Genomic DNA, 70096 nt, shown 5'->3' with positions numbered 1-70096 from the left:
AAGTGCGCACAAGCATCAAATAAGCCACTTCCCGTCCGTGTTCCTGCTGGCTAATTGAGCTTGATATGTACATCTAAAAAGGAACAGCATATGAGACAAGTCAAAAAGGGTCAATGGTGCAGCTGTAGAATTGAGCATCGGAAGGCTGATAGCAAATCCTTTTAGCCTCCTGGCAGGGAGGGGCTCAGCCCTCCGTTTCATGTAGTCCACAATCAGTTCCTTTGTCTTGCCGATATTGTCGTCTTGGCACCACACTGCCAGGTCTCCGACCTCCCTATAGGCTACGCTAACTAAAGTTGTTGCCGGGTACATTGTTCCATAACCACAGTTTATGTGCTAGAGTTAGTTAGCAGGTGAGGGTGGCTTAAACATGGAGAAACAAATGCATGTATTTAACACGTTGTGGCCATAAAGCAGAATTTAATAACAAAGCTGGTACCATAGGGGAACCAACCCATTCTATTCCCTTTCTTGCCATCAGCAGAGTGCACGCTTTTACAAAAGAGTCAAATGGGTAGGAGTATTAAACAATATCCCAACATGCCACAGTCATACCGATAGTACGTCGAATTAAATTATGGCTTTTGGTGCCCACCACTAGCTATTATTAGCACACATTCAGAGACTGACTTGTTTCATGCTGTTGGACACAGGAGTATTTGGTGTCCAGGTACTTGTAAGTCCCGACACAGGGGTCCCCAAAAACGAAGTTGGATGCTGGGACAACACACTGGCTCTTCCCATCGCACCTGTTTGTTTCAAAGACAGGTAGAGGTCATGAGTTCCCACAGGTGAAGACTACAGGTTCTAGTATCTTTTTAACCATCTTGCTGGTGGTTGTTACCACTACAGCCAAGGAGTTCATACAGGTAAACACCACTGGTTCTAGTACCTTTCTGCCACCTTGCTGGTGGAGGATTGGCTGAGGCAGTTGGTGTCGGTGAGTTGGTTATCGGGGCGCCCAATGGAACACACATCGTGTTGACGCCGACCATAGTTGGCACGCTTGATTTGAATCTTACCTCCATCTGAGGGAGATGGGGAAGAGAGACAAAGAAAAGGAGAAAGGTGAGCGAAGACTGGGTCTCTTAAGTGTGGGCCAGTGACGCTAATCTACAGTAGAAAATATCATAGGTGGTCAGTGACTATACAGTAGTGTTGACTAGCTTACCACATTGCAGTAAAGCATCAGAGCCTTCACACGTGATGCTGATTGCTGCCAGGACAAATTAACAGGAATTACACACCACTCACATTAGCTTGGTTAAGTAGTATCATCATTATTACATACAGTACCTCCATCTGTTAGTGTACAGCAAGCTGCAGCCAGCACTGAAAGAACGTCACACAGCTAGTTCAGCAACATTCCACATCATATGCACTTGGACCATGAAGCTAGAATTTAGCATTTGACTCTACTGTAGTCATGGAGTTCAGAATTTGGTCTCTTATTCCATGCATGCAATGTGACAGTTTGTTAGACAATTTTGTTTTGAACAATAGAAATTGAATGTCCCTCAAGTCATATGACATGATACAGATTTTGTATACTCACATGTGACCACCGTCAGTCTGAACATGCGCATGATGCCAGGTACAGGAGTGGTAGTAACAGAGAAAATGCAACTGATGCTAATTAGACCCAATACACCTGGTATTTATGTTATGTGACATGTCTTAATTAACCCAGGTGTATCTATTTGTCTCCAGGTGCAGCTCATTGCAATTAGGGGCCGGCGTTTGCTGGTCTATACATGGCTATTGGTTCAGTCTCATCTCATGGAGATAGATAGAGGACTCTAGATGGATAAAAATACATTTTGGCATTAACATTGCCATTGAGGGCGGAACATTTTAAAGTAGACATCTAGGTGGGGCTTCTTCGTTAAGGAAGAATCACACGGGCCACGTTCAGTCGCAAAGCCTTCGAGCATTGCAGATTTCCATTTCATGAATAGAGACAACGTATTTCCTTATTCTACATGTCGGAGAGCCATATTTGTTCAACATTGCATATTTTTATCTGAACCTTCCAAAACGTTGCATCCTGCTGAACGCACCCTATTATTCAATCCGGGTCATCAGGAGGGATCAGCCAATTAATTATACTCTTGAGCAAACATTGCATAACTGTATTCACATCCTACCATACCTTTGTCTGTACATTATGCCTTGAATCTATTCTACCTTGCCCAGAAACCTGCTCCTTTTACTCTCTGTTCCGAACGCATTCTAGACGACCAGTTGTTATAGCCTTTAGCCGTACACTTATCCTACTGCTAATCTGTTCCTCTGGTGATGTAGAGGTTAACCCAGGCCCTGCAGTGCCTAGCTCCACTCCCATTCCCCAGGCGCTCTCATTTGTTGACTTCTCTAACCGTAAAAGCCTTGGTTTCATGCATGTTAACATTAGAAGCCCCCTCCCTAAGTTTATTTTATTCACTGCTATAGCACACTCTGCCAACCCGGTTGTCCTAGCCGTGTCTGAATCCTGGTTTAGGAGGACCACCAAAACCCCTGAAATTTCCATCCCTAACTATAACATTTTCCGACAAGATAGAACTGCCAAAGCAGGTGGAGTTGCAATCTACTGCAGCGTTAGCCTGCAGAGTTCTGTCTTACTATCCAGGTCTGTGCCCAAACAATTTGACCTTGTACTTTTTAAAAAAATCAACCTTTCCAGAAACAAGTCTCTCACCGTTGCCACTTGCTATAGACCACCTTCTGTGCCCTGGACACCATATGTGAACTGATTGCCCCCATCTATCTTCAGAGCTCGTGCTGTTAGGTGACCTATACTGGCATATGCTTAACACCCCGGCCATCCTACAATCTAAGCTTGATGCCCTCAATCTCACACAAATTATCAATGAACCTACCAGGTACAACCCCAAATCCATAAACACGGGCACCCTCATATATATCATCCTAACCAACGTGCCCTCCAAATACACCTCTGCTGTCTTCAACCAGGATCTCAGCGATCACTGCCAAATTGCCTGCGTCCGTAATGGGTCTGCGGTCAAACAACCACCTCTCATCACTTTCAAACGCTTCCTAAAACCCTTCAGCGAGCAAACCTTTCTAATCGACCAGGCCCGGGTATCCTGGAAGGATTTTGACCTCATTCCGACAATAGAGGATGTCTAGTTATTCATTAAAAGTGCTTTCCTCACCATCTTAAATAAGCATGCCCCATTCAAAAAATGTACAACCAGGAACAGATATGGACCTTGGTTCACTCCAGACCTGACTGCTCTTGACCAGCACAAAAACATCCTGTGGCGTACTGCATTAGCATCGAATAGCCCCCGCGATATGCAGCTTTTCAGGGAAGTTAGGAAAGCAAAGGCTAGCTTTTTCAAACTGAAATTTTCATCCTGTGACACGAACTCCAAAAAGTTCTGGGACACTGTCACCACCGATAAATCCATGATAATTGAGAATTTCAATAAGCATTTTTCTATGGCTGGCCGTGCTTTCCACCTGGCTACCCCTACCCAGGTCAACAGCCCTGCACCCCCCACATCAACTTGCCAAAGCCTCTCCCATCCTTCACCCAAATCCAGATCGCTGATGTTCTGATAGTGCTGCAAACTCTGGACCCCTATAACTCAGCCGGGCTAGACAATCTGGACCGTCTTTTTCTAAAATGATCAGCCGAAATTGTTGCAACCCCTATTACTAGCCTGTTCAACCTCTCTTTCGCATCGTCTGAGATCCCCAAAGATTGGAAAGCTGTCATCCCCCTCTTCAAGGTCATCACCCTCTTCAAAGGGGGAGACACTCTAGACCCAAATTGCTACAGACCTATATCTATCCTACCCTGCCTTTCTAAGGTCTTCGAAAGCCAAGATAACAAACAGATCACCAACCATTTCGAATCCAACCGTAATTTCTCCGCTTATGCAATCTGGTTTCCGAGCTGGTCATGGGTGTACTTCAGCAACGCTCAAGGTCCTAAAAGATATCATAACCACCATCGATAAGAGACAATACTGTGCAGCTGTATTCATCGACCTGGCCAAGGCTTTCGACTCTGTCAATCACCACATTCTTATCGGCAAACTCAACAAACTTGGTTTCTCAAATGACTGCCTAGCCTGGTTCACCAACTTCTTCTCAGATAGAGTTAAGTTGGTCAAATCGGAGGGCCTGTTGTCCGGACCTCTGGCAGTCTCTATGGGGGTGCCACAGGGTTCAATTCTCGGGTCGACTCTTTTCTCTGTATACATCAATGATGTTGCTCTTGTTGCTGGTGATTCTCTGATCCACCTCTATGCAGACGACACCATTATGTATACTTCTGGCCCTTCTTTGGACACTAAGAACAAAATACCCTTATCAAATATCTTTTGCACAAATACAGGTCTTTTATCAACCAGCACAGAGTTCAGCCATAATATTTTTTGTAATATTTGTTCTATCTTTTCAGGTGGATGAAATTGTAGCCAGTTCTGCAATGCTTGTTTGAAAAAGAGAGATACTGTGAAAAAAAAGTATCATTTGCAATTAATCAAAAATGAGACATGGCAATCTGCACAAAGGATGAGCTTTTCTTAGTAATCTACATGAGAACCATTTAGGGTTCAAGAAAAACTTTTGAATAAGTGAAGCTTTCAGAAAGAGGTTTAGTGCTTTTATATTTAATAATCTCAACCCATCCAATTCATATTCATAATAGATTACATTACATCGTTCTTGAATAAGTTAAGTTCTTGTTTTTCCACTGATTTTGTATCTCTGTAGTATTGTTTTTATCGCCATTTACCTGTACTATTAGTTCATGGGTTCTCTTAGTTAATGCTGACTATTTGGGGCATACAACCATCGAAGCTCTGCAGATTTTGTGAGGATACAGAATCAATTGTCCATTTATTTTGGTATTGCCCTCAAGTAGCCTCTCAGGAATGTCTGAAAATGCAAAACATTGATCCAAAATTGACCCTAGAAATAGTACTGTTGGAGAGCTGGAGACCGGGGTCAGTCAATTACCACTCTGTCAAAGTATTTCAACTCAGTCTGTAGATTCTAGTCGACAGAAATTGTGTTAATCACAACATAGTATGCTGCGTAGAAATCCCAAAAGGGTGGCCAGCAGAGACAGGTGGGATGTGGAATTGGAGACAAGTGGGAGCAGAGTTGCTGGGCAAAGGATAGAATGACAGATGTAAAATAAATTCCATATAAAAAGGTAAGTACATTGACACTGAGGGCTGTGTTGATACAGTTGAGGTTGATTCCATGCAGGTGTTTGTACAAATGCACATGGTGCCATACATGCACTCAAACATTGTTGGCCTTGCTTTTCCTCAGGGTGGAATCTGATGGTTGAGGGGCAGCATCGGTAGGGTCCCCGTTTGACATTGTGGGAGATCTGTCGACGTGCCCTTCAGCAGGGTGTTGACCCTGTTTGCCTCTCTGGATAAGAGGCTGTTAGATGACTAATATGATGTAGTTGGGCAGCATCACTGCAAGTATATGTTTAAGAAATAGCCTCTAGATTAATTTACACATCACGGTAACATTTGGCTTATGATCTGATCAATAAGAGTCTATCACTTAATGATCAGGGTTTGTAGGGTCTACACGTTGTATGTAATGTCTTAACCGTCCAGGTCTGCTTTGTGACCAGATTAGCTGCTGACGTGAACAAACTTGGACAAGTAAGCCTGCTGATGTCATAAGTACTACTTGTCAGTGATTTGAGGGGCAGGTACAATTGATTGACCATCCAGAGCACAATGAGTATTTTACAACTGCCTAAAGGTGGGCACAGAAGACCGACAAAGGCATGTTAGGGCCAGGTACAAATGAGTCCAGTGAAAGGCGAGAATAAAGGACACATGTTCAGAAATATTCATGTGACATTTAGTAATATACAAGAGGCAACCAGTCTTGTCTTTCTGACATGTCATTTAATTCAGACCAACCACAGTTCAGAAATGCTTCCACACAAAATACACAGGTTTACAATGGTCATTGAAGTTGGAGGAAAACAGCAAGATATCCCAGAAGCCTTGTACATCTTCAGGTTCCACAGGAAGATATTCTACAAGACAAACCGTCAGCACCAGCATTCTAGTTCCCAGTCATGTGTGCATGCACACACATATATATAAAACTCACATTCAGTCACAGGTGTAAGCCACATCCAAGTACTTATAAGTTCCGACACAGGGGTCACCGAACACGGAGTTGGATACCTTGACGATACACTGGCGCTCTCCGTCACACCTGTGTGTAAACAGGTAGAGGTTATTAACGCCACAGCCAATGAGTGCCTACAGGTAAATGCACACTAAAGGTGTCACTACCTTTCTGCCATTGTGCTGGATTGGCTGAGGCAGTTGGTGTTTTTGAGTTGTTTATGTGGGCGCCCAGTGGAACACACATCGTGTTGACGACGACCATAGTTGGCACGCTGAATATGGATCTCACCCCGATCTGAGGAAGATAAAGAAGAAAATGGCCAAATCTGGGTGTTTGTGTGGGCTAGTGACTAATATACATCACCACATGATTATACCGTACGGTAGTGCTAACCAGCTTACCACATAGTAGTTGGGAATCAGAGCCTTCACATATGATGCTGCTTACTGCAAGGACAACACAGGAGTTACACCACACTGGCCAGACAAATTAAGACATACATTAGCCTGGTGAAGTGTTTGGGATGGGCACTAACAGGGAATGTTGATTTCAGGTGCATATTTTTTTTAAAGTCATTTTAAACTTGTTGGCAAGTATAAAAAGGGCGCGTCATCTTTCACTGTTACCTTGTAGTTTCAGTTCCTTATGAGCAGGTCTCTAAAGGCTAACATTTTAAGCAAACTGGCTGGCTAGATCTAAACTGGTGAAAAATAAAGTCGACCCGCTACACCAAATCTGTATTTCTATGCCGTGCCAGATTAGCTGTATACCCTACAAATATGTGGGAGTAGCGCTAGCTAGCTACCGTTCACTGAAACATAGTCGGTCTTTAACCAGATTAAGTGCGCACAAGCATCAAATAAGCCACTTCCCGTCCGTGTTCCTGCTGGCTAATTGAGCTTGATATGTACATCTAAAAAGGAACAGCATATGAGACAAGTCAAAAAGGGTCAATGGTGCAGCTGTAGAATTGAGCATCGGAAGGCTGATAGCAAATCCTTTTTAGCCTCCTGGCAGGGAGGGGCTCAGCCCTCCGTTTCATGTAGTCCACAATCAGTTCCTTTGTCTTGCCGATATTGTCGTCTTGGCACCACACTGCCAGGTCTCCGACCTCCCTATAGGCTACGCTAACTAAAGTTGTTGCCGGGTACATTGTTCCATAACCACAGTTTATGTGCTAGAGTTAGTTAGCAGGTGAGGGTGGCTTAAACATGGAGAAACAAATGCATGTATTTAACACGTTGTGGCCATAAAGCAGAATTTAATAACAAAGCTGGTACCATAGGGGAACCAACCCATTCTATTCCCTTTCTTGCCATCAGCAGAGTGCACGCTTTTACAAAAGAGTCAAATGGGTAGGAGTATTAAACAATATCCCAACATGCCACAGTCATACCGATAGTACGTCGAATTAAATTATGGCTTTTGGTGCCCACCACTAGCTATTATTAGCACACATTCAGAGACTGACTTGTTTCATGCTGTTGGACACAGGAGTATTTGGTGTCCAGGTACTTGTAAGTCCCGACACAGGGGTCCCCAAAAACGAAGTTGGATGCTGGGACAACACACTGGCTCTTCCCATCGCACCTGTTTGTTTCAAAGACAGGTAGAGGTCATGAGTTCCCACAGGTGAAGACTACAGGTTCTAGTATCTTTTTAACCATCTTGCTGGTGGTTGTTACCACTACAGCCAAGGAGTTCATACAGGTAAACACCACTGGTTCTAGTACCTTTCTGCCACCTTGCTGGTGGAGGATTGGCTGAGGCAGTTGGTGTCGGTGAGTTGGTTATCGGGCGCCCAATGGAACACACATCGTGTTGACGCCGACCATAGTTGGCACGCTTGATTTGAATCTTACCTCCATCTGAGGGAGATGGGGAAGAGAGACAAAGAAAAGGAGAAAGGTGAGCGAAGACTGGGTCTCTTAAGTGTGGGCCAGTGACGCTAATCTACAGTAGAAAATATCATAGGTGGTCAGTGACTATACAGTAGTGTTGACTAGCTTACCACATTGCAGTAAAGCATCAGAGCCTTCACACGTGATGCTGATTGCTGCCAGGACAAATTAACAGGAATTACACACCACTCACATTAGCTTGGTTAAGTAGTATCATCATTATTACATACAGTACCTCCATCTGTTAGTGTACAGCAAGCTGCAGCCAGCACTGAAAGAACGTCACACAGCTAGTTCAGCAACATTCCACATCATATGCACTTGGACCATGAAGCTAGAATTTAGCATTTGACTCTACTGTAGTCATGGAGTTCAGAATTTGGTCTCTTATTCCATGCATGCAATGTGACAGTTTGTTAGACAATTTTGTTTTGAACAATAGAAATTGAATGTCCCTCAAGTCATATGACATGATACAGATTTTGTATACTCACATGTGACCACCGTCAGTCTGAACATGCGCATGATGCCAGGTACAGGAGTGGTAGTAACAGAGAAAATGCAACTGATGCTAATTAGACCCAATACACCTGGTATTTATGTTATGTGACATGTCTTAATTAACCCAGGTGTATCTATTTGTCTCCAGGTGCAGCTCATTGCAATTAGGGGCCGGCGTTTGCTGGTCTATACATGGCTATTGGTTCAGTCTCATCTCATGGAGATAGATAGAGGACTCTAGATGGATAAAAATACATTTTGGCATTAACATTGCCATTGAGGGCGGAACATTTTAAAGTAGACATCTAGGTGGGGCTTCTTCGTTAAGGAAGAATCACACGGGCCACGTTCAGTCGCAAAGCCTTCGAGCATTGCAGATTTCCATTTCATGAATAGAGACAACGTATTTCCTTATTCTACATGTCGGAGAGCCATATTTGTTCAACATTGCATATTTTTATCTGAACCTTCCAAAACGTTGCATCCTGCTGAACGCACCCTATTATTCAATCCGGGTCATCAGGAGGGATCAGCCAATTAATTATACTCTTGAGCAAACATTGCATAACTGTATTCACATCCTACCATACCTTTGTCTGTACATTATGCCTTGAATCTATTCTACCTTGCCCAGAAACCTGCTCCTTTTACTCTCTGTTCCGAACGTACTAGACGACCAGTTGTTATAGCCTTTAGCCGTACACTTATCCTACTGCTAATCTGTTCCTCTGGTGATGTAGAGGTTAACCCAGGCCCTGCAGTGCCTAGCTCCACTCCCATTCCCCAGGCGCTCTCATTTGTTGACTTCTCTAACCGTAAAAGCCTTGGTTTCATGCATGTTAACATTAGAAGCCCCCTCCCTAAGTTTATTTTATTCACTGCTATAGCACACTCTGCCAACCCGGTTGTCCTAGCCGTGTCTGAATCCTGGTTTAGGAGGACCACCAAAACCCCTGAAATTTCCATCCCTAACTATAACATTTTCCGACAAGATAGAACTGCCAAAGCAGGTGGAGTTGCAATCTACTGCAGCGTTAGCCTGCAGAGTTCTGTCTTACTATCCAGGTCTGTGCCCAAACAATTTGACCTTGTACTTTTTAAAAAAATCAACCTTTCCAGAAACAAGTCTCTCACCGTTGCCACTTGCTATAGACCACCTTCTGTGCCCTGGACACCATATGTGAACTGATTGCCCCCATCTATCTTCAGAGCTCGTGCTGTTAGGTGACCTATACTGGCATATGCTTAACACCCCGGCCATCCTACAATCTAAGCTTGATGCCCTCAATCTCACACAAATTATCAATGAACCTACCAGGTACAACCCCAAATCCATAAACACGGGCACCCTCATATATATCATCCTAACCAACGTGCCCTCCAAATACACCTCTGCTGTCTTCAACCAGGATCTCAGCGATCACTGCCAAATTGCCTGCGTCCGTAATGGGTCTGCGGTCAAACAACCACCTCTCATCACTTTCAAACGCTTCCTAAAACCCTTCAGCGAGCAAACCTTTCTAATCGACCAGGCCCGGGTATCCTGGAAGGATTTTGACCTCATTCCGACAATAGAGGATGTCTAGTTATTCATTAAAAGTGCTTTCCTCACCATCTTAAATAAGCATGCCCCATTCAAAAAATGTACAACCAGGAACAGATATGGACCTTGGTTCACTCCAGACCTGACTGCTCTTGACCAGCACAAAAACATCCTGTGGCGTACTGCATTAGCATCGAATAGCCCCCGCGATATGCAGCTTTTCAGGGAAGTTAGGAAAGCAAAGGCTAGCTTTTTCAAACTGAAATTTTCATCCTGTGACACGAACTCCAAAAAGTTCTGGGACACTGTCACCACCGATAAATCCATGATAATTGAGAATTTCAATAAGCATTTTTCTATGGCTGGCCGTGCTTTCCACCTGGCTACCCCTACCCAGGTCAACAGCCCTGCACCCCCCACATCAACTTGCCAAAGCCTCTCCCATCCTTCACCCAAATCCAGATCGCTGATGTTCTGATAGTGCTGCAAACTCTGGACCCCTATAACTCAGCCGGGCTAGACAATCTGGACCGTCTTTTTCTAAAATGATCAGCCGAAATTGTTGCAACCCCTATTACTAGCCTGTTCAACCTCTCTTTCGCATCGTCTGAGATCCCCAAAGATTGGAAAGCTGTCATCCCCCTCTTCAAGGTCATCACCCTCTTCAAAGGGGGAGACACTCTAGACCCAAATTGCTACAGACCTATATCTATCCTACCCTGCCTTTCTAAGGTCTTCGAAAGCCAAGATAACAAACAGATCACCAACCATTTCGAATCCAACCGTAATTTCTCCGCTATGCAATCTGGTTTCCGAGCTGGTCATGGGTGTACTTCAGCAACGCTCAAGGTCCTAAAAGATATCATAACCACCATCGATAAGAGACAATACTGTGCAGCTGTATTCATCGACCTGGCCAAGGCTTTCGACTCTGTCAATCACCACATTCTTATCGGCAAACTCAACAAACTTGGTTTCTCAAATGACTGCCTAGCCTGGTTCACCAACTTCTTCTCAGATAGAGTTAAGTTGGTCAAATCGGAGGGCCTGTTGTCCGGACCTCTGGCAGTCTCTATGGGGGTGCCACAGGGTTCAATTCTCGGGTCGACTCTTTTCTCTGTATACATCAATGATGTTGCTCTTGTTGCTGGTGATTCTCTGATCCACCTCTATGCAGACGACACCATTATGTATACTTCTGGCCCTTCTTTGGACACTAAGAACAAAATACCCTTATCAAATATCTTTTGCACAAATACAGGTCTTTTATCAACCAGCACAGAGTTCAGCCATAATATTTTTTGTAATATTTGTTCTATCTTTTCAGGTGGATGAAATTGTAGCCAGTTCTGCAATGCTTGTTTGAAAAAGAGAGATACTGTGAAAAAAAAGTATCATTTGCAATTAATCAAAAATGAGACATGGCAATCTGCACAAAGGATGAGCTTTTCTTAGTAATCTACATGAGAACCATTTAGGGTTCAAGAAAAACTTTTGAATAAGTGAAGCTTTCAGAAAGAGGTTTAGTGCTTTTATATTTAATAATCTCAACCCATCCAATTCATATTCATAATAGATTACATTACATCGTTCTTGAATAAGTTAAGTTCTTGTTTTTCCACTGATTTTGTATCTCTGTAGTATTGTTTTTATCGCCATTTACCTGTACTATTAGTTCATGGGTTCTCTTAGTTAATGCTGACTATTTGGGGCATACAACCATCGAAGCTCTGCAGATTTTGTGAGGATACAGAATCAATTGTCCATTTATTTTGGTATTGCCCTCAAGTAGCCTCTCAGGAATGTCTGAAAATGCAAAACATTGATCCAAAATTGACCCTAGAAATAGTACTGTTGGAGAGCTGGAGACCGGGGTCAGTCAATTACCACTCTGTCAAAGTATTTCAACTCAGTCTGTAGATTCTAGTCGACAGAAATTGTGTTAATCACAACATAGTATGCTGCGTAGAAATCCCAAAAGGGTGGCCAGCAGAGACAGGTGGGATGTGGAATTGGAGACAAGTGGGAGCAGAGTTGCTGGGCAAAGGATAGAATGACAGATGTAAAATAAATTCCATATAAAAAGGTAAGTACATTGACACTGAGGGCTGTGTTGATACAGTTGAGGTTGATTCCATGCAGGTGTTTGTACAAATGCACATGGTGCCATACATGCACTCAAACATTGTTGGCCTTGCTTTTCCTCAGGGTGGAATCTGATGGTTGAGGGGCAGCATCGGTAGGGTCCCCGTTTGACATTGTGGGAGATCTGTCGACGTGCCCTTCAGCAGGGTGTTGACCCTGTTTGCCTCTCTGGATAAGAGGCTGTTAGATGACTAATATGATGTAGTTGGGCAGCATCACTGCAAGTATATGTTTAAGAAATAGCCTCTAGATTAATTTACACATCACGGTAACATTTGGCTTATGATCTGATCAATAAGAGTCTATCACTTAATGATCAGGGTTTGTAGGGTCTACACGTTGTATGTAATGTCTTAACCGTCCAGGTCTGCTTTGTGACCAGATTAGCTGCTGACGTGAACAAACTTGGACAAGTAAGCCTGCTGATGTCATAAGTACTACTTGTCAGTGATTTGAGGGGCAGGTACAATTGATTGACCATCCAGAGCACAATGAGTATTTTACAACTGCCTAAAGGTGGGCACAGAAGACCGACAAAGGCATGTTAGGGCCAGGTACAAATGAGTCCAGTGAAAGGCGAGAATAAAGGACACATGTTCAGAAATATTCATGTGACATTTAGTAATATACAAGAGGCAACCAGTCTTGTCTTTCTGACATGTCATTTAATTCAGACCAACCACAGTTCAGAAATGCTTCCACACAAAATACACAGGTTTACAATGGTCATTGAAGTTGGAGGAAAACAGCAAGATATCCCAGAAGCCTTGTACATCTTCAGGTTCCACAGGAAGATATTCTACAAGACAAACCGTCAGCACCAGCATTCTAGTTCCCAGTCATGTGTGCATGCACACACATATATATAAAACTCACATTCAGTCACAGGTGTAAGCCACATCCAAGTACTTATAAGTTCCGACACAGGGGTCACCGAACACGGAGTTGGATACCTTGACGATACACTGGCGCTCTCCGTCACACCTGTGTGTAAACAGGTAGAGGTTATTAACGCCACAGCCAATGAGTGCCTACAGGTAAATGCACACTAAAGGTGTCACTACCTTTCTGCCATTGTGCTGGATTGGCTGAGGCAGTTGGTGTTTTTGAGTTGTTTATGTGGGCGCCCAGTGGAACACACATCGTGTTGACGACGACCATAGTTGGCACGCTGAATATGGATCTCACCCCGATCTGAGGAAGATAAAGAAGAAAATGGCCAAATCTGGGTGTTTGTGTGGGCTAGTGACTAATATACATCACCACATGATTATACCGTACGGTAGTGCTAACCAGCTTACCACATAGTAGTTGGGAATCAGAGCCTTCACATATGATGCTGCTTACTGCAAGGACAACACAGGAGTTACACCACACTGGCCAGACAAATTAAGACATACATTAGCCTGGTGAAGTGTTTGGGATGGGCACTAACAGGGAATGTTGATTTCAGGTGCATATTTTTTTTAAAGTCATTTTAAACTTGTTGGCAAGTATAAAAAGGCGCGTCATCTTTCACTGTTACCTTGTAGTTTCAGTTCCTTATGAGCAGGTCTCTAAAGGCTAACATTTTAAGCAAACTGGCTGGCTAGATCTAAACTGGTGAAAAATAAAGTCGACCCGCTACACCCTACAAATATGTGGGAGTAGCGCTAGCTAGCTACCGTTCACTGAAACATAGTCGGTCTTTAACCAGATTAAGTGCGCACAAGCATCAAATAAGCCACTTCCCGTCCGTGTTCCTGCTGGCTAATTGAGCTTGATATGTACATCTAAAAAGGAACAGCATATGAGACAAGTCAAAAAGGGTCAATGGTGCAGCTGTAGAATTGAGCATCGGAAGGCTGATAGCAAATCCTTTTAGCCTCCTGGCAGGGAGGGGCTCAGCCCTCCGTTTCATGTAGTCCACAATCAGTTCCTTTGTCTTGCCGATATTGTCGTCTTGGCACCACACTGCCAGGTCTCCGACCTCCCTATAGGCTACGCTAACTAAAGTTGTTGCCGGGTACATTGTTCCATAACCACAGTTTATGTGCTAGAGTTAGTTAGCAGGTGAGGGTGGCTTAAACATGGAGAAACAAATGCATGTATTTAACACGTTGTGGCCATAAAGCAGAATTTAATAACAAAGCTGGTACCATAGGGGAACCAACCCATTCTATTCCCTTTCTTGCCATCAGCAGAGTGCACGCTTTTACAAAAGAGTCAAATGGGTAGGAGTATTAAACAATATCCCAACATGCCACAGTCATACCGATAGTACGTCGAATTAAATTATGGCTTTTGGTGCCCACCACTAGCTATTATTAGCACACATTCAGAGACTGACTTGTTTCATGCTGTTGGACACAGGAGTATTTGGTGTCCAGGTACTTGTAAGTCCCGACACAGGGGTCCCCAAAAACGAAGTTGGATGCTGGGACAACACACTGGCTCTTCCCATCGCACCTGTTTGTTTCAAAGACAGGTAGAGGTCATGAGTTCCCACAGGTGAAGACTACAGGTTCTAGTATCTTTTTAACCATCTTGCTGGTGGTTGTTACCACTACAGCCAAGGAGTTCATACAGGTAAACACCACTGGTTCTAGTACCTTTCTGCCACCTTGCTGGTGGAGGATTGGCTGAGGCAGTTGGTGTCGGTGAGTTGGTTATCGGGGCGCCCAATGGAACACACATCGTGTTGACGCCGACCATAGTTGGCACGCTTGATTTGAATCTTACCTCCATCTGAGGGAGATGGGGAAGAGAGACAAAGAAAAGGAGAAAGGTGAGCGAAGACTGGGTCTCTTAAGTGTGGGCCAGTGACGCTAATCTACAGTAGAAAATATCATAGGTGGTCAGTGACTATACAGTAGTGTTGACTAGCTTACCACATTGCAGTAAAGCATCAGAGCCTTCACACGTGATGCTGATTGCTGCCAGGACAAATTAACAGGAATTACACACCACTCACATTAGCTTGGTTAAGTAGTATCATCATTATTACATACAGTACCTCCATCTGTTAGTGTACAGCAAGCTGCAGCCAGCACTGAAAGAACGTCACACAGCTAGTTCAGCAACATTCCACATCATATGCACTTGGACCATGAAGCTAGAATTTAGCATTTGACTCTACTGTAGTCATGGAGTTCAGAATTTGGTCTCTTATTCCATGCATGCAATGTGACAGTTTGTTAGACAATTTTGTTTTGAACAATAGAAATTGAATGTCCCTCAAGTCATATGACATGATACAGATTTTGTATACTCACATGTGACCACCGTCAGTCTGAACATGCGCATGATGCCAGGTACAGGAGTGGTAGTAACAGAGAAAATGCAACTGATGCTAATTAGACCCAATACACCTGGTATTTATGTTATGTGACATGTCTTAATTAACCCAGGTGTATCTATTTGTCTCCAGGTGCAGCTCATTGCAATTAGGGGCCGGCGTTTGCTGGTCTATACATGGCTATTGGTTCAGTCTCATCTCATGGAGATAGATAGAGGACTCTAGATGGATAAAAATACATTTTGGCATTAACATTGCCATTGAGGGCGGAACATTTTAAAGTAGACATCTAGGTGGGGCTTCTTCGTTAAGGAAGAATCACACGGGCCACGTTCAGTCGCAAAGCTTTCGAGCATTGCAGATTTCCATTTCATGAATAGAGACAACGTATTTCCTTATTCTACATGTCGGAGAGCCATATTTGTTCAACATTGCATATTTTTATCTGAACCTTCCAAAACGTTGCATCCTGCTGAACGCACCCTATTATTCAATCCGGGTCATCAGGAGGGATCAGCCAATTAATTATACTCTTGAGCAAACATTGCATAACTGTATTCACATCCTACCATACCTTTGTCTGTACATTATGCCTTGAATCTATTCTACCTTGCCCAGAAACCTGCTCCTTTTACTCTCTGTTCCGAACGTACTAGACGACCAGTTGTTATAGCCTTTAGCCGTACACTTATCCTACTGCTAATCTGTTCCTCTGGTGATGTAGAGGTTAACCCAGGCCCTGCAGTGCCTAGCTCCACTCCCATTCCCCAGGCGCTCTCATTTGTTGACTTCTCTAACCGTAAAAGCCTTGGTTTCATGCATGTTAACATTAGAAGCCCCCTCCCTAAGTTTATTTTATTCACTGCTATAGCACACTCTGCCAACCCGGTTGTCCTAGCCGTGTCTGAATCCTGGTTTAGGAGGACCACCAAAACCCCTGAAATTTCCATCCCTAACTATAACATTTTCCGACAAGATAGAACTGCCAAAGCAGGTGGAGTTGCAATCTACTGCAGCGTTAGCCTGCAGAGTTCTGTCTTACTATCCAGGTCTGTGCCCAAACAATTTGACCTTGTACTTTTTAAAAAAAATCAACCTTTCCAGAAACAAGTCTCTCACCGTTGCCACTTGCTATAGACCACCTTCTGTGCCCTGGACACCATATGTGAACTGATTGCCCCCCATCTATCTTCAGAGCTCGTGCTGTTAGGTGACCTATACTGGCATATGCTTAACACCCCGGCCATCCTACAATCTAAGCTTGATGCCCTCAATCTCACACAAATTATCAATGAACCTACCAGGTACAACCCCAAATCCATAAACACGGGCACCCTCATATATATCATCCTAACCAACGTGCCCTCCAAATACACCTCTGCTGTCTTCAACCAGGATCTCAGCGATCACTGCCAAATTGCCTGCGTCCGTAATGGGTCTGCGGTCAAACAACCACCTCTCATCACTTTCAAACGCTTCCTAAAACCCTTCAGCGAGCAAACCTTTCTAATCGACCAGGCCCGGGTATCCTGGAAGGATTTTGACCTCATTCCGACAATAGAGGATGTCTAGTTATTCATTAAAAGTGCTTTCCTCACCATCTTAAATAAGCATGCCCCATTCAAAAAATGTACAACCAGGAACAGATATGGACCTTGGTTCACTCCAGACCTGACTGCTCTTGACCAGCACAAAAACATCCTGTGGCGTACTGCATTAGCATCGAATAGCCCCCGCGATATGCAGCTTTTCAGGGAAGTTAGGAAAGCAAAGGCTAGCTTTTTCAAACTGAAATTTTCAGCAATCTGGTTTCCGAGCTGGTCATGGGTGTACTTCAGCAACGCTCAAGGTCCTAAAAGATATCATAACCACCATCGATAAGAGACAATACTGTGCAGCTGTATTCATCGACCTGGCCAAGGCTTTCGACTCTGTCAATCACCACATTCTTATCGGCAAACTCAACAAACTTGGTTTCTCAAATGACTGCCTAGCCTGGTTCACCAACTTCTTCTCAGATAGAGTTAAGTTGGTCAAATCGGAGGGCCTGTTGTCCGGACCTCTGGCAGTCTCTATGGGGGTGCCACAGGGTTCAATTCTCGGGTCGACTCTTTTCTCTGTATACATCAATGATGTTGCTCTTGTTGCTGGTGATTCTCTGATCCACCTCTATGCAGACGACACCATTATGTATACTTCTGGCCCTTCTTTGGACACTAAGAACAAAATACCCTTATCAAATATCTTTTGCACAAATACAGGTCTTTTATCAACCAGCACAGAGTTCAGCCATAATATTTTTTGTAATATTTGTTCTATCTTTTCAGGTGGATGAAATTGTAGCCAGTTCTGCAATGCTTGTTTGAAAAAGAGAGATACTGTGAAAAAAAAGTATCATTAGCAATTAATCAAAAATGAGACATGGCAATCTGCACAAAGGATGAGCTTTTCTTAGTAATCTACATGAGAACCATTTAGGGTTCAAGAAAAACTTTTGAATAAGTGAAGCTTTCAGAAAGAGGTTTAGTGCTTTTATATTTAATAATCTCAACCCATCCAATTCATATTCATAATAGATTACATTACATCGTTCTTGAATAAGTTAAGTTCTTGTTTTTCCACTGATTTTGTATCTCTGTAGTATTGTTTTTATCGCCATTTACCTGTACTATTAGTTCATGGGTTCTCTTAGTTAATGCTGACTATTTGGGGCATACAACCATCGAAGCTCTGCAGATTTTGTGAGGATACAGAATCAATTGTCCATTTATTTTGGTATTGCCCTCAAGTAGCCTCTCAGGAATGTCTGAAAATGCAAAACATTGATCCAAAATTGACCCTAGAAATAGTACTGTTGGAGAGCTGGAGACCGGGGTCAGTCAATTACCACTCTGTCAAAGTATTTCAACTCAGTCTGTAGATTCTAGTCGACAGAAATTGTGTTAATCACAACATAGTATGCTGCGTAGAAATCCCAAAAGGGTGGCCAGCAGAGACAGGTGGGATGTGGAATTGGAGACAAGTGGGAGCAGAGTTGCTGGGCAAAGGATAGAATGACAGATGTAAAATAAATTCCATATAAAAAGGTAAGTACATTGACACTGAGGGCTGTGTTGATACAGTTGAGGTTGATTCCATGCAGGTGTTTGTACAAATGCACATGGTGCCATACATGCACTCAAACATTGTTGGCCTTGCTTTTCCTCAGGGTGGAATCTGATGGTTGAGGGGCAGCATCGGTAGGGTCCCCGTTTGACATTGTGGGAGATCTGTCGACGTGCCCTTCAGCAGGGTGTTGACCCTGTTTGCCTCTCTGGATAAGAGGCTGTTAGATGACTAATATGATGTAGTTGGGCAGCATCACTGCAAGTATATGTTTAAGAAATAGCCTCTAGATTAATTTACACATCACGGTAACATTTGGCTTATGATCTGATCAATAAGAGTCTATCACTTAATGATCAGGGTTTGTAGGGTCTACACGTTGTATGTAATGTCTTAACCGTCCAGGTCTGCTTTGTGACCAGATTAGCTGCTGACGTGAACAAACTTGGACAAGTAAGCCTGCTGATGTCATAAGTACTACTTGTCAGTGATTTGAGGGGCAGGTACAATTGATTGACCATCCAGAGCACAATGAGTATTTTACAACTGCCTAAAGGTGGGCACAGAAGACCGACAAAGGCATGTTAGGGCCAGGTACAAATGAGTCCAGTGAAAGGCGAGAATAAAGGACACATGTTCAGAAATATTCATGTGACATTTAGTAATATACAAGAGGCAACCAGTCTTGTCTTTCTGACATGTCATTTAATTCAGACCAACCACAGTTCAGAAATGCTTCCACACAAAATACACAGGTTTACAATGGTCATTGAAGTTGGAGGAAAACAGCAAGATATCCCAGAAGCCTTGTACATCTTCAGGTTCCACAGGAAGATATTCTACAAGACAAACCGTCAGCACCAGCATTCTAGTTCCCAGTCATGTGTGCATGCACACACATATATATAAAACTCACATTCAGTCACAGGTGTAAGCCACATCCAAGTACTTATAAGTTCCGACACAGGGGTCACCGAACACGGAGTTGGATACCTTGACGATACACTGGCGCTCTCCGTCACACCTGTGTGTAAACAGGTAGAGGTTATTAACGCCACAGCCAATGAGTGCCTACAGGTAAATGCACACTAAAGGTGTCACTACCTTTCTGCCATTGTGCTGGATTGGCTGAGGCAGTTGGTGTTTTTGAGTTGTTTATGTGGGCGCCCAGTGGAACACACATCGTGTTGACGACGACCATAGTTGGCACGCTGAATATGGATCTCACCCCGATCTGAGGAAGATAAAGAAGAAAATGGCCAAATCTGGGTGTTTGTGTGGGCTAGTGACTAATATACATCACCACATGATTATACCGTACGGTAGTGCTAACCAGCTTACCACATAGTAGTTGGGAATCAGAGCCTTCACATATGATGCTGCTTACTGCAAGGACAACACAGGAGTTACACCACACTGGCCAGACAAATTAAGACATACATTAGCCTGGTGAAGTGTTTGGGATGGGCACTAACAGGGAATGTTGATTTCAGGTGCATATTTTTTTTAAAGTCATTTTAAACTTGTTGGCAAGTATAAAAAGGCGCGTCATCTTTCACTGTTACCTTGTAGTTTCAGTTCCTTATGAGCAGGTCTCTAAAGGCTAACATTTTAAGCAAACTGGCTGGCTAGATCTAAACTGGTGAAAAATAAAGTCGACCCGCTACACCCTACAAATATGTGGGAGTAGCGCTAGCTAGCTACCGTTCACTGAAACATAGTCGGTCTTTAACCAGATTAAGTGCGCACAAGCATCAAATAAGCCACTTCCCGTCCGTGTTCCTGCTGGCTAATTGAGCTTGATATGTACATCTAAAAAGGAACAGCATATGAGACAAGTCAAAAAGGGTCAATGGTGCAGCTGTAGAATTGAGCATCGGAAGGCTGATAGCAAATCCTTTTAGCCTCCTGGCAGGGAGGGGCTCAGCCCTCCGTTTCATGTAGTCCACAATCAGTTCCTTTGTCTTGCCGATATTGTCGTCTTGGCACCACACTGCCAGGTCTCCGACCTCCCTATAGGCTACGCTAACTAAAGTTGTTGCCGGGTACATTGTTCCATAACCACAGTTTATGTGCTAGAGTTAGTTAGCAGGTGAGGGTGGCTTAAACATGGAGAAACAAATGCATGTATTTAACACGTTGTGGCCATAAAGCAGAATTTAATAACAAAGCTGGTACCATAGGGGAACCAACCCATTCTATTCCCTTTCTTGCCATCAGCAGAGTGCACGCTTTTACAAAAGAGTCAAATGGGTAGGAGTATTAAACAATATCCCAACATGCCACAGTCATACCGATAGTACGTCGAATTAAATTATGGCTTTTGGTGCCCACCACTAGCTATTATTAGCACACATTCAGAGACTGACTTGTTTCATGCTGTTGGACACAGGAGTATTTGGTGTCCAGGTACTTGTAAGTCCCGACACAGGGGTCCCCAAAAACGAAGTTGGATGCTGGGACAACACACTGGCTCTTCCCATCGCACCTGTTTGTTTCAAAGACAGGTAGAGGTCATGAGTTCCCACAGGTGAAGACTACAGGTTCTAGTATCTTTTTAACCATCTTGCTGGTGGTTGTTACCACTACAGCCAAGGAGTTCATACAGGTAAACACCACTGGTTCTAGTACCTTTCTGCCACCTTGCTGGTGGAGGATTGGCTGAGGCAGTTGGTGTCGGTGAGTTGGTTATCGGGGCGCCCAATGGAACACACATCGTGTTGACGCCGACCATAGTTGGCACGCTTGATTTGAATCTTACCTCCATCTGAGGGAGATGGGGAAGAGAGACAAAGAAAAGGAGAAAGGTGAGCGAAGACTGGGTCTCTTAAGTGTGGGCCAGTGACGCTAATCTACAGTAGAAAATATCATAGGTGGTCAGTGACTATACAGTAGTGTTGACTAGCTTACCACATTGCAGTAAAGCATCAGAGCCTTCACACGTGATGCTGATTGCTGCCAGGACAAATTAACAGGAATTACACACCACTCACATTAGCTTGGTTAAGTAGTATCATCATTATTACATACAGTACCTCCATCTGTTAGTGTACAGCAAGCTGCAGCCAGCACTGAAAGAACGTCACACAGCTAGTTCAGCAACATTCCACATCATATGCACTTGGACCATGAAGCTAGAATTTAGCATTTGACTCTACTGTAGTCATGGAGTTCAGAATTTGGTCTCTTATTCCATGCATGCAATGTGACAGTTTGTTAGACAATTTTGTTTTGAACAATAGAAATTGAATGTCCCACAAGTCATATGACATGTACTTCCATTACTCTCAAATACAAACATTTGTTCATATATATTTAAATTCTAATCTGCATCAGATACAGATTTTGTATACTCACATGTGACCACCGTCAGTCTGAACATGCGCATGATGCCGGGTACTGGAGTGGTAGTAACAGAGAAAATGAAACTGATGCCAATTAGACCCAATACACCTGGTATTTATGTTATGTGACATGTCTTAATTAACACCAGGTGTATCTATTTGTCTCCAGGTGCACCTCATTGCAATTAGGGGCCGGCGTTTGCTGGTCTATACCTGGCGATTGGTTCAGTCTCATGGAGTTAGATAGAGGACTCTAGATGGATAAAATCAATTTTGACATTAACATTGCCATTGAGGGCTTCCAACATTTTAAAGTAGCCATCTAGGTGGGGCTTCTTCATTAAGGAAGAATCACACGGGCCACGTTCAGTCGCAAAACCTTTGAGCGTTGCAGATTTCCATTTCATGAATAGAGACAACGTATTTCCTTATTCTACATGTCGGAGAGACATATCTGTTCAACATAGCATATTTTTATCTGAACCTTTCCAAAACGTTGCATCCTGCTGAACGCACCCTATTATTCAATCTACTTTAATAAAATGAATATTGCCGGTGTTGTCTCAAATGTAATTACATTTGTTAATTGATTTGAATGTCCGAGCGCTCACGGACGCCATAATGGGACACATAAAAATGATATCCTGTGTCCATCATTCTCTATGGTTAGATCCCCATGATGTGTTGTTCTGGTGGCGTGAGAGCGTGCGAGCCCTTTGGGTGTTGCACTTATCAGGCTTCACTGCCGTGGTACGGAAAGGCTGGTCCGAGTGATTTTGTGCATTTATATGTTCACAGTTGCCACTCCTGTGAAGGGAGACCACTGAGCTTGAAGGCAGTTTGGTGACCACAGAACCCACAGTACAGGTACTCTACTGTAAATATTATTCAAGTGAACTGTGTTGAAGGACTATGTACAGTCGTGGCCAAAGGTTTTGTATGATGGCAATTTGCATATACTCCAGAATGTTATGAAGAGTGATCAGATGAATTGCAATTAATTGCAAAGCCCCTCTTTGCCATGCAAATGAACTGAATCCCCCAAAAACATGTCCACTGCATTTCAACCCTGCCACAAAAGGTCCAGCTGATATCATGTCAGTGATTCTCTTGTAAACACAGGTGTGAGTGTTGACGAGGATAAGGCTGGAGATCACTCTTTCATGCTGATTGAGTTCGAATAACAGACTGGAAGCTTCAAAAGGAGGGTGGTGCTTGGAATCATTGTTCTTCCTCTGTCAACCATGCTTACCTGCAAGGAAACATGTGCCGTCATCATTGCTTTGCACAAAAAGGGCTTCATAGCCAAGGATATTGCTGCCAGTAAGATTGCACCTAAATCAACCATTTATCGAATCATCAAGAACTTCAAGGAGAGCGGTTCAATTGTTGTGAAGAAGGCTTCAGGGCGCCCAAGAAAGTCCAGCAAGCACCAGGACCGTCTCCTAAAGTTGATTCAGCTGCTGGATCGGGGCACCATCAGTACAGAGCTTGCTCATGAATGGCAGCAGGCAGGTGTGAGTGCATCTGCACGCACAGTGAGGCGAAGACTTTTGGAGGATGGCCTGGTGTCAAGAAGGGCAGCAAAGAAGCCACTTCTCACCAGGGAAAAACATCAGGGACAGACTGATATTCTGCAAAAGGTACAGGGACTGGACTGCTGAGGACTGGGGTAAAGTCATTTTCTCTGATGAATCCCGTTTCCGATTGTTTGGGGCATATGGAAAAAAGCTTGTCCAGAGAAGACAAGGTGAGTGCCACCATCAGTCCTGTGTCATGCCAACAGTAAAGCATCCTGAGACCATTCATGTGTGGGGTTGCTTCTCAGCCAAGGGAGTGGGCTCACTCACAATTTTGCCTAAGAACACAGCCATGAATAAAGAATGGTACCAACACATCCTCCGAGAGCAACTTCTCCCAACCATCCAAGAACAGTTTGGTGAAGAACAATGCCTTTTCCAGCATGATGGAGCACCTTGCCATAAGGCAAAAATGATAACTAAGTGGCTCAGCGAAAAAAAACATTGATATTTTGGAGATTGAGAAACTGGATATAGAAGTTTTCTGTCTCTTGGTCACAGCTTTGATGCACCTGTACTTTCACCTCCTTCTAGATGGTAGCGGGGTGAACAGGCCATAGCTCCGAGTAACTTAAAGCTTTTCATCCTCTCCAGTGCGGCCCCGTAGATGTGGATGGGGACTAGCTCTCTGCTGTCTACTGTAGTCCATGATCATCTCATTTGTTTTGTTGACATTGAGGGAGAGGTTATTTTCCTGGCATCATTCCGTCAGGGCCCTCAACTCTTCACTGTAGCCACTGCTAGCGGTCATCAGCTACCTTTAGCCTAGACAACTCACGGCAGTTTGCACAGCTCGACTCAAACCAGAGCAAATCTGACATATTTTTCTCCGGATTCCTACTTCAAGCTCTAAACCTTTTCAACTGGATCATCGCAGCTAGCTAGCTGCTATCCGATAGGCTTCTCCTGGCTAACGTCTCTGTCCCGAAGCAAGCACCTATTAGCCTGGAGCTATTTCATGCTATGCCCATCTCCCGGCTAGCTAAAGAAGTCCATCAGCCACTCCTTAGGATTCAATACCTATTTTGCCAATTGGCCTGGACCCCTTCTATTGCCGATACGGAGCCCCGACTATCCTTCACGACTGGACTACCGATGTAATCCGCCTGAGGGGCTTTTCAACTGGCTCCCCCGTAACGAAATCCCTCGAATGCCCATCTACTAGCCTTCTAGAGGCAGCAAGCTAGCTGTCTAGAGCACACCGGACTGTTGGCTGAAGAAGTCCATCAGCCAATTCTTTTGGGGCTACTATACCTATTTTTGCAAATTGGCCTGGACCCTTTTACTACACGGAGCCCAAATGATCCATCACGACTGATCTGCCGACGTAACAGCACGAAGGGGCTACAACTGACTTCTTCCGTCACAACATCCCTCGAATGCACATCTGCTAGCCTGCTAGCCCGGCCCGCTAGCTGTCTGAATCGTCGTGTGTCCAGCTCGCCAAGCTACTTCCAATGATGATCACTCGTCTACGCATGCCTCTCCCTAATGTCAATGTGCCTCGTCCATTGCTGTTTTGGTTAGTAATTATTGCCTTATTTCATTGTAGAGTCTCTAGCCCTGCTCAATACGCCTTAGCTAACCCTTTAGTTCCACCTTCCAAACATGCGGTGACCTCACCTGGTTGAAATGATGTTTCTAGAGACTCTCATCGTCTCTCAATGCATAGATTTACCTCCACTGTACTCACATCCTACCATGCCTTTGTCTGTACATTATGCCTTGAATCTATTCTACCGTGCCCAGAAACCTGCTACTTTTACTCTCTGTTCCGAACGTACTAGACGACCAGTTGTTATAGAATTTAGCCGTACACTTATCCTACTCCTAATCTGTTCCTCTGGTGATGTAGAGGTTAACCCAGGCCCTGCAGTGCCTAGCTCCACTCCCATTCCCCAGACACTCTCATTTGTTGACTTCTGTAACCGTAAAAGCCTTGGTTTCATGCATGAAAACATTAGAAGCCCCCTCCCTAAGTTTGTTTTATTCACTGCTTTAGCACACTCTGCCAACATGGTTGTCCAAGCCGTGTCTGAATCCTGGTTTAGGAGGACCACCAAAACCCCTGACATTTCCATCCCTAACTATAACATTTTCCGACAAGATAGAACAGCCAAAGGAGGCGAAGTTGCAATCTACTGCAGCGTTAGCCTGCAGAGTTCTGTCTTACTATCCTGGTCTGTGCCGAAACAAAATGAGCTTGTACTTTTAAAAATCAACCTTTCCAGAAACAAGTCTCTCACCGTTGCCAATTGCTATAGACCATCTTCTGTGCCCTGGACACCATATGTGAACTGATTTCCCCCCATCTATCTTCAGAGCTCGTGCTGTTAGGTGACCTAAACTGGGATATTCTTAACACCCCAGCCATCCTACAATCTAAGCTTGATGCCCTCAATCTCACACAAATTATCAATGAACCTACCAGGTACAACCCCAAATCCGTAACCACGGGCACCCTCATATATATCATCCTAACCAACATGCCCCCCAAATACACCTCTGCTGTCTTCAATCAGGATCTCAGCGATCACTGACTCATTGCCTGCGTCCGTAATGGGTCTGCGGTCAAACAACCACCTCTCATCATTTTCAAACGCTTTCTAAAACACTTCAGCGAGCAAACCTTTCTAATCGACCAGGCCCGGGTATCCTGGAAGGATTTTGACCTCATTCCGACAATAGAGGATGCCTGGTTATTCATTAAAAGTGCTTTCCTCACAATCTTAAATAAGCATGCCCCATTCAAAAAATGTAGAACCGGGAACAGATATGGACCTTGGTTCACTCCAGACCTGACTGCTCTTGACCAGCACAAAAACATCCTGCGGCGTACTGCATTGGCATCGAATAGACCCCGCGATATGCAACTTTTCAGGGAAGTTAGGAAAGCAAAGGCTAGCTTTTTCAAACTGAAATTTTCATCCTGTGACACGAACTCCAAAAAGTTCTGGGACACTGTCACCACTGATAAATCCATGATAATTGAGAATTTCAATAAGCATTTTTCTACGGCTGGCCGTTCTTTCCACCTGGCTACCCCTACCCAGGTCAACAGCCCTGCACCCCCCACATCAACTTGCCAAAGCCTCCCCCATCCTTCACCCAAATCCAGATAGCTGATGTTCTGATACTGCTGCAAAATCTGGACCCCTACAACTCAGCCGGCCTAGACAATCTGGACCGTTTCTTTCTAAAATTATCAGCCGAAATTGTTGCAACCCCTATTACTAGCCTGTTCAACCTCTCTTTCACATCGTCTGAGATCCCCAAAGAATGGAAAGCTGTCATCCCCCTCTTCAAAGGGGGAGACACTCTAGACCCAAATTGCTACAGACCTATATCTATCCTACCCTGCCTTTCTAAGGTCTTCGAAAGCCAAGATAACAAACAGATCACCAACCATTTCGAATCCAACCGTAATTTCTCCGCTATGCAATCTGGTTTCGGAGCTGGTCATGGGTGTACTTCAGCCACGCTCAACGTCCTAAAAGATACCATAACCACCATCGATAAGAGACAATACTGTGCAGCTGTATTCATCGACCTGGCCAAGGCTTTCGACTCTGTCAATCACCACATTCTTATCGGCAAACTCAACAAACTTGGTTTCTCAAATGACTGCCTAGCCTGGTTCACCAACTTCTTCTCAGACAGAGTTCAGTGGGTCAAATCGGAGGGCCTGTTGTCCGGACCTCTTGCAGTCTCTATGGGGGTGCCACAGGGTTCAATTCTCGGGTCGACTCTTTTCTCTGTATACATCAATGATGTTGCTCTTGCTGCTGGTGATTCTCTGATCCACCTCTATGCAGACGACACCATTTTGTATACTTCTGGCCCTTCTTTGGACACTGTGTTAACTAACCTCCAGACGAGCTTCAATGCCATACAACTCTCCTTCCGTGGCCTCCTACTGCTCTTAAATGCAAGTAAAACTAAATTTATGCTCTTCAACCGATCGCTGCACACACCTGCCCGCCCGTACAGCATCACTACTATGGACGGTTCTATATTAGAATATGTGGACAACTACAAATACATAGGTGTCTGGTTAGACTGTAAACTCTCCTTCAAGACTCACATTAAGCATCTCCTATGCAAAATTAAACCTAGAATCGGCTTCCTATTACGCAACAAAGCATCCTTCACTCATGCTGCCAAACATACCCTCGTAAAACTGACAATCCTACCGATCCTTGAAATCGGCGATGTCATTTACAAAATAGCCTCCAACACTCTACTCAACAAATTGGATGCAGTCTATCGCAGTGCCATCCGTTTTGTCACCAAAGCCCCATATACTAACCACCACTGCGACCTGCATGCTCTCGTTGGCTGGCCCTCGCTTCATATTCGTCGCCAAACCCACTGGCTCCAGGTCATCTATATGTCTTTGCTAGGTAAAGTGCCACCTTATCTCAGCTCACTGGTCACCATAGCAGCACCCACCCGTAGCACGCGCTCCAGCAGGTATATCTCACTGGTCACCCCCAAGGCCAATTCCTCCTTTGGCTAACTTTCCTTCCAGTTCTCTGCTGCCAATGACTGGAACGAACTGCAAAAGTCACTGAAGCTGGAGACTCATATCTCCCTCACTAACTTTAAGCATCAGCTGTCAGAGCAGCTCAGAGATCACTGCACCTGTATGTAGCCCATCTGTAAATAGCCCATCCAACTACCTCATCCCCCATACTGTAATTGATTTATTTTGCTCCTTTGCACCCCAGTATCTCTACTTGCACACTCATCTTCTGCACATCTATTAATTTATTTGCTGTACTGTAATTATTTAGCCACTATGTCCTATTTATTGCCTTACAGTGGGGGAAAAAAGTATGTGATCCCCTGCTGATTTTGTACCACTGACAAAGAAGTGATCAGTCTATAATTTTAATGGTAGGTTTATTTGAACAGTGAGAGACAGAATGACAACAAAATAATCCTGAAAAACGCATGTCAAAAATGTTATGAATTGATTTGCATTTTAATGAGGGAAATAAGTATTTCACCCCCTCTCAATCAGAAAGATTTCTGGCTCCCAGGTGTCTTTTATACAGGTAACAAACTGAGATTAGGAGCACTCTCTTTAAGAGTGTGCTCCTAATCTCAGCTCGTTACCTGTATAAAAGACACCTGTCCACAGAAGCAATCAATCAATCAGATTCCAAACTCTCCACCATGGCCAAGACCAAAGAGCTCTCCAAGGATGTCAGGGACAAGATTGTAGACCTACACAAGGCTGGAATGGGCTACAAGACCATCGCCAAGCAGCTTGGTGAGAAGGTGACAACATTTGGTGTGATTATTCGCAAATGGAAGAAACACAAAAGAACTGTCAATCTCCCTCGGCCTGGGGCTCCATGCAAGATCTCACCTCGTGGAGTTGCAATGATCATGAGAACGGTGAGGAATCAACCCAGAACTACACGGGAGGATCTTGTCAATGATCTCAAGGCAGCTGGGACCATAGTCACCAAGAAAACAACTACCTCATCCCCCATACTGTAATTTATTTGATTTATTTTGCTCCTTTGCACCCCAGTATCTCTACTTGCACACTCATCTTCTGCACATCTATTAATTTATTTGCTGTACTGTAATTATTTAGCCACTATGGCCTATTTATTGCCTTACCTCCCTTATCCTACCTCATTTGCACATGCTGTATATAGACCTATTGTATTATTGACTGCATGTTTGTTTATTCCATGTGTAACTCTGTGTTGTTGTTTGTGTCGCACTGCTTTGCTTTATCTTGGCCAGGTCGCAGTTGTAAATGAGAACTTGTTCTCAACTGGCCTACCTGGTTAAAGATGGAAAAAGCATTCTGCAAGAACTACTTGGCTAAAGGTAGTTTAGACATAAAAAAACGTACTGTAAGTAAGAGATCCTTCCTTAAGATGTCTTATAGACGACACAGCAAAACATTCAGCATACTATTATAATTGCTGGCTCATATAGCGAAACGACAGGTTTTAATTCTCCCTTATTCCTTGAGCCAAATCGGAGATTTGACGATACAGCCTATAGGGAGGAGGTCAGAGACCTGGCCGGATGGTGCCAGAATAAGACTAAGGAGATGATTGTGGCTACAGGAAAAGGAGGGCCGAGTACGCCCCCATTCTCATCGATGGGGCTGTAGTGGAGCAGGTTGATAGCTTCAAGTTCCTTGGTGTCCACATCACTAACAAAGTAGAATGGTCCAAACACACCAAGACAGTTGTGAAGAGGACATGACAAAGCCTATTCCCCCTCAGGAAATTAAAAATATTTGGCATGGGTCCTTAGATCCTCAAAAGGTTCTACAACTGCAACATCGAGAGCATCCTGACGGGTTGCATCACCGCCTGGTATGGCAACTCCGACCGCATAGCACTACGAAGGGTAGTGCGTTCGGCCCAGTACATCACTGGGGCTAAGCTGCCTGTCATCCAGGACCTCTACACCAGGCAGTGTCAGAGGATGGCCTTCAAAATTGTCAAAAACCCCAGCCACCCCAGTTCTCTCTGCTACCGCATGGCAAGCGGTACTGGAGCGCCAAGTCTAGGACCAAAAGGCTTCTCAACAGCTTTTACCTCAAAGCCATAAGACTCCTGAACAGGTAATCAAATGGCTACCCAGACTATTTGCATTGTGTTCCGCCCCCCACCACCAACCCCTCTTTTACGCTGCTGCTACTCTCTGTTTATCATATATGCATAGTCACTTTAACTATACATTTCATGTACATACGACCTCATTTAGCCCAACAAACTGTTGCTCCCTCGCTTTGCTACCCAGACTATCTGCATTGTGTCCCACCACCCCCTCTTTTACGCTACTCTCTGTTTATCATATATGCATAGTCACTTTCACCATACCTACATGTACATACTACCTCAATTAGCCTGACTAACCGGTGCCTGTATATAGCCTCGCTACTGTTATTTTTCACAGTCTTTTTACTGTTGTTTTTATTTCCTTAATTATCTATTGTTCACCTAATATGTATTTTTTACTGAAAAATTGCACTGTTGGTAAGGGCCTGTAAGTAAGCATTTCACTGTAAGGTGTTGTATTCGGCGCAAGTGACAAATACACTTTGATTTGATTTGATCAGTGTGGTACAAAGTCATGAGGAAAGCAGAAATCGTACAGTGAATAAGGCAAACACGGCATCTTTATTGGGTATATGGTTGAACCAATACATTTTTTTGCGAATTGCAGCAACACCGTCTGTGAGACAGGTGCAACGAGACAAAACTCTTTGTTACTACTTGTGTATCCAACATGATATATAATTATACACATTTAAAATATGCCATTACATAAGAAAAGTCAATAGCAGATGTATAACATTCCTTAATACAACGTATATAAGTGGTAATGGCAACAATATGGAAAACCAGTAAAAATGTATTTAAAAAAAGGCGAATTCTCTGTAATACAGTTAACACTTGTCTGTACCAATGCAGCTAATTGACCTTCATAAGTTGCTGTAATTGTCTGGTCATCTATTATATTTGAATATTGCTACTGTATATTTGGAAACCTGAATCGCAAAAAAGAAAAAGTACTTCAATACCATACATCATTTAAAGTGCTATGTCTTGTTCAGAAGTTGGTTCAAGCTGGTCCATCATTTACATGTATTTATCATTTGCGTCTAGACTCATAAATATGTACAACAAAAAAGAAGCAAGTCTCTCAGACACCTTATACAGTGGCTTATTCACCCCTTGGCATTTTTCCTATTTTGTTGCCCTTACAACCTGGGATTAAAATTGATTTTTCGGGGGTTTGTATCGTCTGATTTACTCAACATGCCTACCACTTTGAAGATTTTTTTTATTGTGAAACAAACAAGAAATAAGACAAAAAAACGGAACACTTTAGCGTGCATAACTATTCACCCCCCCAAAGTCAATACTTTGTAGAGCCACCTTTTGCAGCAATTACAGCTGCAAGTCTCTTGGGGTATGTCTCTATAAGCTTGGCACATCTAGCCACTGGGGTTTTTGCCCATTCTTCAACGCAAAACTGCTCCAGCTCCTTCAAGTTGGATGGGTTCTGCTGGTGTACAGCGATCTTTAAGTCATACCACAGATTCTCAATTGGATTGAGGTCTGGGCTTTGACTAGGCCATTCCAAGACATTTAAATGTTTCCCCTTAAACCACTCAAGTGTTGCTTTAGCAGTATGCTTAGGGTCATTGTCCTGCTGGAAGGTGAACCTCCATCCCAGTCTCAAATCTCTGGAAGACTGAAACAGGTTTCCCTCAAGAATTTCCCTGTATTTAGCGCCATCCATCATTCCTTCAATTCTGACCAGTTTCCCAATCCCTGCTGGTGAAAAACATCCCCACAGCATGATGCTGCCACCACCATGCTTCACTGTGGGGATGATGCTCTCGGGATGATGAGAGGTGTTGGGTTTGCGCCATACATAGCGTTTTCCTTGATGGCCAAAAGCTCAATTTTAGTCTCATCTGACCAGAGTACCTTGTTCCATATGTTTGGTGAGTCTCCCACATGCTTTTTGGCGAACACCAAACGTGTTTGCTTATTTTTTCTTCAAGCAATGGCTTTTTTCTGGTCACTCTTCCTTAAAGCCCAGCTCTGTGGAGTGTATGACTTAAAGTGGTACAATGGTCAGATACTCCAATCTCCGCTGAGGAGCTTTGCAGCTCCTTCAGGATTATCTTTGGTCTCTTTGTTGCCTTTCTGATTAATGCCCTCCTTGCCTGGTCCATGAGTTTTGGTGGGAGGCCCTCTCTTGGCAGGTTTGTTGTTGTGCCATATGCTTTCCATTTTTGAATAATGGATTTAATGGTTCTCCGTGGGATGTTAAAAGTTTCAGCTATTTTTTTATAACCCAACCCTGATCTGTACTTCTCCACAACTTTGTCCCTGACCTGTTTGGAGAGCTCCTTGGTCTTCATGGTGCCGCTTGCTTGGTGGTGGCCCTTGCTTAGTGGTGTTGCAGACTCTGGGGCCTTTCAGAACAGGTATATATATATTGAGATCATGTGACAGATCATGTGACACTTAGATTGCACACAGGTGGACTTTATTTAACAAATTATGTGACTTATGAAGGTAATTGGTTGCACAAGATCTTATTTGGGGGCTTCATAGCAAAGGGGTTGAATACATATGCACACACCACTTTTCCGTGTAATATTTTTTTTTTTTTTTTTAAACAAGTAATTTTTTTCATTTCACTTCACCAATTTGGATTATTCTGTGTATGTCCATTGCATGAAATCCAAATAAAAATCTATTTAAACTACAGGTTGTAATGCAACAAAATAGGAAAATGCTTGTACTACCTAGTGGTGTAAAGTACTTAAGTACAAATACTTGAAAGTACTACTTAAGTAGTTTTTGGGGGTAACTGTACCTTACTTTACTATTTATAATTTTGACAAATTTACTTTTACTTCACTACATTCCTAAACAAAAGAATGTACTTTTTACTCCATAGATTTTACCTGACACCCAAAAGTACTCGTTACTTTTTGAATGCTTAGCAGGACATGAAAATGGTCCAACTCACACACTTATCAAGAAAACACATTGTCATCCCTTCTGCCTCTGATCTGGCGGACTCACTAAACACAAATACATCTTTTGTAAATGATGTCTGTGTGTTGGAGTGTGCCCCTGGCTATCCATACATTTTAAAAACAAAAAAATGGTGTCATCTGCTTTGCTTAAAAGAAATAATTTTAAATGATTTATACTTTTACTTTTGATACTTACGTAAGTATTTTTTATCAATTACATTTACTTTTGATACTTAAGAATATTTAAAAACAAATACTTTTACTCAAATAGTATTTTACTGGGTGACTTTTACTTGAGTAACTTCATATTCATTTATCTATACTTTTACTCAAGTATGACAATTGGGTACTTTTAGGTGTTAATGAAAGACTCTATAGCATCAGTGCTGTTGGAAGAATTTGCAGCTTCTGAAACATTGTAGACATCTGTCAAAGCAAGAGAAGTCAAACAGTTTGTTTGTTATATAAAGCAAGGCAGAGTGATTATTTAACAAAACAAATATTTAAAGAACTGTGATAATTTCAAAATTCATAAAAAATGTTGAGCTTACTCCTCCTTATCCTTCTTCGGATGAAGTTTAATGCACTGGTTGATGATGTTGCCGCGCCACCACTGGTACTCTGGAATGGAAAAAAATGATATACACTCATTGGGCAATCAATATTCGTTGATACAGTAGTAAGTCTTATCAGAGAGAATCGAGCCTATGAGGAAGGCCAAAAGCAACCCTTTAAACTCATGGTTTAACTTCAGAATTCTGAAATTGCAAAACATGTCTAAATACAAGGATCATCAGTGCACATAATACACATGTAATTAATATGAAACATTTGAGGTAAATATAGAAGAAACAGTGTGAAGAGATGTACTTACCCTCGTACGGTCAGAGCCTGGGAGGATGGAAGAGAACGTTCCTGCTATAGCTGACCGGATCTGAAAGCACAGGACCATTTAATAAAAAAGCACAACACTCTTGCATACAAAGAGGGTATAAACAAAAAATGTAGGACTTTTCAAACACATACCTTGCCGTCTAAAAGTGTTCCAAACACCAAAACAAAGAAACCCTTTTTAAGAAAGATTAAAGATTAATGTACATAATACAATGTTGCAAATGTTGTTCGACATCATGAAAACAAATGTAGTTGTAAACATGTTGACATTTTACATCAGAACTCATTACTTGCAGCTTTCAGTTGGAAAATAAAATTAAATAATGATTTCAGTGTATGGCACTATAATGGAAAATAATGCACCAATGTATTCAGTTACCTGCAGTGAATTGAAGAGGGCAAATACAATATGGATTCCCTTATTTGTTGGATCAACCATGGTTCCTACTCCCAGTCCCCAGGCAAGGCCAAAGAATGGAGTCAGAATAGCCAGACACCTGGCAATGACCACAACAGCATTTCTCTCATCTGGCTGGGAAGCATCCCCCACGCCTCTCCTCAGCATTTTGTACAGAACCACAATCAGGATCAAAAAGTTGATGACCACTATGGTCAGGGCAGGGATCACAAAAGCAAGGAGAGCCATTGTCTTGTCCCACTTGAGCCAACATGCCTGGTTTTCCTTGATGTATCCACCACTTGGAGCTGTTGCTGCCACAGTAACAACAGCAATGATAAGAGGTGCCCCATAGCCTACTGAGAAGCCAATAGCCAGCATAGTTGATTTTGACATATGGGAGAAAACCAAGACGGTCCGGTAGAAAAGGAGAAGGCCTGAGATCAGCATCCAAAAGAACAGAGCAAGGTAGAAAAAGTGAATGAAAAACGTTGCTGCAGTACATGCCGGTATAGGTGTTGTGGTGTCCTCGCCTGGATTTTCAAGGGAATTTTTTGATATTGATGCACCAATAATGAACCAAATGTCGGCAATCAGGAGAGACACAGCAATGTTCACAATGGAGACATGGCGCATGTAAGAGGTGTTGTTTCTGGTCATGGCCTTCCATACACAAGCCTCAATGATGAGACAAATGACTAAACTACCCATCGATATGCCAACTCCAACATAAGTGATTATATCCAAAGCATCTTGAATCTCTTTTGGAATGGAAGTTGACATCAAAATGGAGAAGGAGGTCAGATGGTTACAGTGACAGGTGACCCTGCCATTCTCCTTAGACTTCACATTACATCCTGCGTTATCCCATCCTCCAAAGCTGTTAAAAAGGCTGAAGTTCCAGAAAACACACTGAGGATTGAGTGTGAGCGACTTGTTCACCTTATCGAAGTTCAATAAGACATTTTCAGTCGTTCCATTCACCTTTACCAGCACTACACGTCCATTGATGATGTCATTGAGACTTTGAATGCTGCCATTCCTGACAGGTAACACATTAATGAGGGAGGAGAACGTTAGAGTGGTGATGGTGAGGTGATTGGAATTAGTCTCTGGAATCTCTATTAACACACTTGAATTTAAGTCGGTGCTGAATGAGTTGTTAATTGTGTTTTGATTTAACTGAATTAGCTGTGTTGTCACGTTAAAGGACTTCGTTGGGAGAGAACCTGCAAAAAATTCCATGGAGCCCAGTAAACTAGAGCTGGTGTTTCTACTTTGGTTGGCATTGAGAGTGGTCCAGGATGCTTTTGCTTCATCAGAAACTAGGACATTCACTGTTTCTAGAATGTTCTGGGGAGTCAATGAGAAATCTGAGTTAGGTCCAAACTTAATGTTAATACTTAAAAAAAATAAAAATTTAAGCAAAACATGCACTCATGCTTATCTCACCACTATCAATAAACTTAAGTGTATTTCATTAGTTTTAGTTTATTTAAAGCATCAACTTATTTTCCAAACTTCATGCATTCAAAGTATACTAAAACCAAGTGAGCTGATATACTGTATATTTTTGTTTCTCTTGCACTGATCTCTACAGTTTATCTGTGCTTGTTTTGTTTGTTTTCAACATACCTTTATCGCAGACTGGCTGATATTCTTTGAAACACTTGCAACAATTCTCAGAATATCAACAATGGTCGAAATAGTTGCAATTGAACTAACGATTTTCTCTTTTAGATTACCAGAGGTATTACTAAGTTTTGTTAAGAAATCACCAACTGTTGCCTCTTCCAATTCCTGCAGAGGAAGATATGATTATACTTAGAAAATATACTGTATGTCATACACTTACATTTAGGACATCTAAGAGAAACATGATACTGTGGATCAAGTTTGAAAATAAATAAATAAATATCATAATTGCTTACAAAAGTATCAAGTCATACAAATTAGTTTTCCTTCAAATGGATAACAACAACAGAAATCATGCTCCAAATTATAAATACAGTTAAGACAACGATTGCTAGGGTTTACCAATCATGGTAGGTGTTATTAAAAAGTATTACCTGAGATGAGGCCAGTAGCGCATTGATTGCAGTCAAGACACAAGTGTTACTCTGAACTTTCCATGTTCCATCGCTTCCACATATCGCTGTCTTTTCTCCATCCTCACCTTTAGCACATGGTGCCACTGATGTGTCTTTCACTTGGCCACTACCATATACCGGATCGTCTTTGCAAATCATAGCTAGAAAACATATTTTATTCAGAAATTTGAAACAGCAAATACTGTATTCAAAGACAGCAAATACTGTACTTACCTCCTACGAAAATAGTCAATTTTGTAGTCTTTTCATATCCTGTTGGGTCTTTCACTTGGCACGTTAATGTGACAATGGATGGTCTGTTACAGTTTTTAATTTGATAGTTAAATTTAATGCAATTGTCAGGAGTCTCATCTATAAATAATAAATGTAAAAAAATGTCAGATTGTTATGATGTAGACAACATGGTTTATGCATTCATTTATTTGGTATCTTGTCATATTGAAAAGGAAGTCTGATTATCAACTAACACTTACTTGTGATTAATTCCACATCCCCTTCTTTCCACATTAGTTTATAGGGAGTCTGCACACAACACTCCAATGGCTGACTTTTTCCCTCCTCACATTTGGTATTCATTTCTGTCTTCGTTTGAATAATGGGAGCATCTTTGATATCAATTTGACCCGTTTGGTAGAAATAGATTTTGTCACTCTTCAGAGTGCATTCGTATTTCCCTGGGATAAAACAATATTGACATTGTTGAGTCAAGAAACAATATCTGGACAGAAAAAAATGAGCATTCTTTGTCTTCTGTAACTTTGGGTGGGTATGCTCTGGGTTTAGAGATTTCAATGTTATAGAAACCAAAATGTAACAGTGATTAAAAAAAGGTAATAAAACTGTCATTACATAATATATTTAGATTATAGTCTCCTGCTTTCCTGCCAGGGTAGTTTAATTGTATAAAAAAAATAAGCGTAAAATATGCACTTTTCGACTTACCTTCATCCTCAGCAATTACATTTTTGATAGCAAGTTTTGTCTTTTGTGATGCAAAATCTTCTGTATTGATGGTGAACCTTCCAGTCGATGTTAAAACTCTTCCGTTTCGTTTCCACTCAACATTTTTAATAGTGCCCATCTTTACAGTATCAGGAGGAGGTCCACACTCCAGAGTCATGGTGCCACCAGAGTAAATGGTAGTTGGTTTATAACTTAATACTGTGTTACCTTGGAATAGATTAAGACATTCGTGGTCAACTGTTTTTTTAGACCGATATTTAAAGCATCTTTTTTTTTGGTCATAAGAATTTGCAATAATGTGATTTGAGAAAGTTAAGGACTTACTGTTATAAATAATATTGAAAGAGCTAATATCAATTTTATAAACAGCTGGAAGTGATGTTGCAATTCCAGCATTAGCGTTGCTAATTGCAGTGGGGTCTGCAGCTGTGGTCATAACATCAAAGTTGGCTATAACACTTCCACGGCTGTTAACAGGAACCAAAGAGAGAATTCAGAAATAAATACATGTTGAATGGAAACAGCTTACTTCCATAACAACAGTAGATACCTACCTGAAACTTGTCAATACTGCTGAAATAAACCCTGGCATGTTCTTCCAATACTGGCCCCAGATCTGTGTGAGATAATGACGTTAATCATGTAAAAAAAAAATGTTGCAATATTTCCAATGCACTACATGACCAAAAGTATGTGGAAACCTGCTCGTCGAACATCTAATTTCAAAATCATGGGCATTAATATGGAGTTGGTCCCCCCTTTGCTGCTATAACAGCCACTCTTCTGGAAGGCTTTCCACTAGATGTTGGAACATTGCTGTGGGGACTTGATTCCTTTCAGCCACAAGAGCATTAGTGAGGTGATGTTGGGCAATTAGGCCTGGCTCGCAGTTGGCGTTCCAATTCATCCCAAAGGTGTTCGGTGGGGTTGAGGTCAGGGCTCTGTTCAGGCCAGTCAAGTTCTTCCACAACGATCTCAACAAACCATATGGACCTCGCTTTGTGCACGGGGGCATTGTCAGGCTGAAACAGAAAAGGGCCTTCCCCAAACTGTTACCACAATGTTGGAAGCACAGAATCATCTAGAATGTCATTGTACACTGTAGCGTTAAGATTTCCCTTCAGTGGAACTAAGGAGCCTGAACCATGAAAAACAGCCCCAGACCATTATTCCTCCTCCACCAAACTTTACAGTTGGAACTATGCAGTTGGGCAGGTAGTGTTCTCCTGGCATCCGCCAAACCAAGATTAGTTTGTCGGACTTCCAGATGGTGAAGCGTGATCCATCACTCCAGAGAACGCATTTCCACTGCTCCAGAGTACAATGGGGGTGAGCTTTACACCACTCCAGCCAATGCTTAGCATTGCGCATGGTGATCTTAGGCTTGTGTGCGGCTGCTCGGCAATGAAAGCCCATTTCATGAAGCTCCCGATGAACAGTTATTGTGCAGTTTGGAACTTGGTAGTGAGGGTTGCAACCAAGGACAGACAATTTTTACGCGTAATGCTCTTCAGCACCGCGGTCCCGTTCTGTGAGCTCGAGTGGCCCACCACTTCGCGGCTGAGCCGTTGTTGCTTCTAGACGTTTCCACTTCACAATAACAGCCATGTTGAAAGCCACTGAGCTCTTTAGTATGGCCATTCTACTGCCAATGTTTTCTATGGAGATTGCATGGCTTGGTTTTATACACCTGTCAGTAACGGGTGTGGTTGAAATAGACGAATCCACTAATTTGAAGGGGTGTCCACATACTTTTGTATATATAGTGTACTTCCTAAGCATTCAGAATTATTACACTGAAAATGTACCCTGGCTAGATAATTGTATGAATAGTTATTTAATGCATTTGATTATTTACTTGGGCCAACAATAACTTGAGTCGTACTTACAACTGGTTCAATATCGCCTTTGTACTTTTTGTATTTGTCACTATTTTTATCATTTAGGTCGCTAGTGAAATCTACATTCATTTTGAAGGACATCGCCAACAACAGAATATCTGAAACAAAAGAAGAAGAATGACAAACATGCTTAAATGGAATGGAATTGTTGCTACCTATACTGTATATCCTATTATTCACTCCCCTCCATATGTATTTGGACGGTGAAGATAAAGTGTTACATTTGGTTTTATACTCCAGCCTTTTGGAATTGAGATCAAATGTTTCATATGAGGCAACAGTACAGAATGTGTCCTTTTATTTGAGGGTATTTTCATACATATCTGTTTTACCGTTTAGAAATTAAAGCACAGGGCCTCCTAAGTGGCGCAGTGGTCTAAGGCAGTGCTTGCTGTGCCACTAGAGATTTTGGGTTCGAGTCCAGGCTCTGTCACAGGCAGCCGCGACCGGGAGACCCATGGGGCGGCGCACAATTGTCCCAGCGTCGTCCGGCAGCGGAAGGTTTGGCCGGCAGGGATGTCCTTGTCCCATCGCGCACTAGCGACTCCTGTGGCTGGCCGGGCACAGTGCACGCTGACACGGTCGCCAGGTGTACGGTGTTTCCTCCAACACATTGGTGCGGCTGGCTTCCGGGTTAAGTGGGCATTGTGTCAAGAGGCAGTACGGCTTGGTTGGGTTGTGTTTCGGAGGACGCACAGCTCTTGACCTTCGCCTCTCACGAGTCCGTACGGGAGTTGCAGTGATGAGACAAGACTGTAACTACCAATTGGTTACCATGAAATTGGGGAGAAAACGGGGTATTTCTTTTTTTTATAAAAATGAAAAATAATAAAAAAAATAATAATAATAAAGAAATGAAAGCACTTTATGTATCTAGTCCCCCCATTTGAGAAAGTCATAAGTATTTGGAAAAATGTACTTATAGTGTAGAAAAGTAGTCACAAGTGTAGTATTTGTTCCCATATTCCTTGCACTCAATGAATAAATTAAGCTTGTGACTCTACAAACTCACTGAATGCATTTGCATAATGTTTTGTTTGTGTTTCAGATTATATTTTTCCCTATAGGAACTGAATGGTGAATAATGCATTCTGTCATTTTGGAGACACTTTTAATGTAAGTAAGAATAGAAGATGTCTCTGAACACTTTTACATTAATGTGGATGCTACCATGATTATGTATCGTGAATAATAATGACTGAGAAATTAACAGAGGCACAAAGATCATACCCCCCAAAAATGCCATTGCTAATGCTGAGAGGTTAACATGTTTTGTTGTAGCCTCTGTAACCTTCTCACCTGTCAATATTCATGATTGATTCAGGATTTTTCATAATCATGGCATAATCAGTATTCATTTAGTAGTGTTCAGAAACATCTTCTATTCTTACACATACCAGCTGGTTTTGCAGTTGTTGGTGTTGGTGGTGGTATTGCTGTTGTTGTTGGTGGTTCAGTAGTTGCTGTACTTCCTGGTGGGAGAGACACATGGCATAGTAGTAGGTGAAAGCTATAGTACAAAACTGTAGGTGGATGACAGAACAACACCTGTGCTACCTGTGGTGGTTGTTCTCTGTTCTGTTCTGGGCGTAGGTGTTGCAGAGGCTACAGCAAAGCGGTAATATACAGTAGTGACCGACTGTTACATTGTTAGATCTGTTTGGTGAACTATGGTTCACCTACTACTGGTGAATGTGGTCAGGATTCATTTAGAAGTGTTCAGAAACATCCTCTATTCTTACACACACCAGCAGGTTTTGCAATTGTTGTTGGTGGTGATATTATCATAGTTGGTGGGGTTGTTTTTGTACTTAATGCTGGTGTTGATTCAGTAGTTCATGAATTTGTGGGTGCAGTAGAGTCTACAGCAGAGAAGTAACATAGATTGTTAGGTCTGTTTGGTGAAGTCCGCTTTAGACAGGTTTTGTTATACAGAAATTGATGACACTTACCAGTGTCTGTGGTCGGTTGTGTTGTGGGATCAGCTGTAGTGGTCTGTTTTGTTGCAGGTGTAGTAGAGTCTACCAAGAGAGAAGTAACATAGTGGTAAACTAAAGAAGCAGATTAACAGAAACTCATAATGCCTCAGAAAGTACTATTTGATAGCCTTCAGAAGCACTTAGCCTGGTCAATGTGGTCAGTTCTGTTGTGACAGATAGTGACAATAAAAATGCCATTTTGTTCTGAAATAAAATGTTAGCTGTCATACTGGTAACTGTGGTCAGTTGTGTTGTGAGGTTAGCTGTAGTACTTTCTCCTGTTGTGGGTGCAGATGTTGTAGAGTCTACAGAAGGGAAGAAACATTGTGATTGAGTGTCAGGTCTTTTGGTGGTGAACTCTGCTTCAGACAAGTTTTGTTCTCCAGAACTTGAAACTTACTGGTAACTTTGGTCATTTGTTCTGTAGTGCTGGCCTCAGGTGTCGTAGAGTCTTAACAAGAGAGAAACAGAAATTGTGACAAATGTGTGAGGAACTGAGGTTCAGAATAAATTATTTTCAGCAGTTAATGACTGTATTTCCAGGTAACTTTGGTAAATTGTGTTGTGGGGTCAGCTGTAGTGGTCTGTTTTGCTGTGGCTGCTGGTATAGTAAAGTCTACCAAGAGATAAGCAACATAAGGATAGATTGAAGAAGAAACAGATTAATATAAACTCATACTATGTTTAGAATTGTTTTTACCAGCCTTTAAAAGCACTTAGTCTACTGGTTATTAGTGTTAGTTCTGTTGTGACAGATAGTGACACGTTAATGCAACTTTGTTCTGAACTAAAATATAATAGCATACACTTACTGGTAACTGTGTTCAGTTGTGTTGTGAGGTCAGCTGTAGTACTTTGTTCTGTAGTGCTGGACTCGGGTGTCGTAGAGTCTAAAGCAGAGAGAGAAAGAGAGAGATTGTGACAATTTTATGAAGAACTTATATTCTGAACAAAGTATTTTCACCAGTACTTGATTTTATTTACTGGTAACTGTGGTCAGTTGTGTTGTGAGGTCAGCTGTAGTACTTTCTCCTGTTGTGGGTGCAGATGTTGTAGAGTCTACAGCAGGGAAGAAACACACATTTTGTTCTCCAGAACTTGATGATACTTACTGGTAACTGTGGTCAGTTGTGTTGTGTTATCAGCTGTAGTTATTTGTTCTGTAGTGCTGGCCTCAGGTGTTGTAGAGTCTAAATTAGAGAGAGAGAGAGAGAGAGACAGAGAGACAGACAGACAGACAGACAGACAGACAGACAGACAGACAGACAGACAGACAGACAGAGATTTGACAAATGTGTGAAAAACTGAAGTTCCGAACAAATTATTTTCACTAGTACTTGACTGTATTTACTGGTAACTGTGGTAAATTGTTCTGTGGGGTCAACTGTAGTGATCTGTTTTGTTGTGGCTTTAGGTATAGTAGCGCCTACCAAGAGATAAGCAACAGTGATACATTAAATTAGAAACACATTACTAAACAAATACTACTTTTTCCCAGCCTTTAGAAGCGCTTAGTCTACTGGTCACCAGTGTCAATTCTGTTGTGACAGATAGTGACATGTTTATGCAACTTTGTTCTGAACTAAAATATATTATCCTACACATACTGGTAACTTTGGTCAGTTGTATTGTGAGGTCAGCTCTAGGTCTTTGTTCTGTTGTGGGTGCAGTTATTGTCGTGTCTACAGCAGGGAAGTAACATCACACTGGGCACACCACATCATTTCAACATGGATAATTAGGTCATATTTGGTTGAGATGTTGCTTAATGAGAATACAACCTATACTCATCCACTCAAAAAGACAGCCAAAGTTAGTTGAATTTCCAATGTGTTATCGCTATGCTTTCCACCATCTTAAAGCCCACCAAATTCTAATGGAAAAACAATGTCTGATTTTTGGTTTAGTTTTCACCCAAATGTATATCACTTCGCTTTTAACCATTTAAAACAGCAAAGTTCAAATGTTTTGTTTATTTATACAACAGATTATTGTGTTCCCACTGGTCACAGATGTCAATTCAATGTCTATTCCATGTTGGTTCAACGTAATTTCATTGAAATGACTTGGAAACAATGTTGATTTAACTAGTGTGCTCAGTGGGTTATCACTGTGCTTCATATAAAAGTAGAACCAAATGACCTGGATTGCAGTTGCGATTACATTAAACGTAAGCCTACAGTATATGGTAGAAGAGATCAATGTCGTTCGATATTCTGCACAGATTATTACTGCAATTGTGAAGATCTCCACAGACCTGTACTTATTCCTGCTATCTTGAACATGCACTTTATATGATTATATAAGAAGAAATGTACAGTTACAGTAACCTCAAAATGTGGCCATAGATATGCTGCTGATTTTAAAGTTGAATTTTACATTTGTTTGTAAGATTGTCTTAACTTTAAGCTATACTGTATTACAAAAGTAATATTGAATTGTTTTTGGTTGACATCGCAACAAAATATCTACATTTAAAGGTGATGTACACTGTATGTACTTCTTCTGAGCCACTGGCTTATTCCAATTCTTTAACTTTTATTTTGGTTGAGTTGGAGACGTTAATCCAACATATCATTTGTTAACTTGTCGACAACCAAATATCAACATTTGAAGGATATTTATCTTCTGCTTTGATAGTTCTATCTGTGCCACTGACTTAGTCTGGCTTGAATTCCAATTTGTCTACAAATTAATAATTGATATGTTAGATTCGTGTCTCCATCTCAACCAAAAATCTAATTTAAAGAATAGGACTAAATCAAATCAAACTTGAAATGCACTCCTTCCCCAGTGAGCTAAAGGCTTGAACTTCCGCTTTCAAGGAGTGGGACACTAATCCGGACGCTTATCAGAAATCCTAATACGCCCAGTGACGAACCATCAAACAGGCAACGTATTAATACAGACCTAAGACCGAATCGTACTACATCGGCTCTGATGCTCGAATGTGTCAGTGCTTGCAAACTATCACGAATTAGAAAGGGAAACCCGGCCAAGAGCTGCTCAGTGAAGTGAGCCTACATGACGAGCTAAATGCCTTCTATGCTCTCTTCGAGGCAAGCAACACTGAACCATGCGTGAGAGCACTAGCTGTTCCAGAGGACTATATGATCACTCTGCTGTTCATTGACTACAGCTCAGCATTGAACTCCATAGTGCCCTCCAAGCTCATCACTAAACTAAGGACCCTGGGACTGAACGCCTTCCTCTGCAACTGGATCCTTGACTTCCTGACAGGCCCCTCCCAGGTGGTGAGGGTAGGCAACAACACTGGGGCCCATCAGGGGGTGCGTTCTCAGTCCCCTCCTGTACTCCCTGTTCACCCACGACTGCATGGCCATGTACAACTCCAACTCCATCATTAAGTTTGGCGAAGACACGATGGTAGGCCTGATCACCGACGACGTTGAGATAGCCTATAGGGAGAAGGTCAGAGACCTGGCAGTGTGCTGCCAACACAACAACCTTTCTCTCAACTTGTGCAAGAAAAAGGAGCTTATTGTGGACTACAGGAGACAGAGGGCCGAACACACCCCATTCACATCGATTAGGCTGTTGTGGAGCGGGTCGAGAGCTACAAGTTTCTCAGTGTCCACATCACTAAGGACCTATCATGGTCCAAACACACCAAGTCGTGAAGAGGGCAGGACAATGCCTCTTCCCCCTCAGGAGGCTGAAACTATTTGGGATGGGCCCTCAGATCCTCAAAAAGTTCTATAGCTGCACCATTGAAAGCATCTTGACTGGCTGCATCACCGCTTGGCATGGCAACTGCTCGGCATCAGACCACAAGGTGCTACAGAGGGTAATGCACATGGGGCCAAACTTCACTGGGGCCAAACTCCCTGCCATCCAGGACCTCTTTACCAGGCTGTGTCAGGGGAAGGCCGAAAAAATGTAAAAAACTCCAGCCACCCATGTCATAGACTGTTCTCTCTGCTACCAGAGTGCCATGTCTGAGACCAAAAGGCTCCAGAACAGTATTCACACCCCTTGACTCTTTCCACATTTTGTTACGTTACAGCTTGAATTGAATTTACCACAGGTGGACTCCAATCAAGTTGTAGAAACATCTCAAGGATGATCAATAGAAACAGGATGCACCTGAGCTCAATTTCGAGTCTAACAGCAAATGGCCTGCAAACTATGACAAATTAGAAATGTATTTCTGTTTTTTATTTTTAATAAACTTGCAAACATTCTACATCAATCTACACACAATACACCATAATGACTAAGCTAAAACAGGCTTTTAGAAAGTTTATTTTATTAAAGCAAGTTTATTAAAAATAAAAAACAGAAATACCTTATTTATATAAGTATTCAGACCATTTGTTATGAGACTCGAAATTGAGCTCAGGTGCATCCTGTTTCCATTAATCATCCTTGAGATGTTTCTACAACTTGATTGGAGTCCACCTGTGGTAAATTCAATTGATTGGACATGATTTGGAAAGGCACACACCTGTCTATAAAAGGTCCCACAGTTGACAACGCATGTCAGAGCAAAAACCAAGCCATGAGGTCGAAGAAACAGGATGTCTGTTGCATTGAAGGTCGCCAAGAACACAGTGGCCTCTATCATTCTCTGGGCTAGGCGGGACGAATTCGTCCCACCTACGTAACAGCCACTTTAAGCCTGTGGCGCGATTTTAAAAACCTTAAAAATCCTATTACTTCAATTTCTCAAACATATGACTATTTTACAGCTATTTAAAGACAAGACTCTCGTTAATCTAACCACACTGTCCGATTTCAAAAAGGCTTTACAACGTAAGCAAAACATTAGATTATGTCAGCAGAGTACCAAGCCAGAAATAATCAGACACCCATTTTTCAAGCCAGCATATAATGTCACCAAAACCCAGAAGACAGCTAAATGCAGCACTCACCTTTGATGATCTTCATCAGATGACAACCCTAGGACATTATGTTATACAATACATGCATGTTTTGTTCAATCAAGTTCATATTTATATCAAAAACCAGCTTTTTACATTAGCATGTGACGTTCAGAACTAGCATACCCCCCGCAAACTTATGGGGAATTCGCTAACATTTTACTAAATTACTCACGATAAACGTTCACAAAAAGCATAACAATTATATTAAGAATTATAGATACAGACCTCCTCTATGCACTCGATATGTCCGATTTTAAAATAGCTTTTTGGTGAAAGCACATTTTGCAATATTCTAAGTACATAGCCCAGGCATCACGGGCTCGCTATTTAGACACCCGGCAAGTTTAGCACTCACCATAATCATATTTACTATTATAAAAGTTTGATTACCTTTTGTTGTCTTCATCAGAATGCACTCCCAGGACTGCTACTTCAATAACAAATGTTGGTTTGGTCCAAAATAATCCATCGTTATATCCGAATAGCGGCGTTTTGTTCGTGCGTTCCAGACACTATCCGAAATGGTAAAGAAGTGTCGCGCGCATGGCGCAATTCGTGACAATAAAATTCTAAATATTCCATTACCGTACTTCGAAGCATGTCAACCGCTGTTTAAAATCAATTTTTACGCCATTTTTCTCGTAGAAAAGCGATAATATTCCGACAGGGAATCTCCTTTTCGGCAAACAGAGGAAAAAATCACAAAGGCGGGGGCGGTCGGGTCACGCGCATAAGCCCAGAGTCCCTTGATCGGCCACTTGAGAAAGGCGATAATGTGTTTCAGCCTGGGGCTGGAATGACGACATTCTGTTTTTTCCCGGGCTCTGAGAGCCTATGGAAGACGTGGGAAGTGTCACGTTAGAGCAGAGATCCTTAGTAAAAGATAGAGATGGAAAAGAAGTTCAAGAAATGGTCAGACAGGCTACTTCCTGTAAAGGAATCTCTCAGGTTTTGACCTGCCATTTGAGTTCTGTTATACTCACAGACACAATTCAAACAGTTTTAGAAACTTTAGGGTGTTTTCTATCCATATGTAATAAGTATATGCATATTCTAGTTACTGGGTAGGAGTGGTAACCAGATTAAATCGGGTATGTTTTTTATCCAGTCGTGTCAATACTGCCCCCTAGCCCTAACAGGTTAAATGGAAAAAGTTTGGAACCACCAAGACTCTTCCTAGAGCTGGCTGCCCAGCCAAACTGAGCAATAGGGGGTGAAGGGTCTTGGTCAGTGATGTGGCCAAGACCCCGATGGTCACTCTGACAGAGCTCCAGAGTTCTTCTGTGGAGATGGGAGAACCTTCCAGAAGGTTCAGCGCTCAACCAATCAGGCCTTTATGGTAGAGTGACCAGACGGAAGCAACTCCACAGGAAAAGGCACATTACAGCCCGCTTGGAGTTTGCCAGAATGCACTTAAAGGACTCTCAGACTATTAGAAACAAGATTCTCTGGTCTGATGAAACCAAGTTTGAACTCTTTGGCCTGAATGCCAAGCTTCACATCTGGAGGAAACCTGGCACCATCCCTAAGGTGAAGCATCATGGTGGCAGCCTCATGCTGTGGGGATGTTTTTCAGTGGCAGGGACTGGGAGACTAGTCAGGATGGAGGGAAAGATGAACGGAGCAAAGTACAGAGAGATCCTTGATAAAACCTGCTCCAGAGTGCTCAGGACCTCAGACTGGGGTGAATGTTCAACTTCCAACAGGACAATGACCCAAAGCACACTGCCAAGACAACACAGGAGTGGCTTCAGGATAAATCTCTGAATGTTCTTGAGTGACCCAGCCAGAGCCCGGACTTGAACACGATCAAACATCTCTGGAGGGAACTGAAAATAGCTGTGCAGCAACGCTCAATATCCTATTTGACAGAGCTTGAGAGGATCTGCAGAGAAGAATGGGAGAAACTCCCCAAATACAGGTGTGCCAAGCTTGTAGCGTCATACCCAAGAAGACTCGAGGCTGTAATCTCTGCCAAAGGTGCTTCAACAAAGTACTGAGTAAAGGGTCAGAATGCTTATATAAATGTTATATTTCAGTTTTTCGTTTATTTATACATTTGCAAAAAATTTTTTTTACCTATTTTGTTTTGTCATTATGGGGTATTGTGTGTAGATTGATGAGGGGGAAAAACTATGTAATCAATTTTAGAGTAAGGCTGTAACGTAACAAAATGTGGAAAAAGTCAAGGGTTCTGAATACTTTCCAAATGCAAAAAGAAATTGGGTTGCCTAAAACTCACATTAGTTTCTATATCTCTCGTCCCCCTTCATCTCCAAAATGGTAAAACGTGTAGTAAAAATAAATTGTGAGCCAGAGCTACACACTGTCGGTTCCAGCGAAGGAGTCAGCGGTTCATGGAGCTAGTCTTTAGCAGGAAAATGAGAGGGTTACCAGAGGTGTAGAGACCAATACATAAACCTTGAAATGCTGAAGAGTCAGTATCAAAGCAAGCGTCTCCTTCTCGAGTACTGTTTTTGATATGAGGCCAATTTCTTTGAAAAGTACCCCACAGTGTGCTCAATATGTTATCGTCATACATAGCAGCATTGTACTTAGCAGCACCAATCCGGTCCACACAATCGTCAACATTGGGCAAAGGGTATAAGTTCGACTTAGTAACGGCATTGAGTTTCTGAAAATCAGAAGAAAACCGCAGAGACCCATCTGCCTTAGGTACTAATATGCAGGGCGATTCCACGGACTGTTGCCATGTTGTGTAATGCCGTGCTCAAGCATGAACTCCACCTCACTGGAGTTTCTCTCTCTTTTCAGGTTATACTCGATAGGCATGTTGTTTGATTGGGCAACAAAACCAGGACTCGGTCACCCACATCGAAAGTGATGGTTAAGAGAAACTGGTTATCACCCTTGGCAAAGGATCAACACAGTCCTACCGGAACTCTGCTGAAAGGTTCAACAAAAGCAGGAATAGGCTGCAAAGGTGCAACTGGTACAGCTTGGTTCAGTTTACCTGCCCTCTGGCATGACAGGATTTACAGTAAGACACAACATCCTGTTTCAGACCTGGCCAGAAGAAGTTATGCAAGGTCCGGTCATATGTCTTGTTGACTCAAAAATGGTCTGCCATACTACCACCGTGAGCCAACTCAGTATCTCTTGTCGAAGCGTAACTGGGACATCAATTTGAGATACACAGGGACAATCGTCTTGCCCAGAAGTGGCGCGAGAACCATTTCCTCATTAGAATACCATCTCTTTCAAAGTAACCCACACAAACTTCATCAAACTCCTCCTCTGGACAAATCTCAGCAAAAAGAGGGGAGAGGGAAACACCCTTACTCTGTTCAGCAATCAGCTGCTTCCAAGATATCGAAGTGTCAACTGTACGGACCCTCTCTTCCTTAAGCCGTCCTACAAACCTACTCACCTTTGGGGTTTTCAAAAGAGAGGTCAACTCAGGAGGTTTCACAAGTCAGGATCACCCATAAACATCTGACATCTCAACTAGGGTGGAATCACTGACATCCTCCTCAACACTAGACTTGTTGCCGGCAACTTTCTTAGACATAGCACGTGTAATGGCACACGCTGGGAACACTATAGGGTACTCTTCTGATAGCCCATCAGGTTCCTCTACACTTGGTTCCTTACAAACGACAGGATTTGGCACGACCTTCCCTCCAGCCAAATCATTTCCCAAAATTAATGACATCCCCATCACCGGTAGGCTAGGCCTCACTCCAATGACAACAGAACCAGAAATAAGATCAGACTTCAGTTCCACATTATACAAAGGAACATTCATGCAACCCATCTCCACACCTTGTACTAACACACTGTAACCACACTGTAACTGTTCTGCTACAAGACCATGGTGCTTGCCTATGGAGCTGTGAGGGGAACGGCACCTCCGTACCTTCAGGCTCTGATCAGTCCCTACACCCAAAGAAGGGCACTGCGTTCATCCACCTCTGGCCTGCTCGCCTCCCTACCTCTGCGGAAACACAGTTCTCGCTCAGCCCGGTCAAAACTGTTCGCTGCTCTGGCACCCCAATGGTGGAACAAGCTCCCTCGCGACTCCAGGACAGCGGAGTCAATCACCACCTTCTGGAGACACCTGAAACCCCACCTCTTTAAGGAATACCTGGGATAGGATAAAGTAATCCTTCTAACCCCCCCCAAAAAAAGATATAGATGTACTATTGTAAAGTGGTTGTTCCACTGGATATCATAAGGTGAATGCACCAATTTGTCGCCAGGCTCCCACGCTTCAGCCGGTTCGCCAGGCTCCCACGCCCCTGCCGGTGCGTCTGGATTTTACGCCCACCCGGTTCGTCCAGCGCCCGTGCCTCGCCCGGCCCGCCAGGCTTGCCCAGGTGGGACGCCGGGGGCGCCCCTAGGGAGGGGGGGGGGGACTGTCACGTCTGCTCCCGCTCCCCCTCCCTGGTGCTCGAAGGCGCCAGGCTCCCCAGCATTACGCACTCCTGCCACCATCAGTATGCACACTTGCCTTTCCCCGTCACGCACATCAGCGTATTATTGTACTCACCTGGACTCAATCACCTGTTTATTACCTGCCCTATATTTGTCAGTTCCCCATCTCTGTTCCCCGCTGCTGCATTGTTTGTCATTGTGTATCTGTGTGCTGACGCTGTTTCTGTCTTGCTCTTGTCTGTTCATAATTAAATGTCAACTCCCCGTACCTGCTTCTCATCTCCGGAGTCGGTCCTTACACTAATATCTGTTGTTCAAGCTAAACAATTTGTTGCTCCAACTTTGCCTTTAGTTCTAACATCCTTAGTTGCACGTCTACAGGTCGTACTCTACTACACGTAGCACCCTTTTCATCAGCACCTCTCTCCGAGAGGATTTCCTCCTCCACCAAAACAGCAACGATCAAATCTTTGACTAATGCTTTTGAATCGCCAAATACCACTTTTGATGTCATAACGCTTTACAATGACGACCAGATTCACCTTTGTACATTTATCTAGCATCTCCCATGTAGGGTTTTTCACAAATGTGCTTAAAGTCCAGACATTTTTTATAAGTCTGTGTGTTTATGCAACTTTCAAAATGATTCCACCAACCCTTATAACCCCTCAAGGTGGATGTCAGGTACGGAAACTCTACCACAAAAGTGTATTTTGAACACTCAAATATCTGGGCACATTAGAGCTTCAGAGTAGGTGACTAGAATGACTACCATACTCATGGGAAACAAAATCCCGGAAGAGCTCCCCATGTTGTTACGTTCCCCCGACAAGAAAAACAAATAATGTTGCTCAAACAGAAGGGGGAACTAACAAAGAGTCACTAACAACAACCAAAAATAATATGATGGGGTTTTAAGAGGGGTTCTGAAAGACACTCATGGCGGTGTCCACTGAAAGTTGACTAGCAACATCAACTGAAACATAAAAGGCACCGACCATAAGCGCTCACTAAATTTGCTCAAGAAGAGGCAAACAAAAGAAACACCCACACCAAACTTTAAGACAGTAAGCAAACCAAAAAGTGGAGCAAAACAAAAACAGGGAAGATCAGACAAATTATTGTATGTCTAGAAATCAAAATAGGAAGAGTCAACTAAAGGTCTTACGACTGCACAACTGGAGCAGTAAGCCAGACACTCTTAAATATCACCTGTGCCAACACAGGTTAAACATCCTTCCGACTAACGAGATGGACAACCCAGCAGAGATGGAACACATACTGACTAATGAGGTGACACCAACTGGTGCGCCCTAAGTGCTAACGTGCTATAAGTGCTAAAGTCCAACCTCAAAACATATACTGAACAAAAATATGAACGCAACATGCAACAATTTCAAACATTTTACTGAGTCACAGTTCATATTATCGGTCAATTGAAATAAATTAATTGTGCCCTAATCTATGGATTTCACATGACTGGGCAGGACCGCAGCCTTGGGTGGGCCTGAGAGGGCATTCAAAAAAAAACAATTGCCACAAAAGGGATTTATTACAGACAGAAATTTCTCAGTTTCATCAGCTGTCCAGGTGGCTGGTCTCAGATGATCCCGCAGATGAAGAAGCCGGATGTGGAGGTCCTAGGCTGGCGAGGTTACACGTGGTCTGCGGTTGTGAGACTGATTGGATATACTGCCAAATTCTCTAAAACAACGTTGGAGGCGGCTTATGGTAGAGAAATGAACATTCAATTCTCTGGCAACAGCTCTGGTGGACTTCCCTGCAGTCAGCATGCCAATTGCAAACTCCCTCAAAACTTGACACATCTGTGGCATTGTGTTGTGTGACAAAACTGCACATTTTAGAGTGGTCTTTTATTGTCCCCAGCACAAGGTGCTTCTGTGTAATGATCATGCTGTTTAATCAGCTTCTTTAAATGCCACACCTGTCAGGTGGAGGGATTATCTAGCCTTTAGAAGCACAACCAATAAGGCCCGAGGGGGGTGTCGTTTTTGGCCCCACCCCCTTATAAACGGTGTGGTTCGAGCCTTGAATGCTAACTGGCTGAAAGCCGTGGAATATCAGACCGTATAACACGGGTATGACAAAATATTTATTTTTACTGCTCTAATTACGTTGGTAACCAGTTTATAATAGAACTAAGGCACCTCTGGTGGTTGTGGTATATTGCCAATATACCATGGCTAAGGGCTGTATACAGGCACTCACGTCGCGTCGTTCTAAGAACAGCCCTTAGCTGTGGTATATTGACCATATACCACACCTCCTCGGACCTTATTGCTTAATTAGAATACTGTTCACTGCTGTCAGCTCTGTTGTGGCAGATAGTGACACGTTATCGCAACATCGGTCTGAACTAAAAAATATTAGCATACACACGCTGGTAACTGTGGTCAGTTGTGTTGTGAGGTCAACTGTAGTACTTTGTTCTGTTTTGGGTGCAGTTGTTGTAGAGTGAATAGCATGGAAGTAACAACCCACTGGGCACACCACGTCATTTCAACGTGGATAATTGGGACATTTTTGGTTGAGAAGTTGATCAAGCTCTGGAAGTTAAAGAGTAGGACTAAATCAAATCAAAAGTTAAATGCACTTTGCATACATTTTGATTTGATGTAGTACTATTCTTTAACTTCAATTTTTTGTTGAGATGGAGACGTGAATACAACAAATCAATTATTAATTTGTAAACAAACTGGAATTCAAGCCAGACTAAGTCAGTGGCATAAATAGAACTATCCAAGAAGAAGACAAATCTCCTTCAAATGTTGATATTTGGTTGCATCAACAACCAAACACAATTCAATATCACTTTTGAAATACAATAAGTATCGTATTAACTTGTTGACAAGTTAACAAATTATATGTTGGATTCACATCTCCAACTCAACCAAAATAAAAGTAAAAGAATGGAAAAGTCAACCTTAAAATTAGTAACATATCCGTGGCCACATTTTGAGGTTACTGTAACTATACATTTCTTCTTATGTAATTATATAAATCATGTATGTTCAAGATAGCAGGCTTAAGTAGCCACAGGTCTGTGGAGATCTTCACAATTGTTGTAATAATCTGTGCAGGATCTCGAACATCATTGATCTCTTGCACCATGTAGGCCAATTTTAATGTAATCTCATACGCAACCCAGGTCATTTGGTTCTGCTTTTGGATTAAGCACTGTGATACCCCACTGGTCACCAAAGGGTAATTGAAGATAGATCAATACTCCAGTAGGAGGTACTGTCCACCGTATTGTTATTTTTTTCTGATAATGGATAGAACCTTGAAGATCTGACATTGTTTGAAAGGTACAAATTCAACATATTTTAGACAAGGTTTGACTATGTTGAAATTTGGTTACCATGATGACATAAGCCTGTGGTTGAAATTTCTCCCTCAAAACAAAATTTTACGTTGATGACTTTTTCAAATCCAATGTACAGTGAGGGAAAAAAGTATTTGATCCCCTGCTGATTTTGTACGTTTGCCCACTGACAAAGAAGTGATCAGTCTATAATTTTAATGGTAGGTTTATTTAAACAGTGAGAGACAGAATAACAAAATGTTATAAATTGATTTGCATTTTAATAAGGAAAATAAGTATTTGCCCCCTCTCAATCAGAAAGATTTCTGGCTCCCAGGTGTCTTTTATACAGGTAACGAGATGAGATTAGGAGCACACTCATTAAAGGGAGTGCTCCTAATCTGTGATTGTTACCTGTATAAAAGACACCTGTCCACAGAAGTAATCAATCAATCAGATTCCAAACTCTCCACCATGGCCAAGACCAAGGAGCTCTCCAAGGATGTCAGGGACAGGATTGTAGACCTACACAAGGCTGGAATGGGCTGCAAGACCATCTCCAAGCAGCTTGGTGAGAAGGTGACAACAGTTGGTGTGATTATTTGCAAATGGAAGAAACACAAAAGAACTGTCAATCTCCCTCGGCCTGGGGCTCCATGCAAGATCTCACCTCGTGGAGTTGCAATGATCATGAGAACGGTGAGGAATCACCCCAGAACTACACGGGAGGATCTTGTCAATGATCTCAAGGCAGCTGGGACCATAGTCACCAAGAAAACAATTGGTAACACTCTACGCTGCGAAGGACTGAAATCCTGCAGCGCCCGCAAGGTCCCCCTGCTCAAGAAAGCACATATTCATCCCCGTCTGAAGTTTGCCAATGAACATCTGAATGATTCAGAGGACAACTGGGTGAAAGTGTTGAGGTCAGATGAGACCAAAATGGAGCTCTTTGGCATCAACTCAACTCGCCGTGTTTGAAGGAGGAGGAATGCTGCCTATGACCCCAAGAACACCATCCCCACCGTCAAACATGGAGGTGGAAACATTATGCTTTGGGGGTGTTTTTCTGCTAAGGGGACAGGACAACTTCACCGCATCAAAGGGACGATGGACGGGGCCATGTACCGTCAAATCTTGGGTGAGAACCTCCTTCCCTCAGCCAGGGCATTGAAAATGGGTCGTGGATTGGAATTCCAGCATGACAATGACCCAAAACACACGGCCAAGACAACAAAGGAGTGGCTCAAGAAGAAGCACATTAACCTGATATGGATAGGGGGCAGTATTTTCACAGCCGGATGAAAAAATGTACCCGATTTAAACTGGTTACTACTCTTGCCCAGAAACGAGAATATGCATATTATTAGTCGATTTTGATAGCAAACACTCTGAAGTTTCTAAAACTGTTTGAATGGTGTCTGTGAGTATAACAGAACTCATATGGCAGGCAAAAACCTGAGAAAAATTCAACCAGGAAGTGTAGGATCTGAGAAATGTAGTTCTTCTTTCTAGTCCCTTTCGAAACTACAGTATCTGTGCTGTTACGTTGCACTTTCTAAGGCTTCCATTGGCTGTCTAAAGCCTTCAGAAAGTGGATTGAGCCTTCTCCTGTCTTTGGGCAGAGTATAGGAGCTCAGTTACTGAGTGGTCTAACCTGAGGACAAAGAGATTGGATATGCGCGTTCCCTCGAGCATGCTGTTTTTTCTTTTCCTCCTTGAATGAATACACTGCTGTCCGGTTGGAATATTATCGCAATTTTACGTAAAAAATACCATAAAAATTGATTTTAAACAGCGTTTGACATGCTTCTAAGTACGGTAATGGAACATTTTGACTTTTTTTGTCTCGAATTGCGCTCGCGCGTTACCCTTTGGATAGTGACTTGAACGCATGAACAAAACTGAGGTATTTGGACATAACTATGGATTATTTCGAACAAAAACAACTTTTCTTGTGGAAGTAGCAGTCCTGGGAGTGCATTCTGACGAAGATCAGCAAAGGTAATACAATATTTCTAATACTAATTCTGAGTTTAGGTTGCCCCGTACTTGGCGGGTGTCTGAATAGCTCGCTGTGATGGCGAGCTATGTACTCAGAATATTGAAAATGTGCTTTCTCCATAAAGCTATTTTAAAATCTGACACAGCGGTTGGTTGCATAAAGGAGTTCTGTATCTATAATTCTTAAAATAATTGTTTTGTATTTTGTCAATGTTTATGATGAGTATTTTTGTAAATTCACAGGAAGTTTTTGGTGGGAATACATTTTCTGAACATCACGTGCCAATGTAAAAAGCTGTTTTTGGATATAAATATGAACTTGATTGAACAAAACATACATGTATTGTATAACATAATGTCCTAGGAGTGTCATCTGATGAAGATCATCAAAGGTTAATGCTTCATTTAGCTGTGTTTTGGGTTTTATTGACATATATGCTTGCTTGGAAAATGGCTGTGTGGTTATTTTGGTCTATGTACTCTCCTAACGTAATCTAATGTTTTGATTTCACTGTAAAGCCTTTTTGAAATCGGACAACGTGGTTGGATTCAGGAGAGGTTTATCTTTCAAATGGTGTAAAATATTCACATGTTTGAAAAATTGAAATTATTGGATTTTTGAGGTATTTGTTTTTCGCTCCATGCGATCCCATTGGCTGTTGGCTAGGGGTTCCGCTGGCGGAACGGGGTTCCGCTGGTGGAACGCCTAGATGTAAGAGGTTTTAATGTCCTGGAGTGGCCTAGCCAGTCTCCAAACCATAATCCCATAGAAAATCTGTGTAGGGAGCTGAAGGTTCGATTTACCAAACGTCAGCCTCGAAACCTTAATGACTTGGAGAAGATCTGCAAAGAGGAGTGGGACAAAATCCCTCCTGAGATGTGTGCAAACCTGGTGGCCAACTACAAGAAACGTCTGACCTCTGTGATTGCCAACAAGGGTTTTGCCACCAAGTACTAAGTCATGTTTTGCAGAGGGGTCAAATACTTATTTCCCTCATTAAAATGCAAGTCAATTTGTAACATTTTTGACATGCGTTTTTATGGATTTTTTTTGTTATTCTGTCTCTCACTGTTCAAATAAACCTACCATTAAAATTATAGACTGATCATTTCTTTGTCAGTGGGCAAACGTACAAAATCAGCAGGGGATCAAATACTTTTTTCCCTCACTGTATTTTCCACGTAGATTCCACATCACAATACGTTGACATAATGTTTTTTTCAACCAGTTTGTGCCCAGTGGGATAGTGATTGAGTGTTACATGTTTTGGTGGTAAACTCTGTTTCAGACAAGCTTTGTTCTCCACAACTTGATGATACTTACTAGTAACTGTGGTCCGTTGTGTTGTGGCATCAACTGTAGTTATTTGATCTGTAGTGCTGGGCTCACGTGTTGATGAGTCTAAAGCAGAGTGAGAGAGTGAAAGAGACACAGAGAGATTGTGACAAATGTGTGATGAACTGAAGATCAGAACAAACTCTATTAACAGGTACTTGATAGTATTTGCTGGTAATTGTGATCAGCTGTGTTGTGGGATGAACTGCTTTATCTCATTGGACAGCCCTCACTGGTTACTGTGATTAGTGCTGTTGTGGGATCAGCTATAGTAGGGACTGTAAATAATAAAAATATGACTTGAATAGCATGAAATGTAGCCTAATGGATGTTATCGATAGACATGACAACATTACAATTCTATGGATTGCAAAAACTATGTCATGTTTTTCAGTAGGTATTTCAAAAAAGTACCTGTTGTTGGAGAGGCTGTTGTTGTTGGACATGCTGTGAAGTCTTTGAGGTGAAGAAAATAGAATATTGGTTAGTTACACATATTAGAAAATGTTAACAAAAGTCAAATGTGTGAGGATGTTGGTTCTTACTTTGGTAGTGAACCGACTGGCAGTACTGTCCATCTGGAGGAATGGCATTGATACATCCACACGTGTCAGATGTGATGTCATCACAATTCCCATAAGAGACACACTGGTCACATGACCAACGATACTGGTCCTCACATCTGCACTGGAATCCAGTACCATTTGGGTAGCAAACTGAGGACAAGAGAGTAGATTAAGAAATCAAAATGACACTTAATTGGTGTGTAAGCAGTTAAAAATAATAATTTACACATTGAAGCCTTACCTGTAGACATGTTAACACCAGTGATTTGTATCAGATTATTGATTCTGACAGGGTAAATAGCATTTCTCAGAATGGCTCTCAGTTGATCTATCACTGTAACGTCTGTGGTGTTCAGTTCAATTTCAATCATGTACTCATAGAGAGTTTGCGGTACTGTTGGAACTGAAAATGAACAATGTCAGTCATTCATTTGCTAATATTAAATATATTTAGATCCATCAAGATGACAAAAACATGACAAGACAACAGTAATGCTATGGCTCTTAATACAATTCCTCAGATATATGTTGGTCCTACATTACCTGTTGTAGGAGAGGCTGTTGTTGTTGGACATGCTGTGAAGTCTTTGAGGTGAAGAAAACAGGATATTGGTTAGTTTAAAATGTTAGAAAATGTTTACAAAAGTCAAATGTGTGAGGATGTTGTTTCTTACTTTGGTAGTGAACCGACTGACAGTACTGTCCATCTGGAGGAATGGCATTGATACATCCACACGTGTCAGATGTGATGTCATCACAATTCCCATAAGAGACACACTGGTCACATGACCAACGATACTGGTCCTCACATCTGCACTGGAATCCAGTACCATTTGGGTAGCAAACTGAGGACAAGAGAGTAGAATAAGAAATCAAAAATACACTTAATTGGTGTGTAAGCAGTTCAAAATAATAATTTACACATTGAAGTCTTACCTGTAGACATGTTAACACCAGTGATTTGTATCAGATTATTGATTCTGACAGGGTAAATAGCATTTCTCAGAATGGCTCTCAGTTGATCTATCACTGTAACGTCTGTGGTGTTCAGTTCAATTTCAATCATGTACTCATAGAGAGTTTGCGGTACTGTTGGAACTGAAAATGAACAATGTCAACTCATTAATTTGCTAAAATTAAGTAGATTTAAATCCATCAATATCCCAAGACAATTGTCATGCTATTGTTTTTCAGGCAATTCAGCAGATATATGTTGGTCCTACATTACCTGTTGTAGGAGAGGTTGTTGTTGTTGTAGGAGAGGCTGTTGTTGTTGGACATGCTGTAAAATCTTCGAGGTGAAGAAAATAGGATATTGGTTAGTTAAACATATTAGAAAATGTTTACAAAAGTCAAATGTGTGAGGATGTTGGTTCTTACTTTGGTAGTGAACCGACTGGCAGTACTGTCCATCTGGAGGAATGGCATTGATACATCCACACGTGTCAGATGTGATGTCATCACAATTCCCATAAGAGACACACTGGTCACATGACCAACGATACTGGTCCTCACATCTGCACTGGAATCCAGTACCATTTTGGTAGCAAACTGAGGACAAGAGAGTAGAATAAGAAATCAAAAATACACTTAATTGGTGTGTAAGCAGTTCAAAATAATAATTTACACATTGAAGCCTTACCTGTAGACATGTTAACACCAGTGATTTGTATCAGATTATTGATTCTGACAGGGTAAATAGCATTTCTCAGAATGGCTCTCAGTTGATCTATCACTGTAACGTCTGTGGTGTTCAGTTCAATTTCAATCATGTACTCATAGAGAGTTTGTGGTACTGTTGGAACTGAAGAAGAACAATGTCAACTCATTCATTTGCTAAAATTAAGTAGATTTAAATCCATCAATATCCCAAGACAATTGTCATGCTATTGTTTTTCAGGCAATTCAGCAGATATATGTTGGTCCTACATTACCTGTTGTAGGAGAGGCTGTTGTTGTTGTAACTGTTGTTTTGGACATGCTGTAAAGTCTTTGAGGTGAAGAAAATAGGATATTGGTTAGTTAAACATATTAGAAAATGTTAACAAAAGTCAAATGTGTGAGGATGTTGTTTCTTACTTTGGTAGTGAACCGACTGACAGTACTGTCCATCTGGAGGAATGGCATTGATACATCCACACGTGTCAGATGTGATGTCATCACAATTCCCATAAGAGACACACTGGTCACATGACCAACGATACTGGTCCTCACATCTGCACTGGAATCCAGTACCATTTGGGTAGCAAACTGAGGACAAGAGAGTAGAATAAGAAATCAAAAATACACTTAATTGGTGTGTAAGCAGTTCAAAATAATAATTTACACATTGAAGTCTTACCTGTAGACATGTTAACACCAGTGATTTGTATCAGATTATTGATTCTGACAGGGTAAATAGCATTTCTCAGAATGGCTCTCAGTTGATCTATCACTGTAACGTCTGTGGTGTTCAGTTCAATTTCAATCATGTACTCATAGAGAGTTTGCGGTACTGTTGGAACTGAAAATGAACAATGTCAGTCATTCATTTGCTAATATTAAATAGATTTAGATCCATCAAGATGACAAAAACATGACAAGACAACAGTAATGCTATGGCTCTTAATACAATTCCTCAGATATATGTTGGTCCTACATTACCTGTTGTAGGAGAGGCTGTTGTTATTGGACATGCTGTGAAGTCTTTGAGGTGAAGGAAAGAGGATATTGGTTAGTTTAAAATATTAGAAAATGTTAACAAAAGTCATATGTGTGAGGATGTTGGTTATTACTTTGGTAGTGAACCGACTGGCAGTACTGTCCATCTGGAGGAATGGCATTGATACATCCACACGTGTCAGATGTGATGTCATCACAATTCCCATAAGAGACACACTGGTCACATGACCAACGATACTGGTCCTCACATCTGCACTGGAATCCAGTACCATTTGGGTAGCAAACTGAGGACAAGAGAGTAGAATAAGAAATCAAAAATACACTTCATCGGTGTGTAAGCAGTTCAAAATAATAATTTACACATTGAAGTCTTACCTGTAGACATGTTAACACCAGTGATTTGTATCAGATTATTGATTCTGACAGGGTAAATAGCATTTCTCAGAATGGCTCTCAGTTGATCTATCACTGTAACGTCTGTGGTGTTCAGTTCAATTTCAATCATGTACTCATAGAGAGTTTGCGGTACTGTTGGAACTGAAAATGAACAATGTCAGTCATTCATTTGCTAATATTAAATAGATTTAGATCCATCAAGATGACAAAAACATGACAAGACAACAGTAATGCTATGGCTCTTAATACAATTCCTCAGATATATGTTGGTCCTACATTACCTGTTGTAGGAGAGGCTGTTGTTATTGGACATGCTGTGAAGTCTTTGAGGTGAAGAAAACAGGATATTGGTTAGTTACACATGTTAGAAAATGTTTACAAAAGTCAAATGTGTGAGGATGTTGGTTCTTACTTTGGTAGTGAACCGACTGACAGTACTGTCCATCTGGAGGAATGGCATTGATACATCCACACGTGTCAGATGTGATGTCATCACAATTCCCATAAGAGACACACTGGTCACATGACCAACGATACTGGTCCTCACATCTGCACTGGAATCCAGTACCATTTGGGTAGCAAACTGAGGACAAGAGAGTAGAATAAGAAATCAAAAATACACTTCATCGGTGTGTAAGCAGTTAAAAATAATAATTTACACATTGAAGCCTTACCTGTAGACATGTTAACACCAGTGATTTGTATCAGATTATTGATTCTGACAGGGTAAATAGCATTTCTCAGAATGGCTCTCAGTTGATCTATCACTGTAACGTCTGTGGTGTTCAGTTCAATTTCAATCATGTACTCATAGAGAGTTTGCGGTACTGTTGGAACTGAAGAAGAGCAATGTCAGTCATTCATTTGCTAAAATTAAGTAGATTTAAATCCATCAATATCCCAAGACAATTGTCATGCTATTGTTTTTCAGGCAATTCAGCAGATATATGTTGGTCCTACATTACCTGTTGTAGGAGAGGCTGTTGTTGTTGTAGGAGAGGCTGTTGTTGTTGGACATGCTGTAAAATCTTTGAGGTGAAGAAAATAGGATATTGGTTAGTTAAACATATTAGAAAATGTTTACAAAAGTCAAATGTGTGAGGATGTTGGTTCTTACTTTGGTAGTGAACCGACTGGCAGTACTGTCCATCTGGAGGAATGGCATTGATACATCCACACGTGTCAGATGTGATGTCATCACAATTCCCATAAGAGACACACTGGTCACATGACCAACGATACTGGTCCTCACATCTGCACTGGAATCCAGTACCATTTGGGTAGCAAACTGAGGACAAGAGAGTAGAATAAGAAATCAAAAATACACTTCATCGGTGTGTAAGCAGTTAAAAATAATAATTTACACATTGAAGTCTTACCTGTAGACATGTTAACACCAGTGATTTGTATCAGATTATTGATTCTGACAGGGTAAATAGCATTTCTCAGAATGGCTCTCAGTTGATCTATCACTGTAACGTCTGTGGTGTTCAGTTCAATTTCAATCATGTACTCATAGAGAGTTTGCGGTACTGTTGGAACTGAAGAAGAGCAATGTCAGTCATTCATTTGCTAAAATTAAGTAGATTTAAATCCATCAATATCCCAAGACAATTGTCATGCTATTGTTTTTCAGGCAATTCAGCAGATATATGTTGGTCCTACATTACCTGTTGTAGGAGAGGCTGTTGTTGTTGGACATGCTGTGAAGTCTTTGAGGTGAAGAAAACAGGATATTGGTTAGTTTAAAATATTAGAAAATGTTTACAAAAGTCAAATGTGTGAGGATGTTGTTTCTTACTTTGGTAGTGAACCGACTGGCAGTACTGTCCATCTGGAGGAATGGCATTGATACATCCACACGTGTCAGATGTGATGTCATCACAATTCCCATAAGAGACACACTGGTCACATGACCAACGATACTGGTCCTCACATCTGCACTGGAATCCAGTACCATTTGGGTAGCAAACTGAGGACAAGAGAGTAGATTAAGAAATCAAAATGACACTTAATTGGTGTGTAAGCAGTTAAAAATAATAATTTACACATTGAAGCCTTACCTGTAGACATGTTAACACCAGTGATTTGTATCAGATTATTGATTCTGACAGGGTAAATAGCATTTCTCAGAATGGCTCTCAGTTGATCTATCACTGTAACGTCTGTGGTGTTCAGTTCAATTTCAATCATGTACTCATAGAGAGTTTGCGGTACTGTTGGAACTGAAGAAGAGCAATGTCAGTCATTCATTTGCTAAAATTAAGTAGATTTAAATCCATCAATATCCCAAGACAATTGTCATGCTATTGTTTTTCAGGCAATTCAGCAGATATATGTTGGTCCTACATTACCTGTTGTAGGAGAGGCTGTTGTTGTTGGACATGCTGTGAAGTCTTTGAGGTGAAGAAAACAGGATATTGGTTAGTTTAAAATATTAGAAAATGTTTACAAAAGTCAAATGTGTGAGGATGTTGTTTCTTACTTTGGTAGTGAACCGACTGACAGTACTGTCCATCTGGAGGAATGGCATTGATACATCCACACGTGTCAGATGTGATGTCATCACAATTCCCATAAGAGACACACTGGTCACATGACCAACGATACTGGTCCTCACATCTGCACTGGAATCCAGTACCATTTGGGTAGCAAACTGAGGACAAGAGAGTAGAATAAGAAATCAAAAATACACTTAATTGGTGTGTAAGCAGTTCAAAATAATAATTTACACATTGAAGTCTTACCTGTAGACATGTTAACACCAGTGATTTGTATCAGATTATTGATTCTGACAGGGTAAATAGCATTTCTCAGAATGGCTCTCAGTTGATCTATCACTGTAACGTCTGTGGTGTTCAGTTCAATTTCAATCATGTACTCATAGAGAGTTTGCGGTACTGTTGGAACTGAAAATGAACAATGTCAGTCATTCATTTGCTAATATTAAATAGATTTAGATCCATCAAGATGACAAAAACATGACAAGACAACAGTAATGCTATGGCTCTTAATACAATTCCTCAGATATATGTTGGTCCTACATTACCTGTTGTAGGAGAGGCTGTTGTTATTGGACATGCTGTGAAGTCTTTGAGGTGAAGGAAAGAGGATATTGGTTAGTTTAAAATATTAGAAAATGTTAACAAAAGTCATATGTGTGAGGATGTTGGTTATTACTTTGGTAGTGAACCGACTGGCAGTACTGTCCATCTGGAGGAATGGCATTGATACATCCACACGTGTCAGATGTGATGTCATCACAATTCCCATAAGAGACACACTGGTCACATGACCAACGATACTGGTCCTCACATCTGCACTGGAATCCAGTACCATTTGGGTAGCAAACTGAGGACAAGAGAGTAGAATAAGAAATCAAAAATACACTTCATCGGTGTGTAAGCAGTTAAAAATAATAATTTACACATTGAAGTCTTACCTGTAGACATGTTAACACCAGTGATTTGTATCAGATTATTGATTCTGACAGGGTAAATAGCATTTCTCAGAATGGCTCTCAGTTGATCTATCACTGTAACGTCTGTGGTGTTCAGTTCAATTTCAATCATGTACTCATAGAGAGTTTGCGGTACTGTTGGAACTGAAAATGAACAATGTCAGTCATTCATTTGCTAATATTAAATAGATTTAGATCCATCAAGATGACAAAAACATGACAAGACAACAGTAATGCTATGGCTCTTAATACAATTCCTCAGATATATGTTGGTCCTACATTACCTGTTGTAGGAGAGGCTGTTGTTATTGGACATGCTGTGAAGTCTTTGAGGTGAAGAAAACAGGATATTGGTTAGTTACACATGTTAGAAAATGTTTACAAAAGTCAAATGTGTGAGGATGTTGGTTCTTACTTTGGTAGTGAACCGACTGACAGTACTGTCCATCTGGAGGAATGGCATTGATACATCCACACGTGTCAGATGTGATGTCATCACAATTCCCATAAGAGACACACTGGTCACATGACCAACGATACTGGTCCTCACATCTGCACTGGAATCCAGTACCATTTGGGTAGCAAACTGAGGACAAGAGAGTAGAATAAGAAATCAAAAATACACTTCATCGGTGTGTAAGCAGTTAAAAATAATAATTTACACATTGAAGCCTTACCTGTAGACATGTTAACACCAGTGATTTGTATCAGATTATTGATTCTGACAGGGTAAATAGCATTTCTCAGAATGGCTCTCAGTTGATCTATCACTGTAACGTCTGTGGTGTTCAGTTCAATTTCAATCATGTACTCATAGAGAGTTTGCGGTACTGTTGGAACTGAAAATGAACAATGTCAGTCATTAATTTGCTAATATTGAGTAGATTTTGATCCATCAAGATGACAAAACATGACAAGACAATAGTAATGCTATTACTCCTAATACAATTCCTCAGATATATGTTGGTCCTACATTACCTGTTGTAGGAGAGGCTGTTGTTGTTGGACATGCTGGAAAATCTGTAAGGTAACGAAAATATAACATTGCTTAACTGGTTAACAGAAATAGGAAAAATATCATGACTATAAAATCTATAAAAAACAGGACTTTGGCGTTTACTTGGGTTTTGAACCGACTGGCAGTACTCTCCATCGGAAGGAATTGCATTAATACATCCACAGGGTTTGTCTGTATTTTCCTCACATGTCCCATAGATGGCGCAATTGTTACATGACCAACGGTACTTGTCCTCACATCTGCACTGGAATCCAGTACCATTTGGGTAGCACACTGAAAAACAATATATCAGTATAAATCATCATTTTCTATGATTTAAATTAAATAATTCAACAAGAACTTAAATATTTCTTACCTGTAGTTATGTTGAGATCAGTGATGTTGATCATGCTACTAAGTGCGAATGGTAAACTGAGGTTTTTCAGAAGGTTCTTCAGTTCGTCTATGGCTTTTAAGTCATTGACATTGACCTCAACATCCACAAAGTACTCAAAAAGAGTTACAGGTTCTGTTGAATCAAATATATGGAACATATATTTGCATTGTTATATCAAACCAGAGCAGTTATTTGTGTTAATAAATTCAAAAATCAGGTTTATTCATATGTTAATACAGATTCAAGTATTTTATAAACAAATAATAAGTTACTTGTGTATGGCTGGCAGTACTGTCCATCAGCTGGATTTGCATTGATACATCCACATGTGTCACCAGTGATGTCATCACAGGATCCATACGTGACACAGTTGTTATATGACCAACGATACTGGTCCTCACATATGCACTGGAATCCAGTACCATTTGGGTAGCAGACTGAAATGGAAATGAGTTTCAGGACATGTGCATGTAAAAAATGTATTCAATCAATTATTTTTCTCCTACATAATTAGAAAAGCAATGCCTAGCACTTGCAAGCCCAACAGTATAACTACCAGTAGTGATGTCAACATCAGAGATTTCAGTGGAGTTGTTGATAGTGAGGGGAAGACTTGTTGAATTCACAGCTGACTTAATTTGTTCTATTGTTTTGATGTCTGACACGTTCACTTCAACATCAATTATGTAGTTCCATCGATTGGATAATACTGTAAGGATTGAAATAGAGGAAAGGGTGACGTTCAGGAGAAGAGTCCCTATGCTCTTTTTAAATACATGGTTTGAATTGTCATTCAAGAGGATGATGTTTTGCTTTGCAAGATCATTTAAAGGTGATCCATTGACTAGACTCACTTGCTCTTTTTTCCCTAACATGTGACGGATGTGGGTCGTACTCTGTGTTGAATGCCTTTACCAAGAGAATGAAAGTCAGTATCCACATTAACATTTGCTTCATAGAGTTTATATCATCTTAGAATATTTTCCACATTTAGAATATCCTGTTTGATAGGTTTTGGGAGTTTCAAGGGGGTTTAAATACTGTATGATCATCTAATCACGAGACTCCACACTAACCAGTTAAACCATCAAGATGTCAAAAGAAACATGATAGTTATGGTGGAAGAACTAAACAGTAGACCGCCTAACTCTTACTAATATCATCAAGTTACTAAGTTTCTCATATTCTGTTTACATGTGTTCCTAAATAAAGTCTGAAGGTTTCTATTGGACAGCATGAGGTACTGTTAACATAATACCTGTGAAACAAGGCTTGAAATTTCAATGAATTCCCGTGTTTCCAAAATAGAGCATGTCACCAGGAGGACAAGGACTCTCAGCCCATTCTTTGTTATTGCCATTCCTGTTATGGGGAAACAAGGCAAAGGAGTTGAGAAAAAAACAGGAAGAACTGTAAAAACCTACATTCACTATAATGTTTAAAGTGCACAATAAAACCCCACAGGTAACTTTTCTGAAGCACTTATATCATGCACGCTTCATTTAAAAATGTCCATAGAAGTATCTATTGTTTCATTTCATGATTTGTAATTCTGAGATTTAAAAAATAATTAGATTAAGCTGAATCAAGGGATTTGTGATATCATCTTAATTATAACCTTATGTAATGTGCTAATTGATATAATTAATCTCATCTGGACTTATTGTACAAACACACTTAGTGTGCAGCCATTTGTTTGTAAGTAGGAAAGAGACTGTTTGAAATTTGATCTGTTATTGTTAGAAAACATTTATGTTATGTTATGTATAATAGCTGAAGTTCTTTCCTCATTCCTAGAATGCCATTGTCTTAAGCATGTCCCTGTCCCTGGTGAGTGGACAACTCCCCATATGTTCCAATGTCATGTCAAAATACATTATGTAAGACAATTAATTGTAAATAACATATAATAAAGGGAAAGGGGGATACCTAGTCAGTTGTACAACTGAATGCCTTCAACTGAAATGTGTCTTCCGCATTTAACCCAACCCCTCTAAATCAGAGAGCTGCGGGGGCTGCATTAATCAACATCCACGTCTTCGGCGCCCGGGGAACAGTGGGTTAACTGCCTTGCTCAGGGGCAGAACGACAGATTTTTACAGCTCAGGGATTTTTTTGCCAGCTCGGGGATTCGATCCAGCAACCTTTCGTTTACTGGCCCAACGCTCTAACCACTACAGAGTATTCCTCCAAAAAAGTGTCAAAATATATTTCTGAATGATGTGCGGACTTACTGTAGGAAATTAATATAACATAAATAATATTTCAAAGTGAAAATATGACTGGATTTCTGAAAAATATAAATTAATTCTGCTGCATATGCAAGTCAACATTCACTGAATGTAAAACAGATTCTGTATATCTCATCTAACATTATTGATACCCATATTATGACAAAAGTACAATCATAAACATGGAAATGGGTTACAAATAGCATGGTAGGTCTTTAGTCAAAGAAATGTAATTGACAACCACTGTACCATGCCAAACAGATTAATCGTATATGTAATGACAACATGCTGTACTGGCATAATCTCGGTTCGTGTATGGCCATATTGGTCACATCCAACTCGTGGGCCGGGCCCCAAGCCCTGGTCTAACAGACTAGGGCTCTGTTGTCCTTTGGTAGGCCTGCTCTTCTGATTTAGATTAGTAGCCTTCTCTGCGTGAAGGTAGTTGACATTTGATTTAGACATTTCCAGTCCCTTTGTCTGTGCCAGTCTGATGACTTCTTAGCCAGCTTCACTGTCAGTTCTGAATGGGGGATCTTACTGAACTGTCTAAATCAAGTGTGAAATCCATCCTTAGACACGTTGCTATGCAAATCAAACACACTTCTGAAAGTGCAGGGTGGGAAAAATGTATTTTATGTGCCATATTGTTGACATTTCAGGTACAATTAGATTTTCATAAATATTTAACTTTACCTTTATTGGCCACACTGCTCTTTCTATGAGCATTAACACGTTGATCACTGAAGTGCTGATGTCCAAATTGTTGCAGGTTTGTTCAAAAGCAGTTGAGATCAATCATGTCATGTCTACCACACAAATAACAAAAAGAACACAAGAAAAACAAGCTTGATGTTTAAAAAACTTTTCAGACAGGAAAGGATCTAATAGGCACCAACAACAGGCAACAGAAAAGGGAACTGTAAGACACCAGAAAAATATAGGCACCAGCATGCAACAGAAGAGGGAACTGAAAGGCACCAGAAAAATATAGGCACTAACAGGCTACAGAATATTTATGTAGACACCAATAGGTAGTAGAGAAAATTTAATGGAGCTACTGCTACCACTACCAGAAAGTCTTACGTATAAAACTTGACAGCACAAAATATCTTTAACTAATAAACCAACTAAGAAAATCAATGTGACTACAGATAGCAGATTGTTGAGCCAGTCAGGGCAAATGAATCAGTTGAAAACATGGAAACTCAGATATTCAATCTGTGCTCCTGATATGCACTGTTATTTGATGTTGCTTATATCATGTCAGACCCTAAGTAATAATGAGTTACAGATACAACAGAAACATTTAGATTGGTATTTAAGCCTCAACTCAGAAAGGAGGTCAGTCTCATTACCACCCAAGTGAAGACTCCCATGCAGGCCAATTTCTGTCTCTTTCCCCCCTCCTTTTAACATTGACCTAAATTATTATTCATTTCTTCACTATCATCCTCATGTATCATTTCACTGAAAAACAAACTAACAAAAATACCTTACCTTGCTTCTCCTTACTGTTCTGGTTGACAAGTGTATTATTGTACGTTGCAGGGAGACTCAAAACCCACATCCCACACCGTTTACTGACTGCCACGCCCTTAACACCGTGAACTACGGGAAGAATTCCTGAAATATAGTAAGGGACTGACTGTGACAGAGCACCTGCTCAACAGGTTTCATTATTTATTCTGTTTCCTTGTGTCACTGAATGAAACTGAATTCGTATTGAAGAGCAGAGCACAGACACACTTGAGCCATCAGCACAACCATCGTTATAAATTACAAGTAAAAGGTCATCATGTAAAAACACCAGTGCAGTGGGTCAGTGACTATGCATTGTCTGAACTGTCATGAACATTGTGTCTCAACAAAACTAAAATACACTTGATCGCTCTGGTTAAGCGACAGTCCGTTTTACAATAGAATACAAAGCAGTGAATACACACAACTTGAATTGAACAGTGACAGATGAATACACAGTGAAAAGGAAACGTATTATATTTAATTAACTAAATTGACGTTGTTGGGTTATCAATATACTTCATGAAGATGATCCTACAGAGGATTTTGCCAT

At 41.6% G+C, this 70096-nt stretch overlaps 5 protein-coding genes and 1 pseudogene across 9 annotated transcripts in view; all 6 read right to left on the bottom strand.

Moving 5' to 3' along the window:
• LOC106596676 (L-rhamnose-binding lectin CSL3) overlaps positions 1-1661 on the bottom strand; it is a 2755-nt gene extending 1094 nt beyond the window's left edge. For both annotated transcript variants that reach the window (XM_045695750.1, XM_045695749.1), the window contains exons 1-5: positions 1556-1661; positions 1297-1332; positions 1172-1216; positions 893-1028; positions 631-749 (exon numbers count right to left, since the gene is read on the bottom strand). In XM_045695750.1, coding sequence (XP_045551706.1) covers positions 631-749; positions 893-1028; positions 1172-1216; positions 1297-1332; positions 1556-1586 — 367 coding nt within the window. In that variant the 5' untranslated portion in view covers positions 1587-1661. The remainder of the gene's footprint in view (positions 1-630; positions 750-892; positions 1029-1171; positions 1217-1296; positions 1333-1555) is intronic.
• A 4237-nt stretch (positions 1662-5898) lies between these two features.
• LOC106596728 (L-rhamnose-binding lectin CSL3-like) lies at positions 5899-8654 on the bottom strand (annotated as a pseudogene). Its single transcript, XR_006759183.1, has 8 exons — positions 8549-8654; positions 8290-8325; positions 8165-8209; positions 7887-8021; positions 7625-7743; positions 6555-6599; positions 6318-6447; positions 5899-6237 (listed from the first exon to the last, which is right to left on the bottom strand). The product of XR_006759183.1 is annotated as an L-rhamnose-binding lectin CSL3-like (transcript).
• Positions 8655-12888: 4234 nt separating this feature from the next.
• On the bottom strand, positions 12889-15603 carry LOC106583762 (L-rhamnose-binding lectin CSL3). Of its 2 annotated transcripts, XM_045695751.1 has the most exons (9): positions 15498-15603; positions 15239-15274; positions 15114-15158; positions 14835-14970; positions 14573-14691; positions 13545-13589; positions 13308-13437; positions 13120-13227; positions 12889-13042 (listed from the first exon to the last, which is right to left on the bottom strand). In XM_045695751.1, exons 1-8 carry the CDS (start codon positions 15526-15528, stop codon positions 13122-13124), a joined length of 648 nt encoding a protein of 215 aa, XP_045551707.1. In that variant the 5' UTR covers positions 15529-15603; the 3' UTR covers positions 12889-13042; positions 13120-13121. The 2 variants fall into 2 exon arrangements, with proteins under 2 accessions (XP_045551707.1, XP_045551708.1); XM_045695752.1 differs by having other exon boundaries at positions 12889-13227.
• Positions 15604-19310: 3707 nt separating this feature from the next.
• Positions 19311-22068, bottom strand: LOC123727277 (L-rhamnose-binding lectin CSL3). 2 transcript variants are annotated; one of them, XM_045695754.1, is made up of 9 exons: positions 21983-22068; positions 21661-21696; positions 21536-21580; positions 21257-21392; positions 20995-21113; positions 19967-20011; positions 19730-19859; positions 19542-19649; positions 19311-19464 (listed from the first exon to the last, which is right to left on the bottom strand). In XM_045695754.1, the coding sequence occupies exons 1-8, from the start codon at positions 22011-22013 to the stop codon at positions 19544-19546; spliced, it is 648 nt and encodes a 215-aa protein (XP_045551710.1). In that variant the 5' UTR covers positions 22014-22068; the 3' UTR covers positions 19311-19464; positions 19542-19543. The 2 variants fall into 2 exon arrangements, with proteins under 2 accessions (XP_045551710.1, XP_045551711.1); XM_045695755.1 differs by having other exon boundaries at positions 19311-19649.
• A 10935-nt stretch (positions 22069-33003) lies between these two features.
• Positions 33004-59835, bottom strand: LOC106571458 (adhesion G protein-coupled receptor F5). The gene is made up of 30 exons (XM_045695748.1): positions 59815-59835; positions 59523-59684; positions 59261-59431; positions 59109-59171; positions 58817-58978; positions 58555-58725; positions 58424-58465; positions 58122-58283; positions 57860-58030; positions 57729-57770; positions 57303-57380; positions 42457-42534; positions 42157-42234; positions 41745-41795; positions 41575-41649; positions 41318-41386; positions 40763-40837; positions 39354-39463; positions 38019-38080; positions 37789-37931; positions 37444-37671; positions 36975-37175; positions 36715-36852; positions 36460-36641; positions 36026-36190; positions 34373-35743; positions 34126-34167; positions 33974-34033; positions 33651-33720; positions 33004-33525 (listed from the first exon to the last, which is right to left on the bottom strand). Exons 2-30 carry the CDS (start codon positions 59650-59652, stop codon positions 33452-33454), a joined length of 4464 nt encoding a protein of 1487 aa, XP_045551704.1. The 5' UTR covers positions 59653-59684; positions 59815-59835; the 3' UTR covers positions 33004-33451.
• Positions 59836-59921: 86 nt separating this feature from the next.
• On the bottom strand, positions 59922-69628 carry LOC106599432 (uncharacterized). The gene is made up of 32 exons (XM_045696075.1): positions 69523-69628; positions 68719-68831; positions 67050-67153; positions 66646-66700; positions 66348-66500; positions 66064-66228; positions 65771-65923; positions 65518-65688; positions 65376-65417; positions 65075-65236; positions 64813-64983; positions 64682-64723; positions 64380-64541; positions 64118-64288; positions 63987-64028; positions 63685-63846; positions 63423-63593; positions 63292-63333; positions 63001-63162; positions 62739-62909; positions 62608-62649; positions 62317-62478; positions 62055-62225; positions 61903-61965; positions 61612-61773; positions 61350-61520; positions 61219-61260; positions 60917-61078; positions 60655-60825; positions 60524-60565; positions 60222-60383; positions 59922-60130 (listed from the first exon to the last, which is right to left on the bottom strand). The coding sequence occupies exons 3-32, from the start codon at positions 67149-67151 to the stop codon at positions 59922-59924; spliced, it is 3858 nt and encodes a 1285-aa protein (XP_045552031.1). The 5' UTR covers positions 67152-67153; positions 68719-68831; positions 69523-69628.
• Between the last annotated feature and the right edge of the window lie 468 nt (positions 69629-70096).

Source organism: Salmo salar, chromosome ssa15 (genome assembly GCF_905237065.1).
Source record: "Salmo salar chromosome ssa15, Ssal_v3.1, whole genome shotgun sequence".
NCBI classification, from domain to species: Eukaryota; Metazoa; Chordata; class Actinopteri; order Salmoniformes; family Salmonidae; genus Salmo; species Salmo salar.
This window is presented reverse-complemented; position numbering and strand designations above follow the sequence as displayed.

What these genes read in the sequence shown, in the direction of transcription:
- LOC123727277 (XM_045695755.1), bottom strand. Translation starts at nt 22,013, where the DNA reads ATGCGCATGTTCAGACTGACGGTGGTCACAT. An exon ending in ACCAGCAAGGTGGCAGAAAG is followed by an intron (nt 21,114 to 21,256) that starts GTACTAGAACCA and finishes TGAAACAAACAG; the next exon opens with GTGCGATGGGAAGAGCCAGT. An exon ending in TCCAGCACAATGGCAGAAAG is followed by an intron (nt 19,650 to 19,729) that starts GTAGTGACACCT and finishes GTTTACACACAG; the next exon opens with GTGTGACGGAGAGCGCCAGT.
- LOC106571458 (XM_045695748.1), bottom strand. Translation starts at nt 59,652, where the DNA reads ATGATTGAAATTGAACTGAACACCACAGACGTTACAGTGATAGATCAA. An exon ending in ACAACTGACCACAGTTACCA is followed by an intron (nt 42,235 to 42,456) that starts GTAAGTATCATC and finishes TCTCTGCTTTAG; the next exon opens with ACTCTACGACACCCGAGTCC. An exon ending in ACAACTGAACACAGTTACCA is followed by an intron (nt 41,796 to 42,156) that starts GTAAGTGTATGC and finishes TCTCTTGTTAAG; the next exon opens with ACTCTACGACACCTGAGGCC.
- LOC106599432 (XM_045696075.1), bottom strand. Translation starts at nt 67,151, where the DNA reads ATGGCAATAACAAAGAATGGGCTGAGAGTCCTTGTCCTCCTGGTGACA. An exon ending in CCAGTCGGTTCACTACCAAA is followed by an intron (nt 61,966 to 62,054) that starts GTAAGAACCAAC and finishes TTCACCTCAAAG; the next exon opens with ATTTTACAGCATGTCCAACA. An exon ending in CCAGTCGGTTCACTACCAAA is followed by an intron (nt 60,566 to 60,654) that starts GTAATAACCAAC and finishes TTCACCTCAAAG; the next exon opens with ACTTCACAGCATGTCCAATA.
- LOC106583762 (XM_045695752.1), bottom strand. Translation starts at nt 15,528, where the DNA reads ATGCGCATGTTCAGACTGACGGTGGTCACAT. An exon ending in TGTCCAACAGCATGAAACAA is followed by an intron (nt 13,590 to 14,572) that starts GTCAGTCTCTGA and finishes TTGTCCTTGCAG; the next exon opens with TAAGCAGCATCATATGTGAA. An exon ending in TCCAGCACAATGGCAGAAAG is followed by an intron (nt 13,228 to 13,307) that starts GTAGTGACACCT and finishes GTTTACACACAG; the next exon opens with GTGTGACGGAGAGCGCCAGT.